Here is a 70,952-nt window from a genome sequence, read left to right as displayed (position 1 = left end):
TTGCATTACTTAAATTCACGTTATAAAACTCAAGCTACTTTCTATCTGTTATTTTTCATATTAGGAATTAGCTGATGTGGCATTAAGCTGGTGGGAAAAGTTTGTTGCAACTTTTCACGCCAGAGCACTGTAGCTACTTTCTGCTTTGGGGCTGAGAAAAAGAAACGCAAAATATTCAAAACAAATCTACTCTCTACTCTTGCTGTTTTCTGATCAAAATCTGCTGTGTATCAGGTTTTATTCATGAATCAATTTCCCTACTCATTAGATTAAGGGATTTTCGGAGTCCAACTCCCTAAATCCAAAGTCCAACTCCCCCTATTCATGAATAAATTCAGGCAGTGGCAGATTGGCCTAAAATCCACTTCATAGGTTTTTGGGTTTGGTTGACTATTACCGGCGGTTTGTCAAGGACTTTAGTAAATTTGCAAAACCGTTGACATATATGTTATCAACATCTTCAAATAGTGCATTCCAAGGATTGAAAAATGCTCGTATTTACACAGTATCTGCTCTCCCCATTTTTTCTAAAATTGTCAGTGTGGGATGCATCAGGTTCAGGATTTAGTGCAGATTTAATTCAAGATAAGCACCCTATTGCTTACATTAGCATTAGGAAATCTTTGAGTTCTAAGCACTAAGCTATGTCTAAATATGAGAGGGAGTTTCTAGCCATAGTATATGTTGTTCAAAAGTGGGGAGCTTACCAATGATGCCTAATAATGCTCAGATTGCTATTGGAGCAAACCTAACATAGTTGGTCTGCGGATGATAGTATTCAATTACTTATTCAGGAGCTTATGTAGGACCCTAACAAGCATCCAAAATACTCTTGGCATAGAGGAGAACTTAGATGCAAAGGCAAATTATCTATTGGTGCCAATTCTGATCCCAAACTTATAATATTGAAAGGGCTACATGACTCATCTACAGGGGGACATTCTGATCAAGATGTCACAACTGCCAGAGTGAAATCTCTGTTTTTTCTGGAGAGAGACTCTTAAGGATATCCAGCAACAGTATGCCAAAAATTGTGATATTTGTCAGAAGTGCAAACCTGTTTTGGCTGGTTCTCATGTCTAGATGATATTAGCATGGATTTCATTTAAGGTTTCCACCTTAACATGGCAAACAAGTGATTTTTGTAGTGGTGGATAGACTAAATAAGTATGCTTACTTGTCATGTCACATCCTTATACTGCATTGTATGTTGCTCAATTGTTTTTTGGACAATATCTTCAAATTACATGGCCTCCCTAGCTCAATTTCTAGCAACAAGGATCCTATCTTCCTTTATACTCTACTCTGTTTTTTCTATCAAAATCTGTTGTGTAACGGAGTTTTATTCATGAATTAATTCCCCTACTCATTAGATCAAGTCCAACTCCCTAAAGCCAAAGTTCCATTTCACAAGCATGGGTGCCCAAGCCAACTGTGTTGGTTTTTCTCATCGGGGCATGATGTTGCTGATATTCAATTTTCCTTGGAAGTTGGAATAATGACACTTCACAGTCTTAAATGATTACGTCGTTAGAATTTAGAACCACTTATATGTGTACCCTGAGCATGATGCCAGAATAACTTAGCATCAGTGGATGGGGTTTTTAACGTCCTCCAATTATACTTCACTCAACTGAATTTGCGGAATGCAGTTGTCATTTGTTTTATGCTTTTTTACCTATTATATGTAAATATCTACAGACACCCATACTGTGGTGCCATGGAATGGTTGATAGAACGGTATTGTTTGAAGCTGGACATGCAGGTCCCCCCTTCCTTGAAAAAAATGGTGTTGGTTGTGAGTTTAAGGTAAATTCTATGTTTTCAACAATTCAGTTATTTATCCAATAAATCGGCCTTCTGTCCATCATCCACATTGACGTTTGTATTGGCACTCGGCAGGCTTATCCTGGTCTTGCCCACTCCATAAACAATGAGGAGCTGCGGTATCTCGAGTCATGGATCAAGGCACGCCTACAGAGTTCTTCACAATAGTTATTTCAGCCTGGAATAATATATAATCTAAGTACATGCTTGTACTTGTGTAGATACCCTGATCAGTTTATTTATTCTCGTTTTATTCATGGTAATGTTTGCAAGGATTTAAATTTTCTTAATGTATGTTTTGTAGCACGTTTCATGCACTACTCTTAATTCTTTTTTTGCGTAAACTCGTCAATTGACGCAGAAGCTGCAACACATAGCGCTTTCATCCTCATGCGTCTGTCCTGGTAGCTGTTTGCGTTAACACGCCCTATTGATGTGTTTGGTTGTGTTTCCAACTTAGATAAAGCACACAAATCTACGACCAAACGGAATTTGGAGATGCTAATCAGCAGTTTGTATAATTCATCTTAATTGTGCAAGCCCCACATACCAAACCAAATGGAACATTCAAACATGCTCTTGTAGCATGTTTTAGTTTTATATTTTGAATGTGATATCTTACCTTTTGGATGTGTTTTAAAAATGCTAGCTAATAGCTAGTTAAAGCTTTCATATCTTAAATGTTATTTCTTTCTTATCAAGTGATTTTCAAATCAGTTTTTAGTGTTAATTAGATTCATAATTAGATCGTTTAAGATGACGTTGAAATATCAATTGATGTAATTTAAGATAAATACTAATTTGTTTGGTCATACAGTAAGAAATTGGTTTAAAACTATTTTGGAATAAAATGATTTTAAATAGCTCTTACGTTAAATGAAGAATTTTATATCGAATTTATTACTAATTTATTTTTGAAAAATAAATTATTTTAAAATCAATTTTCAACTGGTTAATTTTGGAAACGCTTATCCAAATGTACTGTTATCATATTTTCATTGGTGGGATATACTGTTGGCCTTAATTATCTTCTCACTTTTATTTCTCTTTAGCATTTGAATCAATTTACTTTAAAATAGAGATCTTTGTTTTTTACATAATTATTGTTTATGAAAACATGGGCAATAATGATCATGGTAATGAGTGATGATTGGGGACAGATTATCCGTGAGTTGAAATTGAGCGTAAATTTTGGAATTGGGAACTTTTGTGAAATGAGACGGGTGTGGCGGTGAATAACTGACTAAAATTCACCAGAAAAATGCGAAAGCATGTACTAAGTAGGAGTGGTAGAAATAGTCAAAATATGAGTGATGCGGTTCCCTGATTCCTATTTTCTTGGGCTTTGTGAAGAACCACACCCCACCTACAAAAAGCAGTGTTCTCTTCTCTCACTTCATCCATCCATCCGGTGGCCAAATGATTTTTTCCTTGAGTAGCAACTTTGTAACTCTCTTTGTGCACCATATTTTCTGCCTCTTCTCTCTGGGGGGACCAATTCACATGCCAATTACTACTGTATTATCATTGGTTAGACCAAACTAGCTTGACTTACATATCCCTCTTGAGCACACTGTTATTTAGAAAATCCTTGGGAGGATTATCCAAAGTCCAAGTGTCGCCTTTTACGATATAGTAGTACTATGAACCGTTGGTAGAACATAATTTTGATGTTGTGGCTTGTGGCCATGAACTCGTGAGTGTTGGTCCCTAGTGAGTGGGGTTTAGTTATCATCCAAACTATGTAACGCCAATTTATATGGTTTTAAGAGTGTAGGTAGGGAAGAGACGGGAATGGGCAGGGGGGCTCACTCTGGAATAAATGATAATGAAGACAGATGAAGCACCTGACACATATGAAGCACCCTAATTTTTAACATCAGAACTGCATCTTATGGCAATAATGTTCCCAGCATCCAATGCCTTTTCATTTCATGTACCTTCCACATACATTTCATAAAACTCCATCCATCTTTTCTTTTTCATAAAGATCATAAAATTTTATCATTATTTCTTAATGCTTTGATTCTAGCTAAAAGGGCATGTTGTGGTGGACATATGGTAATCAACCATGTTTACAACCCTGCCCACTTTTTTTATTCTAAAACTTCCACTTCAGTCATCACTCTACTCTCTCCGGAACTCTTTTGGACCATAATTCACAATGCTCATAACTTTTCAGTGTTCCAAAATACTATCAATTACACAAATTTCATATTTAAACTATTTTAATTAAATTTTACAATAACATTCAAATTAATGAATTAGTTTTCTCGATCAAAATAGAAATGTCTGTCTAATACTCAATATCCTACACAAAATTTATCACCAAATTCTAAATTCTCATCCACATAAACCTACTCATTCCAATTTCATATTTTATCCAACTCTTAAGCATAAATCTATAAATAATACTTCAATTTCCTTATTTGAAAGTGTTTTGCAATCCAAGAAAAACTGAGGAGGGTGGGAGAAATAACCAGATTCTTGAATCCTAAAACAAGATAACCAAATACAATACAAAAAATCACTGAAGAACTAAACTAATTGAGAAATTTATTTTTCTTAACTAAGTAATCAATATTGAGTTCAAATATAAGTAAAAAGAAAGATCTCAAAGACTTTCAAAGCAAAATGAAGTTACTATGACTTGAAATCTATTTGGATAACACAACTACTACAAGGTAGGATGTGATTTTAAAAAATAATTTCTAAATTTTAACTTCTTGTAGTATATTTCCTAAAGAATAAGTAGATTTAAAAAATATTTTTTAATTTTGAATAAGTGAAAATGGTAAAGAATACAACAGATTGTAACTAGGCACTTACTTTTATTCAAAGAAAAAGATATAAGAATAAAAGTGCAAAGTTAAATATAAAAAAAGTACAAATAGACATGCCAGATTGTCAAATACTATATCCTAGAGATGAAAATTTAAAAAAATATTGAGAGATTCAGATAAATAACAAAAATTCATGCAATAAAATTTGTATTTATTCCTTTAAAACAATATATACGATAGAAAATAACAATATACTTACTCTCAATTTATATGAAAATATTTACTAAATTTAACACATTAAAAAAACTGACACAAATAGCTTTTGCTTACAAATACTAGAGAATTAAAAATATTGCCACTATTTATACGGAATTTCCAATACATTATCAACTTAAATTTTATATAAACTTTTATTGTGATAAAACAGTATATAAAATTCACCTGAAAAAAAAAGTAATTAAAAAATATTTATTAAAACAATCAATTTTTAAAATATATTCCAATTATGTATACGGGTTTATTAATATACCTTTATCTTCACACTTTTTGGAATTTAAACGTAGCAATCCATAACTAACGAGAGTTGAGTTTTGATAAAAATAAACTAGTAAATCATAACATAATCAATTAAGATTTTTTTATAGGATTCTGAATGAAAAGAAATAGATACAGATAATTATATATATATATATATATATATATATATATATATATTGTTGCATGTCTTCCGATTTTGAAGTAAAAAAACGAATTTACACTAAAAAAGTAATTAATAATTATTTCTTTTAAAAGTCTTTTACATTACTCGCCGTTAAAATTTGATCTAGAACAATAAAAAGGAAAAAAAAAGCCCAGTTAAATAATATATGTATTTTAAAAATAATGTGTTTACATAAACAACATTAATTAAAATTGATTATATTTGAGATTAATATATATTATTTGTTTTCGAAATTGGAAAGAACATACCAAATGATTAAGGTGTGAAGATTTTGTTAAAACAAACACGGTAATGCACAGTCACCAACTGGTCAACGAATCCGTCTCACTGCGCATTCCAAAGGTTTATTTGAATTTTTAGTCAAATCTACGTATTCTTTGGACTCTCAGATAGAAGAAAAAATAATGGCAATTCAAACAAAATCAATTTAGTCTATTTCTCTTTTTTATTTTATCAATAAAAATAAACTTTTATTTTTCAAATATTCTTTTTGAATAGAAACTCACCTCAATTTTAATAAAAATAAACTCAAATCTTTTAAATAAAGCATCAAATTTATATCGTGAATACAAATAACTTGATTATAAAAATAAACCTTATTATAACCGGTCAATTATTATTTTTTGATAAAAACTAGCCGTTCATTGTGTGTGAATACGATAATAATAAAAAAAATGTTAAAAAAAGTACAGTTTCCTTTATAGGAAATTTTACTAAATGACGGAAAATTTTATGAGAATTAGTAGATTTGATTTTCTTTTTATAGAAATAGGTAAGTTGTCTTCAATAAATACGATTTTACTAGTCTAAAGTTGTTATGCACTTCAATTTAATGAGTTTGGTTCGAAAATGTTATGAAGACTTCTTGTGTAATAAAAATAATGGTAAGAAATAAGTTATACTAGTAATTTTTATTTTAATTACTGAATTCGGACTGTTTATTAATATTTTTCCTCGTTCTTTATTTTGAAAATTTAACTTTTCTACGGAAAAGTTTGCGCGTGGATGTAGAAAACTCAAATTCAACAATAAATTTTGATAGTATTTTGTTGGTAACAATCAATGAAATTTCGGAGGAAGGATTTTAATGAATTTATTTTAAATGATATTTCTGTAATTTGAATCGATAATGAAAATTCGAAATGGTGGTAATTAGGTAAGATACCATTTGTTTTTAAATAAATTAAAATGTAATTCTTTGTAACTTAATCAATTACTATAATTTTAATTTAAAATTGATTAATATTTTCATTTATGCTAGTCGTAATATAAAATGGATGGAAAATTTATCTTCACTGTACTTTTAAATTTCAATTTGTACCATCCGCTGCTTTAGAATATTCTTCTTTTATATTTTTATTTAAATAAAAAAATATCATATTGGATTAGCATACAGACAAATATTTGAGTTCCTAGGAGTCTTGGTCCCATGAATTTTTATTTTTTAAGATACATATAAATAATTTTTTTATTAAAAGATTCAAGTATATATAAAATATTATTCAAGTCTAATTATAGTTTTTATAGTACATCTACAATATTATCTTCTGGAAAATTTTATTGTGGGATTCTAACGTGTTCCTACTTTCAAGACAGAATCAAGAATTAGATACTGTCTAAATTTTAGAAATTATATAGCATAGTTTTTTAAAAGAATTATAGTGTATGTTAAAATAAAAGATTTATTTGGTTTTGTGTTTTGAATTATTTGAAGCAAAGTATTGTTGAGTTGTTAAAATGCAGGCAAATGTTTTAAACAGTGTTTGGGTTTAAATTTTGCATATCAGAATGTTTGGTAGACATTAACTCCATCAATCCTTCTTCAGTGGTTGTCCTCCTGCAGGCAGAGAATCAAATTCAGTGTTTTGATTTTCTTATCAATTATTACTATTGGACTAAAAACTATAAGTGATTATAGTAAATTACTTGGAACAAAATCTGGTTATTGGAGTGTTATTACAGAAACAGTGTTTTGAATAAAAGAGGCGAAAAACCCTAATGAAAGTATGTGACTTGGGGTAGTTGCAGAGCATACCAACTCGGAGAAAGAGAGAAACAGAGTAATTAAGTCCCACAAATGTCGAACATGGACAGGGACAAATCAGAGGCGTGGGACCCAAACCAACACTGCACAAATCACAAGCGTCCAATTCTATACGGCTTGGTCGCACCAAAACCCGCGACGCACCTGATCCCATTCCTGTTTTCCTTTTCATATTCACATTCTCTCTCTTAATAGTTAATAGTTAATAGAAGAGAATCAGAATAATAATAAAAGCTCATCAACCCTTCAAACCTCAAACTTTTGTTCTCTTCTTTCTCTCTCTTTCTCAAACGATGAAGAAGCTCTACCGTAAAGGAACCGTCCACCCCTCCCCCTCTTCCTCTCCGCCGCCGCCAACTATCTCCGACCACCTCTCCTTCCTCCCCGCCGCCATCCTCACCCTCACTCTCTCCCTCTCCCCGGAGGATCGAGAAGTCCTCGCCTACCTCCTCTCATGCTCCTCCTCCTCCAACAACAACAACCACAACAACAGCAACTTCTCTAAGAACAACAACCACCAACGACGGAACCCTAAGGTGGTCGTCGACGGCGATCACCCTCCCCTCTTCAACTGCTCCTGCTTCCGCTGCTACATGAGCTACTGGGTGCGCTGGAACTCCTCTCCCAACCACCAGCTCATCCACGAAATCATCGACGCCTTCGAAGACTCTCTAACCTACACCGCGAAACTCTCCCGAAAGGATAAGAGAAACAAGAGGGGCTCCAAAACGAAGCCTCCGGAGTTGACTCGCTCCGAGTTTCACTCTTCGCCGCCCGAAGCACTCCCTGAGGGGAGCAGTAGTGACGGCGGCGAGGCTGAAGTTGGTGAAGGCGGTGATGGGGGTGACGATGAGGAGAAAGGGTCCGTGAGAAGGTTTGTGAGTTTCATTGGAGAAAGGATTTGGGGTGCTTGGGGTCCCTGAATGAATTTTCAAGAGAAAAGGTGGGTTTAATCTTTACCCTTTCTTTCTCTCTTTTGTTTCTTCCTTTTTTTTATTATTTATTTCTAAACTTTTTATTTTCATTTTGTACATTAATCACTTCTCTTCAATGTATAAAAAGAAATGGCGCTCTCTTTTTCTGCTTTTCCTCTAGTTTTGTTGTTGTTTCAATGAAATCACAGGCACTAATTAATGAACCTTTTTCTTTGTTTTAATCACAAGGTTAACTTAGTTAAAGCCTGAATGTTTCCTAATTGAGCTGGAGCATGAAAATGTAGGACACACTGTCCTTTTTATTAGTATTGAGGCAACTATTTCTCTGAAGAGAAAGTTACCTAATGGATTTGCAGCATTTACCTATGACAGATTCCAAAACTTTTCTACTCTGGATGGAATGACTCCATTTCATTTTTTCAAAGGAGGTTTTGTTTTGTAGGTTTGCATAGCTCTTGATTTTTATTTTGACTGCCATGAAGAAACATAACTCAAGATGTCTGGGAAATTTAAGCCTCTATTAATGTCTTTTCTTCTGGATTTCAAATGGAGGGCATAATTACATATAGTTAATTTCTCACGAAAATGATTATTGCCATTTTTCCTCCGACGAATATATTGTGAATGGAAGTTATAGAACATTGAGATAGGGACATAAGTAAAAGTTTATATTAGAAATATTACATGCATATAGGATTATTGCCATTTGCAAATGAGGCTAATAAAATGATTTACCTTGTGCGAGTTTTGGAAGAGGTTAAAGAAAACTCATAAATTATATATAAAATGAAATAGAGGGGCATAGATTTTGGCTGTTATTTATGGTAATTTTCTGACACCTGTTTGGTGGGTGTTTGGTTGAGAAGATGGGACAAAGGAGGAATATGTAATAAGGTACTAGTGTGGTATTTTTTTTAATTATTTTTACTATTTTTTCTTCTATCAAGTATTTATTTATTGTTGTTTGTAAAACTCACTGATAATGAGGTGGAGCCCTTTAGCAGAGTGATTTATGTGATATTAATATTTGAATGTAATTGGTGAATCATGATTAAGAGTAGTAGTAATTAATTGAATATTGTTATTATATGGTAGTAGTAGGGGCAGCATCGGAAAATATATTTTAAGGTAAAAAACAAAACAAAAAATATTAATTTAAGAGTAATAATTATGGTGTTAATTTAGGGTTAATGAATAGGGAAGAAGGGGGGGTTAGGTGTGACGAAAAACGAGGTCGGCGAAAGCAAAGGGCTTCGATTAAAGCAAACAAGAGAGGAACAAAAAGCTGTTCTCTTTATCTCTCTCCAATTCTATTCTTCGTTTATCTCCAAGAGCCATCTATTCACTCTGCTCTCTCAAATCCAACGTCAAACTCTCCATCACTATTTCTTAAATAATCATTTTTAGTACTTTTATTTTAAAATATTATCATCATTTAAACAATTCCACCACTTCATCCATGTTTACTGGCTTCATACTTATATTTAAATAGTTGTCTGCAGAGGAAATGTTAACAGAGTTTTGAGTTTCTCAATCTCGGTAATAGAGCAAACATTGTTATTTATAAATTAAAAAAAAAAATTGAAACTCTTCTGATAAAAAATAGTTAATGCAAGTTAAAAATACAAATGGGTCTTCAAAAACGATAAAGAACTTTCTGAATAATGATTTATTTAACATTTTCTAACAACTTACATTAACTACTACAAAATGTTCTTTTTCTCAATTCTCAGCTCATCTTTGTGAATATCCTCGTCTTATAATATTTTTTTTTCTTCCATATGATATTATTTTTTTCTTACAAGTGACAAACAATATAAACTTACACATATATATATAAATAAATTAAGTGTCTAACTATCATCTTATTTCACAAACTAAAAATATTATTAACATCAACTATTATAATCACTTGATTTCTAAAAAAAATTATATTTCGAATTAAACTTAAAGATCTATATATATCACACTACATTTGATAAGTTGTCACCACAACAAAACTATATAATAGGAATATACTTACACTCACATGACAAAATACATCTCTATGACAAAATACATCTCTATGACAAATACATCTTTTTTCACACTATTCGGATATTGCCGATCTCTTCCTTTATTGTCTTTTGTTTTTCTTCATTGTGCCTTTGACGCCTTTGAACAACAAGCTTCACACAGGATTCTAGGTTCAATCGATGACAAAGGAAGTTGGGTAAATGTCGAACATGTCGGCAGTTGACCATGTAAAAGTGTCATGTTTCTTCGTAGGACCTCCTTCAATTTGTTCTCCAATTCCGCATGTAATGTCGCCCCAAGCTTGAAAATCTTTTGTTGTTCTCGATTTCTCTTACCTCCTCTACTGGCTCGAGGCACCTTTCATGATCGTTTTCCGTTTCCGTCCTCCCCATGTGGGTTGTGATCGTATATGTTCTTCACCGATCTTCTAATCTACCTAGCAGTTTCAATTTTGTGTGTGATGTGGAGACTACTGCTCCTAACTTGTTCATTGACGGGCGACCCAGAAGTAGGTTGTAGGATGAAGGTGCATTAACAACTATATACTTGATGGTTATGGTGTTTGTTGCTTCCCCGTATGAGAAAGTGGTGTGCAACTCCACGTATTTGCAAACTTCGACCTGATTTCCTATGAAACCGAAAAGGCATCCATCGAACGGCCTAAGTCGGTCAGAGGTGATACAAACCAAGTAGCTATGAAGATGACCAAGGAAGCAAAAGAAAAAGCACATGGTGAGCAGTCATCTCAGCAAACAATTCAAGATCCCACCAAGGTGTTGAACCAAGTGGTGTTCAAGCTTTGAAGAATCCAAATCCTTTGAAGGATGTTGAAGGCTAGGCTGCACTTGTTGTTGCTGAGTTGTCTTAGATAGGATCTGGGGTAGATTGAGTATTGTAATCCACTCTTGATTGAATCCAAAGCATAGGCATTCTCAATCTTTTTAAAAGAAAAGTGTTTTTCAAACTAAGTGAAAAATAATCGATTGTTTTGTCGAAACAACCGATTGTTTTATACTTAGGTGTTTTTAGAAAAGGTTGAAAATTGTTTTTCAAATGGTTGAGCTGTCAAAACCAAAACAACCGATTGATTTGTGGAAACAACCGATTGTTTGTTTTGATACCATAACAGAAAAATGGTTTGTGCTTTGACTAAGCATTAAATGATTCTCTAACTATTTACGCTCCAGTTTTTAATGCTTTGACCAATCTTTAAAGGAAATGAATAGTTTGTTAAGATTTAATAACAAACAACAACTTTGATATATACAGAAAAAACATATTTGATTTTTATATAGATTTTGAGTTTTTGAAAAGTTGAGATTGCTTAGAGATTGAGATTGATCAAAGAGTGTGAGATAGGATTTTCTCTTGTATTGATTTCATATTTGCTTCTGTAACAAGTGTAATCCTTGTATCTGTTGAAAGAAACCTTGTGTGTTTGCTGAGAAGTGTTATGTGTTCTTGAGGGGATCAAGATCAGCATCCTTAGTGTTGGTGTGTTGACCAAGAGAAGTGTGTGTCTTGAGGGGATCAAGGTCACTTTCTTGGTTGTGTTGTAAGTGATCTAGGTTTGATTGCTTAGTGGTGTTCCTCAGTGGTTTCTGAGAAGACTAGATGTAGCTCTGTGTTTGGAGTGAACCAGTATAAATCTCTATGTGCATTTTCTCTATCCCTTAACTCTTTAAATTCAGTTTTTATATTTGTAAACTGGTTTAAACAACCGATTGTTTCTGCGAAACAACCGATTGTTTTTCTGGTGTTGTGTTTTTTGCTTTGTGTTTTGAAAAACTAATTTCTTTATCAAGATATTCTCGAAGCAATTTCATTCAAGGCTTAAAAGTCTTTGACCTTTAGCATAATAAGGGGTGTAGTTAGTATTTTAGCTTGTTCCTAGCATTTTAGGAAGAGATTTTGACCTAGTTTTTATAAGGACAAGCCTAGGGTGCGGGTTTGACTTAGTCAAACCCTAAGGCTACCCATTTTTTAGTGTTTCCCATCCTACCCTTCATTCTTGTTCTCCAAGGCTCTTCACCTATAAATAGGAGGTCTACCTCATTGTATTTTACAAGTTGAATTTGAATGAAGTAAAGAAACTCTGCACAAATTGTGTGAGCTCTTAGTGAGGCTTATGTCCTCTTAGGTTTGAGGTCTTATCTTGAGTGATTGGGAAACTCTCAAGTGGCGGTTGTTCCTACCGGTTGACCAGAACGTGCTTCGTGCGTAGCTGCAACTCGCGTAACAAGGACACCTTCGTCTTGGCTTCAGATCTTCACCCTACACCGCCGTGAGTACCTGAAACAGAGAGAACAAAGGGTGCCCTCGCGGCGGTTTGCACTCCGACGATCAAGTCAGCAAGCAGGAAACACCAAACACCTTCGTATCGGAGCACCGTAACTGAATGCTCTGAAGGCGCGTAACTAAATTGTAACTAATTTTTCTCTCTCTCCAATCACTCGTGCGTACAGTGTGTAAGCGAGCAAATGACTAGAGTGTGTGTGTAAACTGTGTAAAGCGTACCTCACTAAGCTTTCAGAGAAGCTTATATACCTTGGGTTTTAGTGCTTACTGCCACGTGGCCTTTCTGACTTAATCGCAACTCCACGTGGAAGGCCTTACGACGTTGTAACCCAACTTAGGAAAATTCCAGCGTGTAAGTCTTCCTTCCTCGAAGTGCATCTGGCGCAAGGGGTGACTACCTGGGTGCCAACTCATGCGCCCCAGGTTCTAGTCACTCGCCCTGGGAGTGTATCAGTCTTCCTCTTGCACCATGCACATGGATTACCCCTGGACGTGGCCCTCTTCCGGGTCGTATCTATCCCAGGGATTCTCCAGAGGTGGCGTGGGTACTTCATGAGTCAGGTTACTCCCTACTGGTACTGGGGATATGGCCTTGAAGCCACCTTTCTCTTTCCCTTATTACTGTTCTGAGGTACCGGGGTCCGAGGCCTCCTCGTCTGTACCGTGGCCTCTTATTGTGTCGTCCCCTCCACGGTCTTCCCTACCCGTGGGTATCGGGGGATGGCAGCATCGACGCCTGAATCTAGCGACGCTCACACCCGGCGACGCCCTCACCTGGCGATGCCCACACCTGGCGACACCCACACCTAGTGATGCCCACACCTAGCGACGCCCAAAGCGGTCAACTCTGACTTTCCTCCCTGGAGCCCCCCTTGGTGGGTCCCGCCATATGTTTGACTTTGACTTTAACTTTGACTTTGGTCAATACCCGGGGACGGGTCGGTACAGCGGCCAACACACTTACTTAACCACTTGTTTAAGTTCGTGTCCAGTGGGAATCTTCCTTAGGTCATCACCATTAATTGTTAAAAATCCTAATCTTAAGTAAAAGTGTCACCATAAATGAAAACATCTAAAATTAACTCACATCATGTGGTATTTAGAGCTTTAGTTTTTTAGCTTATCTTGTTTAAAGTTGATTGGCACTTTACTTTCTTGCATCTTTAATTCCTTGTCTTTACATTGTAGCACCTTTAAATTCTTGTCTTTACTTTCAAGCACTTCTAATTTCAGCCTTTACTTTCTTGCTTATAAATTCAACATTTACCTTATTCAATAGCATTGTTTCGCTTTTTGAATGTTCCTTTATGTCTTTTTATTGTTCCTGCTTCTTTGCCTTGAGTCATATGTTCTTTAGTGTTCTAGGAGTCCTTATAATTTTGCCTCTACTTACTTGCTTTTAATTCTGAAAGTTTATAAGTAGTTAGAAACTTGTTTTAGTAGAAGTAGATTTAAGTTTCCAAACAAAAGATTTCAAGTGATCAATTATTTTGAATCCCAAACTTTTTGTGAAAATTGGAGTTATATGAAAATATGAATGGTCAAAACTATTGACATTTCATTCCCATAATCCAAGAACAAGTATAAAAAAGAGAAAAAGGAATTTGTGCCAATCTTTCAAAGAGCAACATTTTCAAAATTTTGGGTTCATCTTGATTGGCAAATTGATTTCAACATTGAGGAATTTTTATCCTTTTGCTTTGACAAATTTCTAAAGAAAGTTTCATTGTTAAAAGTTTAGTAAGTATCTTAGAGTCTTTTTGTGTGCCTTTTTCTTGCTTGTCTTTCTTTTCAAGTTTTGTCATAATCTATTTTCCCAAAATTGGTTTAGCTTTCTTGTTTTAAGCTTTTCTTGTTTGTCTCTTCAAATTTCTTAAGTTTTGTTGTGGTTCTTTAAGATCAAGTGTTATTGGCTTTGTCCTCTTTCACTTGAGAATATTTTCAACACCAAAATAGACCTTTTGTTGAGAGGATAAAATTCTTTTTGAGTGCTTTGAGTGTTCTCCTCTTGTTTCCTTTTCACCCAAAAGTGACACAACTTTGAGAGACTGTTTTCTAACTTCTATTTCACTAATTGTTTGTTCACTTGTGAATTATGGCTCATCTTTCTTCAGGGGAGTCATCAAAACCCCAATCTACCCAAAATACATTCCTTATGGGTGAATTGGCGGCTACTAGGAGATCCCTTGCCCAAAAAGAAGAGGAAATGAGACAAATGGAGGAGAGACTCCAAAGGCTTGAATTGGCTCATGTAAGACAACCAAGGAGGTGGAAGCATAGAAGAGCTACAAGAAGTTTCCCTCAATATGGTAGCCATGAGGAAGAAGAAGATTGGAGATTGAACCAATTTGAGGAGAGGCGCCAACATCCGCACCATGCTCCTAAAATATCTTTGTCTTATGTAAAACTTTCTAGTTTTAGTGGGGAAGGTGACCCCAACATTTACCTAGGATGGCAGACTAAAGTTGAACAAATTTTTAATGTACATGAGGTCCAAGAAGACCAAAAAGTCAAGTTAGCCTCCTTAGAGTTTTTAAACTATGCCGTGCAGTGGTGGCATAAGTCTGTAATGGACATTGGACTTAACAAGAGGCTAGTCGTGGTTTTTTGGGAGGATTTAAAGTTATGCATGCGCACTAGATTTGTTCCTCCTCACTATAGTAAGGAACTCTTGTTGAAACTCCAACGGCTTCAACAAGGATCAAAAAGTGTTGATGAATATTTTAAAGAGCTTGAAACCACTTTAACTAAAATTGACATGCATGAAAGTGAGGAGTCTAAATGGCTAGATTTGTAAGTGGATTGAGAAGGGAAATCCAAGATGTGATAGAACTTTATGAGTATTCATCTTTAGAAAAATTGATTCACCTTGCCATCAAGTTTGAAACCCAACTTTCAAAGAAAACCCATTTTAAAAACTCTCATAATGATGGCTACTACCACTCATCTTGGAAAAACAAAAACAAATCTTCTTCAAAAACTTTTCCCTTAAGTTTTGTGAAAGATTCCACTTACAATCCTTAGGATTTTAAACCCTCTACTTCAACACCTAAGTCCCCTACCAAAACCTCAAGTCAAAAGTGTTTTAAATATTTAGGTTTTGGGCACATTGTACCAAATTGCCCTTCTAAAAGAACTATGATGGTTAAAGAAGGGGTTGTCATGAGTGACCATAGCTCTCAAAGGTCTAAGTCCCCTACCTTTACAAAAAGCTAAAGTGAGGAAGAATATGAAATTCCATGTGAGGGAGACTTGTTAGTAGTGAGGCGCATGCTAGGCCAAATTTTAAAGCCTTTTGATGAAAGTCAAAGGGAAAACATTTTTTACACTAGGTGTCTCATTAATGACAAGTTGTGTTCCTTAATTGTGGATGAGGGTAGTTGTACAAATGTGGCAAGCACAAGAATGGTAGAAAAACTTGGGTTGCCTACCATCTCTCATGCCAAGCCCTACAAGCTTCAATGACTTAGTAAGGAGAGTGAAATCATGGTTAATAAACAAGTCCTCATAACTTTTGCTATTGGAAAGTATAAAGATGAGGTTTTATGTGATGTTGTGTCAATGGAAGCAACACATATTCTATTGGCAAGGCCTTGGCAATATGATAGACAAGTTCTACATGATGGCCTCACCAACAAAATGACTTTTACTTCCAAGGGCACAAGGTTATCTTAAAACCTCTCTCTCCCAAAGAGGTTCATGAGGGCCAATTAAAAATGAAAACAAAAAAAGAAAATGAAAAAGAGAAAGAAAGAAAGATAAACTGAGTCATAAAATATCATCTTCCACAACTAAATCAATCTTGTTGACTCATGCCATGCTACCACCTACACCTCCAAGGTGTCCTTCTTCTTTGTCTTTTTCATTACCAAAGGTTTCTACCTACTCACCATCTTTGTTAAAGAATTTTAGGAATGATTTTCAAACACCTCTTAAAGGTTTCCACCTTCTAAGAGGATTTTTATCAAAAAGATTTGTCATTCCCAAACATTCTTTCCAAACATGGTCTGTACATAGAACCCCATCTTTTGAAGTCCCCAAGCTTCAAGAACATAAGTCAAGTTCACATCCCACTCCTTCCACTATCTTATATGTGAGCAAACTGACTATGTTATCTGCAGGAGTTCTAAATTCGAGGTCGAATTCTCTCGAACTTGGGGGGCATGATACAAACCAAGTAATGAAGATGACCAAGGAAGCAAAAGACAAAACACATGGTTAGCAGTCATCTCAACAGATAATTCAAGACCCCACCAAGGATCTCATGGACCCAACTAGAGGAGATGGGCATAAACCAAAGCACCAACTGTTCTTCCTTCTGGTCTTCTTAAAAGATAGAATATGTTGTAAATAATTTGGGCTCACTTTAGGGGTCCAAAGAGCAAAGATAGGCTAGAATAATGTACCTTTAGCTTGTGCCTAACCATTTAGGAAGAGATTTTGACCTAGTTTCTAGAAGGACAAGCTTAGGGTGCGGGTATGACTTAGTCAAACCCAAAGGCTGCCCTTTTTTTAGTGTTTCCCATCCTACCCTTCATGCTTGTTCTCCAAGGCTCCTTCACCTATAAATAGGAGGCCTACCTCATTGTATTTTACAAGTTGAATTTGAATGAAGTAAATAAACTCTGCTCAAATTGTGTGAGCTCTTAGTGAGGCTTATGTCCTCTTAGGTTTGAGGTCTTATCTTGAGTGATTGGAAAACTCTCAAGTGGCGGCCAACACACTCATCTTGGAGCACATCACCCTCCAAGTGGCGTGACATTTCTCACCCACCATCATAAGTTTTCTCATTCCATTTTCCTTCCATTTCTCCATTCCATTTTATGTGTTTGTCTCTCAATTTCTATTCTTTGTTGCTCTTGGGTTCGCTCATAATCATGAGTATGGTGCATCATTTGGGAGGCTATGACCACTATTAATGTTAACCTTGTGCCCATTTTCAATTCCACAATTGCATCACATCATCACCATATCTTGTTTTTTCATCTTTGTCTCTGTGAAGTGAACCTTCACACTTACTTAACCACTTGGTTAAGTTCGTGTCCAGTGCGAATCTTCCTTAGGTCCTCACCATTAACTGTTAAGAATCTTAATCTTAAGTAAAAGTGTCACCATAAAATCAACTCACATCACAAGGGGATCTAGAGCCTCGAATAGGTGTCTCAAAACATCACATCAACTAAGCTCCCTTGGTTAATCAACACCCAGTGTACGTTGCGCCTCATCATGATGATTGATAACACCACAGGGTCGTCTTAATGCAGGTATACATCTTCTAAATCTGTAGAAGAAAAACAAAGAGGAGGGAACGTGGGAGGTTCCCGAGTTTCTAAAGATAATACCGACCTTAAGTAGCACTTCCGACCCGATGAAGAAGAACACCCTCTTGAAAAACCACTGACTATAATGTTAAAATCGCCTAGTATGAGAGTCTCATGATTGCGTTCTCGTGATTAATCCTCACCCTTTCGGTTGATCTCAAGGTCTTGAATATACTTCGCTAAAAAACCCTCTTTAACCAGTTTGGTGAGCTAATATTTCAGGGTTAAACATTTTTCAGTTTCGTGACCTCGAGCCTAATGGAATTTACACCAAGCGTCCCTTCTCGCTCCTAGCATGCGATCGATTTTCTTCAAAAATTGCAATTTGCTCGTTATGTCTTCCTTGGTCAACAACGATTTAAATTTCGTTTTGAAATGGGGTTGGGGCAGGGCATACTCGAGTCGATCTTCTCTCATCGAACTCCTTTTGCCTACGTATGGAACGTACTTCCATTATGATCGGCTTCCATTCTTACGCCACTTTTCCCCATGACCCTTACCTTGAGCCTCACACCACCGCCCCCTCAAGCACCCTTCACTTAGTAACACATCTAACCCTAATTCACAAAACCCTCATCAAGAGCCCAAGGAGTGTGAAGAGCCCAATGAAAGTGAACGACCCCCTAAACACGGAAACACACTTCCACTTGCAGCCCATACAACTCACACCACCACTAAACTCACCCAACTAAGGCCCATTGAGTGTCCAACAATTCAAACACTACCAGGGACACACTTTGTGGACAAAGTGAAAAGGCAGATAGTAGTGTTACAACAAAGCCCAATGCACATGAAAGGGCCACCAAACAACCCAAGTGGATGAAGGATTTCATAATAGGTTAAGAAGATCTAGAGTTATTTTAATCATTCATAGGTTAAGTTATTTTTAAATTAAGTACCGTTTAGGCCCATGTGGCCCATTTATCTCCTTTTAAAATGACTCACTCATATATGAAATGACATGTGAATTCTGAGTATACCTTAATTTTTAGAGTAGCTGTAGCAAAGGTCTAACAGTAAGCAAACTAATAATCCTCATTCGACTCATCCAGTGCATGGCTGGAACAAATTTAGTGTAAAAATAATATAACTAAAGTCATGCCATTGTGGCACGACTTTACTTAAGTTTTAATTTAAAAATTAATCATAGTCATCTAGGCCTCTCAACTTATGTGTTATACAGTTTCAACTAAAGTCGTTCATGAGTGTCACGACTTCTGTGTTGACAAAAATTTGAAGTGAAGTTGTGTATCCTTTATACGACTTCCTCATAGTAAATTTGTGTGAGGCACAACTTGTCCAAATATGTAATAAAAATTGTCCATATCCATAATAAATGAAGTAAATTACATCATTCTCTTGCAAAAACCTAATTACACTAATACTACTTGTATACATATGTACAATATATCATTAATCTCTCTCATACACATACACACAATCTCTTACTTAAGTGAGAACCTCTCACTCTTTTACTTGTAAAAAATAAATAAATATGAATAAAAAAAAAACTATGTATAACTAGCTGAAAACTCTTTCTATCATTCTTAATATCTTTAACAAGTTTAAAACATTATTTAATATTGTATTAATTCTTCAAAAGTCATATAACTTCAATGTGTTTGAGTACCCAAATCCAAAAACGACATAATTTAACTCAACTATAACTTAAACAACATAAACAAATAAGCATTCATTATATTCACACAATTTCAAATTATAATCTAACTAAAACATCTATTATAAAACATCCAAATACAACTACTTCAAAACATTTGATTAACAACAAATCCAAAACCAAAACTGGATACTACCATCCTCCAAAATCTAATAACTTGTTGCATTCCCTCAATTTTAATATCAAATTCTCTTAATAATTTTCAACTAAAAAATCAACCACTAAATTTACAAATAAATTAATACAAAATTATTTTTTCAGTTCTTCTTAGTAAATGTTTTTCTTTCAAGTCAACGGAATCTTATGATATAAAAAGGTTTGGAATTCCTTCTAAGAACTCTAATCACCTCATAAACATCCAAAAATACCAAAAACAGCAAATCAAAGGTTGATCTTTATATGTAAATAAAAACTAGAAAGGAGGTTATAAAACACAAATAAACTTAATCTATAAGAAATTATGATAGATTGAAAATTATTTTTATTTTATCACCTTCTTAATGATGTTATCTGATGAAAACAAATATGATGACCAACTTAATAAAAAAAATCCAAAAATTATTTAAATAAAATAATTTTAAATAATAAAAATTTTAAAAATAGTAATTAGTTTTTTAATTAATATATACCCTCAACTTAAAAGTAAATCTTTGTACTAAATTGAAACCGAATGTGACATTAAACATATTTTATTTTTAAACAATTAATATAAACCATTAGTTTATAGATACTCTAATGCAAAGTATTTTTTTTTAAACTTTAATTGTTGTATACTTGCCGAACAAAAATATTAACTAATAAAAAACTATAAGAAATATAATAAATGTAAAAGTAAATAAATTCATTGTGATCTGTGAAAGATATGCCAATGTATTCGTATTATTATCTAGATTTTAACTTTTTATAATTAAATTTGTTCTTTGGTCTTTTATTTCTTTATTTGTGCACACTGAGTTTAGTTGTTGAAAAGATTACTATACACCGATGTCGCACCAAATATTGTTAATTATTAGATTGCATGAGACAGTTTGATGAGGCCATTCTTCACGCTTTTTGCAACTTCCACTACTTTTATTTCTTACACTTATCATGATGTAATCATAATTTATTATTCATTGATGGTATGAAAATAACTCGTATTTAAATATATATATATATATATATATATATATATATATATATATAATATGAACATGAAAAGGTAGGTCCAGTGTAATATTTTAATTACTCCGATAAATATAAACATTTTTTCTATGATAAGATCTAAAGGACACGTCATTTGTATGTTTGTATTGTGTGGCCTTCAAATTTAATGTATTTTTTAAGATTTTTTTATTAATAAAAATATGATTTGGATATATTTTATAAATATAAGTTTTTATTGAAAAGGAATACCTTGTAAAAAAAATATTTTTAATTTTAAAAAATTCATGTTGGATGTTGGTAAGATCTATATTAAAACAATAACTCCATTAATAAAAACTCTGATCGTAAGATGCCTTTTTTATTAGAATGTGTAAAATATCAGTTGAATGACATTTCAACATCTTTTCAAACACAGCATCCCCGTCACATATTTATTATTTAATAATGAACCTGTCAATTGAATATTATTTACACTAAAAACATTTATAGATCAATTAAGTAAAAAAGAACACTGAAAAATCAAGCAAATCCACCATAGATCAATTGTTAAAAGGTTGTATTAATTTTCGTTAAATATAAAGTCCGAGTCTATAAAAAAAATATTACAATCTATTTATCATTAATTTTGTTTTATATTAGAAAGTATTGAGAGTATTTGAAGTCTAACCAGCTTATATGTGAAAATTACTTTTAAAAAATTAAATTTAATGTTCCTAATAAAATTAATTACTATTAAAGTCTAAGTTTTCTGTCCTAATTTTTGGTTTAATAATTCTTAAAATAAAAGTTTTCATGTTAGGTATCATTATGCAACTTGACATCTAACAACAATCATTTGTCATCACATGAAAAAAGTATTATTAAAAAAAGAAAAAAATACAAAAATATAGAGGACTAGACCAAAACTCATATGTTAACAAAAACGATACATTGGTTTAATAATCCTTAACTATGTGTTATGTATCAACTTTGTAAGGATCCAAAAAATAATCTTAGAAAAGTGGTATATTTTGAATGACACCTGAATATTTTATTATTAAAATGAAAAAAGCGTATAAATAGAAAATTTAGTTATTTAGGTTTCATTTTAAAAGAACCACCATCTCTCTAAAAGTTTCATTTTTCTTTCCTCTCCTTTCTCTCTAAGATTCTGACAGCCTCACTTATCAGTTTGATGATCGGAGTCCGCCAATAGACTCCTGACAGTGAAGACTACAAGACTGCCTAATTAGACTCTATGATAGAGTAAGTTCATTTTTGCTCTTCTCCTTTAGTCAAATTTTGATCTTGTTAAGGTTGTTCAGGGTCCTAGTTATGTAATTAGATTTTTTATCAGGACTCTGTGGTGCAGGTTAATTACCTTTAAGCTTTTGGTTGATTTGGAGCTCTTAATGAGCATATGCTAAATTTCAAGTAAGGAAAGTTAGTCTTATTTTTTCCAATAGAACCCTAGGTTAGTGATTACTTTTTACGGCAAGTGCACCGCGTTGTCAGAAGTACTAATGTGTCCCTAAGGACGAATATCGAACCCACAAGAAACAGTTGACTATTGAAGTAGAAGATTCGCTAAATATAAAACAGAATAATAAAAGTTGGTTTGAGAATTGTTATAATGGCAAGAATTAACAAGAAAACAAATCAAAGAGTTTTTGCTTCAATTGGAAAAATAGGGATTGAGTTTCATCTTTCTCACTCTTTTGTATTTTGATTATCATTATACAATTTTGCCATTATGATTCTTATTTATGCGCATATAAAAATCATTTATATCGATTCTTCGCATATAAAATTTTTAAGGTGTTTCCTAAATATCGATTCCTTACATATTTATGAAAACAACTTAACTTTATGATTAGACATTAATAGTAATTAAGATTTCAAGTCTATTCCTAGCACTCAAATATGTTAAGTATTAATGTTTAGGCCAAAACCATAAAAATACTTTTCAGTCAGATTTAAGATTTTAGATCAATGCATTAGGAGCGACACAATAATACCAATAATCAATCAAGAACAAAATATTATATTTAAAATATCACCTCAATACACAGAGTTTGAACAAATTACTCCCACATCCATAAGGTAGAATTATCCACACATCTTCTAACACCTTCTATTCTCCCAATTGGGTTACAAGTCACTCAATGGTGTTTTCCTCTCAATCTTGCACACTAGGGTTGAGCCTCAAGCCCCATATTTAACCTAATTTGCTAAGGTTAAGTAACTTCTTGTGTGGCGCTGATGGGCTCGTTTGGGCGAATAAAACATAAAAAGACTGAATGTCTCTGGCGCTATCTCGCTCAAGCGACATATAGCTCGCTTAAGCGAGTTGCTCTGATGCTGAGTTGGGCTTTTTGTGCGCTTGTGCATTCCGGGGCCTTCCAACTTTCTCTTTTTAGCTTATATTATTATTCTTCAACCCAGCCATCTACATTCTTCCCTAAAAACCTGAAACTAACACCAAATTTGGAAATAAAATGCTCTTATTCAAATAAAGATCATAAAATATGTAAAAAAAGTATAAATTCATAAATTAAGGATTATTTTATATTTATTTTAGCAATTAATACTCATAAGTTCCTATATTTTTAATATGAAACATTACTAAAATTAGGCACTTATCAGTTAGAAGATCTGGATGTAGGGGTGACATGGTCACCAACCCCAATTTTTACTTGCATGATTGTCTCTTTTAAGAAAAGTAAAGTAATATATTGACTGAAATGGTTAAAGTTGAACCACTTTATGTAATTCATGTGAGAATATGTTTACATTTTGCTTCCTTATGAACCTTTGCATTCATAACATCATTTACATATAGATCGCGTGCCCAAGAAAGCAACATAAGAATTTTGCTTAGAGTTGTGAATTTTCTTTACATGTAAATTTGAGGAAGAATCTTGTTTTATTTTGTGGAAGTGGACCTTGTGGCAACTAAGTGAATTTTATGGTCATTTGATTGTAGCACTTTAAATTTTTGTTTGTGTATTTATTTCATAATACAGGGAATAATTTGAATTGTATTATTGGATTGAGTTAATATATATTGAAAAACTTCACTTAGTTCAACACCGATCAAATCATATCAAATGGATTTACCCTGTCATATGAGACGATGAGATGATGAGACATTGAGATGATGCGCATGGCTGTGTGGATTCACAGTGAGTAGTATGACAAGTGCATGTCCCTGGATAATAATTTCAATACACGAGTCTTCCGAAAGTAGAGTCAAGTGTTTGAGTATGTTAGTCAGTAGAAATCTGACAGGAATAATGCGAATGATGAACGTGATAGACACTTGAGGAAATTGTGAAAATGTGTGAATATTGATGGTTTGTGTTGATATTTAAAGTTTTATATATTTGAAGTTTTAAAAATAGCTAGCTTACCTTGTGCTTTATTTTATGTTTGTTTTTTTTAATTTGTGATGATCCTGTTAATTTACACAGGAGCATTGCAAATAATAGAGCTCATCAATGAGCCGTAAGAGGATGATATGTTTTTATTTTGGATGTTTTTTTTTAAAAAAACTTTTGTGTATATGTTAAAATCTCTAAAAAGAGGAGAAATATATTTTAAGATATAATATGAAAAAGTAATATGTATTTATATGTTAATTAGATATTACATACATAATATATTATCAAATATGAGAATGTTACAAACTTATCCTCATAGCTTTTGTTTGTAGTAAATTTTCAAATTTTTATTTTCCATTCTCTCACGTATGTTTAGTCTTTTGCTTAGTCATTAAAGAAATTAATATATAATAAAATTTTCATCGAATACACTCATGTGATTAAAGAGACAAATATATAATATGTAATATATCATTAAACCAGTGGAATAACTCTTTAAATTTTATGATTCCAGATATTAAAATATTGTATAATGTCTATTAGTACGATTTAACATGAAAAATATAAATTATTTTAAAAAAAGCATTAATTTCATTAAAGAGGTTGCACTTTAATTTATTACACATATATATTATCTCTTAAAATGAAAAATACTCGAGACGACGTGTGTCTATATATATATATATATATATATATATATATATATATATATATATATATATATATATATATATACACTTTCAATTTGTAATTCAGCACAATTTATTTTCTTTATATGTCCTAAGTTTTTTCTCATCACATCTCACGTTTTCTCGCTCTCTCTATCTTATATGCTTCTTACTAATGTACACATCCCAAAAGCTATACAATCGTTACTTTTCATAATATTTTAAGTGTCTTTCTTCTAAGTATTTATAGATAAAAAAAGAAATTAGAGAAATGTTATTACTAATGTACTTTCTACTCTAATATTAGTTTTTTTTTTCAATAAAATTGAGGAATAATTTTTATGATTAGCATTGCTACCTATAATTTTTTTTTTTTATATATAGTCAATTATTTTGAATTTTAACTTTTGTAGCCTTCTCTATTCTCTAACCTTGACCTTTGCTCACTCTCCCTCCATTCTATGATTAGGACTGATGATGATTATTTTTATTAAAAGTTATAAAGTACATGTTTGGTAAAATTAGTTTAAAAACTGGTTTAAAAGGATTTGAAAAATTAGTTAAACTTAAAAGTAAGTTGACATGAAAGAGCTAAAATCTGTAAATTCTATAATACTTCTGCATAAATTTTAATTTATAGATAATTTATGTAATATTTTTTTCTATTACATTTGAATATTAATACTATATCTTAAAATAAAATAAAAATAAGATAAATTTATGTAAGTGTTATACTTTTGTTATCATGATTATTAGTGTAATGATTAAATCATTATAATATTAAAACAACAAAATAAATAATATATTCAGGTGTTTACACAATCAAATGCTGAAAATTTCAAAAGGAGGTAAGATTGTAACTTAAATTATTAAAAGTGGATATAAAATTGAGTTAAACTTAAAATTCACTTATTTAGAATCTATTCTATTCTAGTAAGAATTTGTTTGACTTGTCAGATTACTTATAATATATAGTCACACGAATTTCATGTGAAAGAGACATCGACTAAAGATAAAAATTTTATAATATATAAATTGATGCAAATTTAATTTTATAATTCGTTTTTTTATAAGATTGAGTTAACGTTAAAGTTTATTTTTTAATATAAACAATAAATTATGGTATATGTATTAAAATTTGTTTATATAATATTTTTTGAAGTGCCAAATGTAAGCATAATTACAATCACGCGTGACAAGTAATCAAAGATACATTTCATTAGGCATTTATTTTAGTTTTTGTAGTGAATGACTACAAGGAGAAAAGGAGATGTAGTGGAGTTAGGTATTGGGTCCGTCATGTCTTCTCACTTTTCAACTATGATTCTCATGCGCCCATAAATTAAGTTATGTACACTAATTACCAAATAATGCACCAATGATCTAAGTTTATTGTTTACTTGGTAAATAAAGATATAATTAATTTGCAGTTTCAATAAATTAAAATTGTGCTATTGATTAAGTAACATGAGTTCTAAATACCTGTTCATGGTATGATTTATGCATACTAACTCATGCAGTGAATTGATATTGTTCTTTTAAAACATGGGGCATGAGTTTGAGGGTTGATACAGGGTGAATTATAAGTTCATAAGAGACCAAAAAGAAAAGAACAAAGAGAGAAGATGGAGGAAAGTGGCTAACAAGGAGTATGTTTGTGCAGATAATATAACGGAAATGTAATCTCAACAACCAAATGATCCAAAAATAATTTAAGTGTTTTCCTTTTCATGTTTGCTACTTCTAAGGCTATTTACCTTTCAAGATACTACTAGATGTTTTAATATACTGCAGCACCACAGATTTTTTAAACACATATGCCCCACTACCAAACAAACAACATTTTTATCCCTTTTTGTATAGCAGATCCTCAAAGAAAGTGTAGGAAAGAGCAATCAGAAAAGCAAAGCGTGCATCTTGAGTAACAAGCCATAATTCTGTGACTGATACTAATATTAAATAGCAATTACATATAATTGGTACACAGCTTAGCATTAGCATGATTCCGTACTCATCTAAAGTTCCTGACACAGGAATATCTAGTAGTGGACTGACCCATATAAATTCTACAATATTGTGTAGCATTTGAAGTTGCACTTCAATCTACCCAATTCCTTCAGTAACTACTGAACTGAAAAATTAATTATTCATGAGTAACTATCACAATAGAAATGTTGTAATTATTTTATAGTTAACTTGCAGGGTGCTTAATTAAGGTGGAAATTAACTTGGAAGATAAGGGATGAAATATAAATGAGGGTTCCAACAGTAGTGTAGTTTTAGTTAAGAATAATGTCAGCGTTTGTGGTGGGTGGAATTTAACAGTTGCCAATGTATTATTAATGCAGTAGTACTTTGCTCTCATGTAGTTTGGTAGGATGGATGCTGTTGCTTTGTTGAGTTTGGTAATTAGCACATGGTAGTTGGAGGTTGGTGTGCTTCAGATTACCGTTTCAGGTAGCTAGCTATAGAATCGCACATTTTTTGCATGCACAAAAGTAATTAATCCACTTGTATTATGCTTGTGTGTGTTTGCAAATTAAGAGTTAAGCAGATAACATAATTCAGTTGTACCTGTCTCTAATGAAATAAGTGATCCCTTTGACACAACTGAAAAAAGTACAGTTACATAATAATACAGTTGAAAGAACATGAAGCATGTGTAATTAATATATATATAATGCAAAGTTATAAGAGGTTCAATATGGATGACAACAGCAATATACCTTATATAGGGAATCAAGCCTGTACAGGTATGGAAGAGCTCATAGAGACGCAACCTTTTAAGCGTTCAATGATGATGTTTTTGCTGACAAGGCCTGAATGATGAGTCAGAGGAAGACCCTCCTTCACACACTCATCGTACTTCTCCAGAGTGCACACAATGTCACTGAAATCTGGCCTCTTTGAAGGGTTTGCTGACCAACAACGCTTTATCAGATGGGCAAGTGCTGGTTGGCAACTAGCAGGCAGTGGAGGCCTTTCATTCTGCTCAAATAACTCAAATCAGTGCTCAATTAAATTAGTAATACAAAATAGCAGATGCTAACATAATAACACTAATGAGTCTTCATATGTTGAAAATCATTAACCATATTACAATTGGAAAGAGAAACCACTTTTTGCTGACATTAATCAACTTTAAAATTATATTAGTTAAATTACAGCGGTAAACTATTACATTTCAATTTGCAGTTGTGAAAAAGTAACATTTTAGAATTACAATTTCATGCATTAATGATACACTGAGAGTAGTTCTTAATTGTCTGACAGCATAAAAGTTGCACACATAAAATGATAGCATACCATTTTGTCACATTAATGCACCATAGTGGAACAATTGTCACTGATATGTTTTCCAACTCATTGGGACTAATGAGGGAACACATTCAAGGCCCATCCATCCACTTTACCCATTAAGGGATTCAAGTCAAGACTCATATTTGTCCGTGGACCCCCACTCACAAAAAGTCAAGATCCTTGGACTTGCAGTTCTACTCTTTGCATCAAATTCAAAAGAAAGTCTTGACCAAAACAAATAAAGAATCTCAAGAGGAAGTTAGTGCAATTCCCCACGTGGAGTTAGCTTAAATGTGGTCAAATAATTCCAAGCTTCCATACCTGGAATGCTAAGTTGCTGGCAACAGTAACTGCGCCGGATGCTACGTTGTTAGCTCCTACCTTATTTGTTGCATCCTAGGAACTACACTTGTCAACACTTCCTCAATTGCGTCTTTACCCCCATACGCTGGTAATTTAGCCTACTTTATTCTACACAAAGTTTCTGTTCTACACGAGAACGCAATGACCAATATAAACCTTGATATTGCTCCTCAAAAGATCTTGACAAAAACTATTAATGTAGCAGTTAAAATTTTATGTCACCTTTTACTTTCTCTTTTATGGTTACAATAACATCTTAACCATTTTTTTATACAAACAATTGACAGCATTTTGGACGGCCTTATAACAAGAGAAATATGTGAAATTCATTACTCCCTGACTCTGAACTAAGGCATTTCTGGCTCTGATATTACAATAATAGACCAAGAGCCAATTGAAAGAAGGCAATACTATTAGTATTAACATTAAGGACATGCAAGAAGAAACTTCTGTATAAACTCCTTTAGGTAAAAAAAACAAAGAATTTATCTTTTTCATAAGTTAAAATTAATTTATGTAAAAGAATTAAATGAAATAACATTAATTTCAATTTATTTTCTTATTTTTCTTTCTTGTAACGAGTATGTAGAGAAATTTATCTAAACATGCTTAAGAATATTGAGTATAACACTAAAGATTCATAACTGAGATGTATTCATAAGGTAGGTAGACGATTGAAGAGTAGGTTTGAGAGTTGATGATGTGTGAATTATATGCCGTAATAATAGTTTTATATATGACTAATTAGCAAGAAAAGAAAAGAAGATTAAGCAGAGAATTAAAAATGGACGCAGCATTATATGCATAGGGATGTGACCTTCTCAGCAACAGCAAAAGCAGCTTGAACAGGGGTCATTCCCTGGAAGGGAAGTAGAGCAGTAGTGAGTTCCCAGAGAACAATTCCAAAACTGTAAACGTCAACTTTACGAGTGTAAGGTTTTTCCTTAATCATCTCAGGGGCCATCCAACGATATGTTCCCATGTTTCCCTTGGTCTCCCGACACCGTGTTTCGAGACACGATGTTCCAAAGTCTGCCACCTTAACCCTCATCTCATCGTTGAGAAGCAAGTTATTTGACTTGAGGTCTCTGTGGATCACACCTTGCGAATGAAGGTACTCCATACCCCTTGATATGTCAAGGGCTAACCTTAGTATGGTTTCTGTCGAAAGAGAGTAAGGTTCTTTCTTGTTCAGATACATCCTCAGAGTTCCTTGTGACATGTATTCTGTTATGATACAGTACACCGGCGGTTTTTTACAAGCTGCAATAAACTGTAAATTAATACACATTATTAGTCACCCCTGCATCTTCATATTCATATTCATATATTATAATGCGACTATTACACACTCCCCTGCCCTTCAACATAATAAATGCGATTGACCACTACAACTACATTACTAAATATGCTACTCAACATGCTGCATCCCTTAAATACACCAAAAAAAGTCAAAAGGAATTTTTTTTTTTTTATCAGGTTGGTAGTTTCTCGTTAGGGTAATTTATTTGGATTAAACACTCTTTTCTTTTTTCATTTCCCCCAATAAAGGGGTAATTAAGTATAGATGTTAGTATAGAAAAAAGAAAAGGATAAAGAAAGAAAGGTCCATAAGTTCTTTTAAGTATGTGACTGTGGTTTAATCTGAGTATGTATGCAGTAGAAGTTTGAAGTCAAAAACAGTTCAATAGTGTTCTCCTTCAATTCCAAATCCGACAGAAACAAAAATTGATAAAGCCAAAGAAAGAAAAACCATGGGGACTAAAAGTTGAGTGGTGTAGAGTTGAAGAGCTTAATTACCTGCACTATGTTAGGGTGAAAGAGACGAGAAAGTAAAGCAACTTCTGACTTGAATTGCTGTTCGAGCAAGGCTCTTCTCTCCTCGTCCTGTGTGGGAATCCTGACCATTTTGACAGCAACAGCTCTCTGCTTGTAAATTCCACGGTAAATCCGACTGTGAGCACCAGAAGCAAACTTGTTACCTATGAAAAGTTGGGAAAGGTCAGCAGTCCATTCTTCTTGATCCTCCTTTGATGCTTCCCATGTCTCCACATTCTCAGAGTCCAATATCATGGACCATGATTCCAAGCTGTCAAACCTTCTTCTCTCCATGTTCTCCAAGTCAGAATCCAACCGGGTCTTGGAAGACGAAGAGGGTTCTGGCAGAGGCTTACTCTTGAACCTCCTCAAACGAAGCGCATGAAAACATGAGCCTGCCATTGAAGCTCTAGCAAAGTGCATGCCTCTGAAAGAAATATGTGCAGTGAATGATGCTTGCTTTGCTTGTCAACACAAACTGTCAAAAGGAGATTTTCTTCTGAACGTGTGAACCGATTTCAGGAAGTGCATAAACCGATTCCGAAACATAGGCTCCAACAAGAATTGAAAAACAAGAAGAAGAATACGAGTCAAAAAGACTCATTTACGAATTCAGAGAAGAAGCTTCTGGCTTTTAAGAGAGGAAAATAAAGATGTGTTCATATCAAGCAATTGTGACACTTTGTTTATGAATTCAAAGCTGTGGAGGGTGAAAATTTGTGCAACACAAACATAGGAATTGGAACTAATTGCAGGGAACGTTCATGAAGATGGAAATTCTAAGGAGGAAGAGAAGAGAAAAGAGGAAGAAGCAGTTTTCACGGTTTGTTTCTCGTAATAGGAGGGGTGAGGAGGATTAGGTCGTGTAGCACCATAAAGATGAATTCAAAGGGTGAAGCTTCAAGGGTGTCTCGTGAGTGCTTGGTTCAAAAGTAGAGCCAGAGAGAGAGAGAGAGAGAGACTTTTTGCTCGATTTTAATTTAATTGAGCTACCTTGCTTCTGTTCGCGTTTCTTTTCTTGCATGCATCATCACATCATCAATGATAAGTGGCCACAGTGCAAAGCATGGTAGATTTGAGCTTTGCGTTTTGCTCATCCAACAATTTTGTACTTTTCATTCTACTCATAGTTTGGGATATGTCCCATGTTGCATCCTTTAACTGTGGCACCACATTGTTAGCACCAAAAAAAGTCCTAGAATGCATGTACATGTGGCACCTAACCCAGCCAAAAAGATAAAGATTAAAGCGCACACAAGTGCCAAGTCAAGAACCGTTTGATCCAAATGCCACTCATGATTCAACTCTTAGTTTATCTTTCCTTCTTCTCACAAAAAAAAATGTACTGAAAGGTACAGAAAGTGCATGCAGTACCTTAATTGAGGGATTTTGATTTGGATTTGCATCAACTATATGTATATACATATTGGCAGACATTTTTTGTGAGTTGAGTCTCCTTTATTCCATCTGGGATAATCAATTCAGTAGATTAGATTTCTGTTCTTTAAGCATTTCAATTGTGGATCATATAAGGTTATAATATTCCAACCAAGCATTGGATTGAATTGCTGCAAAGGAAGGAAGAGATTCTGTGTGTGGAATCAAACCTTTTAAATAAAAATTGAAAGGTGTGTGAATCAGATTAAGACAAATGTGTTAGGAAATGAATGAGGAGAAGACATATGATATGATATGAACATACAAAGATGAAAGATTAAGGGAACAAAATACTCATACCAAACCAAACCCTCCATTTCACCCTCCAAAGCTTCATTCCAATCCCTCTATCCCACTCAAAATAGTTTGATTCCAATTAATCAACAACTACCACCATGCTGTCCATGGACTTTTTTATTTTGTATTTTTCCTCCCAGGATACAGGTTAGTTATTTTTGTTTTTTTTTTAATAAAAAACAATCTTTTTATTGTTAAGACTCTTTCAACCTCTAATCATCTTAAATGGAAAAGGTTACATTTTTATATAAATATTTTTAAACTATATAAAAATGGATAAACTAAAAGTATGTTTAGTATTATTTTTTTAATTTTTTTTCCTTCTCTATAAATGATGTTGTGACGAACTTCAAACCAAGTAGTATAATCTGGAAAAACATTCTAATATTTTTTTTACCAGGAGATAGTCGTTTATTGCTTAAATAATATTTTGGCAAATCTTATATTTTATTTCAGATGCAATATAGTTTTTATTATTTTTATTCAGTGGTAAATATAAAAAGATTACGTTAAAAAGTCTCACGTAAAAAATTCATTAAATGATTATAGGCATGTAGCAACCGTATACAATAAGTTTGATGATTTTCATAATAATTATTTTACAAACTATATCTATCATAACTTTTTTATTGATTCATACTAGATAAAAATGTATAAATCATACACGTTAAATTATATTGAATAGTATTTTTAAAATTTATTTTTTATAATAAATATTTATTCAAAAAGTGTCTTTTCAATAATTTAGAAAAAAGTAGCTTTTTCCTGCAGACGTGAATGCAAAGTATAAATGAAGAACAAGGTTCTCCAACAAAAAATGTATGTATAGTTCAACCTTGATTAATCATTCTCTTTTTATTGGGCTGAGCATGAAGACTCTCTTTTTTTCTGGTTTCTTTATGCCTGAAACTTGTTCTTTTGTATATTGGATGAAGCTATATTTATTTGGTAGAGAAAGGGGTGATTGAAAGAGAGTAAGGGAAAGGTAGATGCTCCTTATTATGGAGCAGAAGAAATAAACTAAAGACAATTATATTATATTGAATACATAATAAATATTGTTAATAGTTTGAGTATATTATCTTTTTATCAATACCAATTTATAATAATTCACTCATCTATCTATCGAATAATAATAATCTTTCAATAACTTCATTGATATATCATTATATAATAATAATAATAATAATAATATAAACATTTGTGCAATATAAAAATTAACAAAAATCACCTTGTCAATTTTTCTTTTAAAAAAATAGAATTATAAAATGTTTTTAAGAGAATTCATATTTTAAGGTTGATTTCAGTAATAATGTTCCTTTTCCTCTGGATCATTCTAACTCACTGTTCTCACTTTGATGTTTACTCACACACAAAGGTATGCTCTCACAACCCAAATGTGGTAGGATAGAAGTAAAATTGTTATATTTTATTCAAAGCACCCTTGAAGGGCTTATAAACCCACTTTCTAGTTGTTCGGTTTTGAAAACATAACCAAAACTAACTATTAACTCTGTTTTAAAATACTTATATAACAAATGTCTCTTCCATGAACAAAGACTTGACCATAAGGCCCGACCCCTACACCCATTTAAAGTCTGGAAATTTATGTTGCATTTCATAGAGGTTTTTCCAGATTGCATCTTCTGGATTTGTCTCAGTCCACTGCACCAACACTTTAGTTATAAATTTATTGTTTTGTCTCTTCATTCTACGAGGTAAATTCACCAATGGTTGTGGAACAAAATGACTATCACTGTCAACAAAAGGTAAAGTTGTAGATACTAGTTTATTTCCATCTGATGGTTTGAGTAAGGAAACATGGAAAATATTATGAATCTTAGAGTCAGTAGGTAATTCCAATTTATAAGCCACATTGTCAATCCTTTCTAAAACTTTATAGGGACCATAATATCAGGCAGCTAACTTGTGAAAATGTGTATTGGATAAAGTTGTTTGCCTGCATGGTTGAATCTTTAAATAAACCCAATCTCCAGCCTTGTATTACTTCTCAGTCCTTTTTAAATCCGCATAAAACTTCATATGTTGTTGTGCCTTAACCAGATTTGCTTATAATAGCTTATTAATTTCATCTCGTGTCTTCATAGTATAGGCTACCGCTTCTATTAAAGAATTTGTATTTTTTATAGTAGTGGGAATAGAAGGAGGATAGCCATAAAGAGCTTCAAATGGAGTCAACTGTATAGCTATATGAAATTTGGTGTTGTACCACAATTCCGCAAGAGGTAAGTACTTAGTCCACTTGGAAGGAGTGTCCCTAGAAACACGACGAAGATAAGCCTTGATGGATTTATTTACCGCCTCTATTTGACCATCTGCCTGTGGATGAAAATTCGTTGAGCGTAGAAGCTTGACACCATTCTTGTGCATCAACTCAATCCAAAAATGACTCATGAAAATGGAGTCCCTATCCGATATGATGTCCAGTGGCCATCCATGAAGCTTGATAATATTGTCCATGAAAAGGGTTGTCATCTTAGCCGCTCCAAAAGGATGTGCAAGTGGCAAAAAATGAGCATACTTAGTTAAACGGTCTATAACAACAAAAAATACAATCATAGAACAAGATTTAGGGATACCAAAAATAAAGTCCATGGATATAAATTTCCGAGGACTATCAAGAATAAATAATGGTTGTAACATACCCACGGGAAATTGAAGTAAAGGCTTACATTTTTTTACATATATGACAATTCTAGACTCACTTTTTGACCTCTTTCTACCTACCCTTCCAATAAAAGTGATCTTTAATCCTTTTCTATAAGTCATCTCATATCCTAAATGGCCTCCGATTGTTGAATCATGAAAGTGTTGGAGAATCTATTTTCGCAATTCTGCATTGTCTCCAACCACTAACTTACCTTTTCTCCTCAATAAATTATTCTCAAAAGTATAATGTTTATAGGGATTTTGAGTCAAGCGAATACTATTAATAACTTTTTGTAATTTATGATCCCCTGTCTAAGAATCCTTAACTCTCTGAATTAATTCAGAAGTTATTACAAACATTGAAGCTAACTTACCTTTGGTAGAGTTTCGTGACAGTACATCTGCTACTACATTGTCTTTACCTTTTTTATATTCAATGCGAAAATCCAAACCTATAAGCTTTTCCAAACCCCAATTCTATGACATTATTGTAGGTGGTTGATCCAACAAATGCTTCAAAGCCTTTTGATATGTTTTTATTACCACATATTGATCTAAAAAATAATGTTGCCACTTTTTTTACAGCAAGTAGAATAGCAAAAAGTTCTCTCATATGCAGATAACAATTGATATTTAGGTCCCATTGCATTACTTATGTAGGCAATAGGGTGATTACTCCAATCCTTATTCCTGAAGCATCAGTTTCAATAGTAAAAGATTGGGAAAAATCTGGTAATATTAAAATTGGAGCAGTGGTTAATGCCTCTTTTAACCTGTGAAAAGTTGTATCAGCTTCAACACCCCACACATAAGGAATATTTTTCTGTAGTAAAGTTGTCAAAGGTGTTACAATCTTAGCATACTCCTGAATAAAGTGTCTATAGTAGCCAGACAGTCCTAAGAATCCATGCAACTCCTTTAAATTGGTAGGTTGTGGTCATTCTTGAACAACCAAAAATTTTCTAGATCAGGTTGAACTCCTTGCATAGAAATTTGATGTCCCAAATAATTTATCTGTGTCTTTCCAAAGCTACATTTCTTTTTACTCAAACATGATTGTGTAATATGGTAAGGTTATGTCAATGCATTAAGTCTTAGTATAGATTAATATATCATCAAAGAAAATCAATATGAATTTTCTTAAATAAGATTGAAAAATATAATTCATAAGATTTGAAAATGTAGAAGGGGCGTTACTAAGACTAAAAGGCAAAAGTACCGACTCATACAAATCATTATGAGTCCTAAAAGTTGTTTTATAAATATATGATGGATGCATTCTAACCTGATTATATCCACTTCTTAGGTCTAATTTTGAAAAATAAGTAGCTCCATACAATCCATCCAAAAGATCCTAAATCTGATCTTGGGAAACCAAAATATAATTTAATTTGCCCCAAACTTTACATTTATTTTTATGGTTCTTATCCCATTTTTCACCACAGAATCTACACTACCCCTTAGAAATACGTTCACTAACCTCTTTTCTTGAAATAGAACCTGCAGTATTAATCTTATGATTGGCTTAAAGGAACTTGGTGCAACATGAGATTGTAATGTAGTAATAAGTTAGATTTATGGTAAAACTCGGATTGATTTCCTATCTTAAAATTCATGTGTTGCTCCTCTGAACTTTCCATTGAAACCAGTCAATCCCTGCAATACATCTTCCTGGAGACGGACTAACTGCACTGCTTCTTGAAGTGTAGAAGGTATGTGTCAACGAACTTATTACTCCAATCTCACAGTTAAACCTAACAAGAAAAATTCAAAACAATTTCTTCAGAAACCATAACTCTGGCCAATAGATTATCAATCTTTTTTCCAAATAATCAACTAAAGAACTTCCCTGTTTTAAACCAGCCAATTCAGCCACGGGATCATAAAAGGCACCATCATCAAATCTTTGAGTTGCATCCTTCAAGATTTGTGTCCAAGATTGATCTTGGAAATCAAAAGTCTTAATGTAATGACTTTGCCACGCAAAAGCCTTGCCCTCCATTAAAAGCGGCAATAATCTTGCTCTTTGTTGTATTGGGGTGTCCTCCAATTCGAATTATTGCTCCACTTTGGCCCTTCAATCCCAAAAATTGGATCCATCAAATGATGGAAAATGCAATTGGGTTTTATCAAGCACCGGAGAAGAAATCTTGACAAGTACTTGATTTTGCAAGAAGAAGACGGAAGTTGCTGTAAGATGGCCCCAACAGACATGGAAGAAATTAAACCTTCAACAACCTATTGTAAACCTTGTAAAGATTTATGGGTTGCTTCTTGAGAATTTGCCACCAATTTCTCCAAAGAGTCCACCTTGATTCTAATTCTTTATTGGTCACCATCTCACCTAGCAAACTGATACCACTATTAAGGTTGATTCTAGTAATAATCTCCCTTTTTCTCTAGATCACTTTAGCACACATGGTTCTCACTTTGGTGTTCACTCACACACAAAGGTATGATTTCATAACACAAATGTTGGTCGGATAGAAGTAAAATTGTTATATTTTATTCAAATCACTCTTGAAGAACTTATAAACTCTCTTTTTGTTACAATACAACTGTTCTGTTTTGGAAACATAACCAAAATTAACTAGTAACTCTTGTTTTAAAAGAGTTATATAACATTCTAGTAAATTGAGTTAACGAAAAGGTGAAATTTTTGAACTTCACAGATTACACTATTGATTCTGTTAAAAATAAGAAAGAGTTCTTCCAATGAAAATCAAAGTATAAAAATATATAAGAATGTTTATGCAAGAGCTGTTCTATTAATATCTTGATAAAGTCATTCAAATAAGCAATTATCCTTTTCATAGTTTAACCGATCTGTTTGAAATATATTTTTTATATGATTAACAACAGATTTTGTTAATAAAAGTAATTTTGGTATGGATAAAAATCTCATTTAGAAATCGAAATCAATTATCATTTATGTTGAGTAAAAGATTTTAGTATATGATGCACAGAAAAAATATCTGCAACTGAGACAACAGTAAGCAGTTGTAAGTTGTAACCATGGTCAACTTCAGGTTTCACCAGTAGCAAGTTGTGGGGAGGCTCTTCCTACTGAGGTCCGTGCCAAATCTAAGTTCTGGTATTTCTTGAGCAACCTAAAGAAAGTCAAGAAAAGCAACGGGCAAATTCTAGCCATCAATGAGATTTTTGAGAAAAATCCAACCAAAATCAAGAACTATGGAATTTGGCTGCGATATCAGAGTCGGACTCTATGACAACATGCTCTCACAACATGCTGTCATAGAGTCAGGTGTCCATGCATACAGATTATTAAGTCTGCCACCATCCCAGCTAAACTTTGCAAAAGGGAGAGCACCAAGCAGTTCCACAACTCCAAAATCAAGTCCCATTGGTGTTCAAGAAGGTTAGCCCCCCAACTAGGAAGCTCAAAACAACATTCAAGGCATCCAAGCCCAACCCTGTTCATGTAATTCTCAGTCTGCCACATTTCCTACTTATCATCTTGAGGCTTCTTGATTCATTATAAGCATAAGAGAGCATATAAAAGGTAATCACATAGTAACAAACTTCATTTCCTGCTATCCATGAATCTGATCAGGATTGGTTCAAAACAAGTGTTTCCTTTTAGTTATAAATGCTGGTTTTTCATTTCTTATTTAATTTTTCCATTCTAGGAAAAAAAAGTTTTTCATATATATATATATATATATATATAACCGCACATTATTTTTTTAAAGCATCTACCATTACTTTAAAACGCTAAAACTTTGAAAAAAAAAGGATATTTAAACCAAGTTACGACACATCACACTTGCAGGGAAGAAGTTCTCTTCAAAAGTTACCTCTACTCTTCAAATACTCCGTAGCAGTAGACAAATACCAGTGAGTTGACACTTGCCTGCAGGGCACTAGAATAATTCGAAAAATTATGAAAGATTTTGTTGCAATTTAATTGAATTCGGATAAACACGTATTTCATACTTCTTTTTCTACCATGCAATGTAAATTCCCTAATACTCTCCTATTGTACATAACTTGTTTTTCCTTTTAAAAAGTGATAACTCTAATAATTTCTTCAATAAATAACCCCAAACATAGCTTAGTAATATCCTTGCGGTCTTAAAAAGCAATGGAAATAAACACTAAGTGAACACATATATACCCCCATGGGTGCAGAGGGGCCATAACCACTAACAGGACATGTTGGAAATTGTCCCGGTACCACACGATCCTCGACCACGTTATAATTTCTTGCAAACGAGAACTTCAGATATGTGTTGACTGAGAAAATAATAGTGGACGCTACAACCTTGAAGGCGTTCCCCCTGCAACCACTATAGTCTCTCCTGTTATATAAGAAGCATCGTCAGATGCCAAAAATGCTGTTGCAGCAGCCATGTCTTCTGTTGTACCAAGCCTTCCAAGAAATGTCTTACGTTCAAGCTCTTTCCTCTGCAGTAACACAGAAGGATTAAATGTAGAGGGGGGAGGAGGAAAACCTATTGGGGGGGAGAGGGAGGATGTTGTCAGAAGACACTCACCACAGCATCATTAGTTGTAAGGAATGAAGCAAAATTGGTTGGCACAAAACCAGGAGCAACACAGTTTACACGAGTGTCTGGGGCCATCTCAGCAGCCAGGGCCTACCCAGCATATTACAAACCATTAGCAAATTAAAAAAAAAGATGGTAACGGTGGTTTATATTCTTCTAAAGGAACATTGCAAGTCATGTACTAACTTTGGTAAGTCCAAGAAGGGCTGTTTTGGTCACTCCATACATAGCCAAAGAAGGTGGCGGGTTATAACCAGCAATTGAGGAAATGATAACAACAGAAGAACCCTTCTGCAAGTGAGGCACAGCATCCTGCATAAATCAATCACAATATAAACCAATCACATCATCAACACATCATATGAACAAGAGTATCAGATTCGTTATTCTTTGTATTGGCCATTTCAGAGTTAATTACCTTCAAAAGTAGTATAGTGGCTTTGACATTTATCTCCCATAGCTTGTCAAGGACAGAGTCTTTCGTTTGCAAGATGGAATCAACAGAAGGATTTGCAGCAGCGTTGGACACAACAACATCTATCCTTCCATACTTCTGTAACAAACCAGAATGTTCAATCACATATTAGAAGAACTAAGTTTGAAGACCAGATTTCAACTTTATAGAAACTATTTATTGAAGAAAATGAAGGCCAAGTATCAGTCTCACCTCCTGACGAAAACAACAAATAATAATATGCCTTAATGAGATTTAGACTCGTACAAAATATGATCGAGGGGGCCAAGACTATTCATTGTTATCAAATCAAACACTGCGATTTATCGTTAAAAAAATTATTTAATTTTACGGTAAAAATTCAATAGAAATGTAAATTAAGTATAAATGTTTTTAAAGTGTCAACTACTTAGAAATCATCCTTAGGATAACTTGTTATAAATAACAATAAAATTACTGTACAACAAAGTTTTAGAACTATGAGTTAGAATTACTTAAAAGTGATGGTTTACAGCGTTAAAGTATTAATCTGAAATTCTGACCTGTACAGTTTTTTCTATCAAGTCCTTCCTTTGTTGAGGATTAGAAACATGGCAAACAACCCCTAACACTTCAATTCCTTTAGCCCTCAATTTTTCTGCCGCTGCGTCAACATTTTGCTGCGATAATTGAAGGGGATGAAGATGAAGAATATGAAGGGAAAAGGTAAAATTGAGCGGATAGAAAAGAAATTAAGAAAGGAGAATTGAACCTGTCTGCGAGAAGAGATGACAACGGAAGCACCCTCAAGGCCAAGCCTCTCGGCTATGGCTAAACCGATTCCCTGCGTGGAAGCCGTCACGATCGCCACCTTTCCTTCAAATCTCTTTGACTTCACCATTTCCACTCTAGATGCAATCAAAGCTAACCACAACAATGCTTTCTGCCGCTTAACCACTTTTTTATATTAGTTATAAACATTTTACTTTAAAATATTATTATGTCATTGAAATTATTAAAGCCATTAATAAAATTACTATCTAATTTTCATTATGCCAATGTACTTATATCCCAAAAAGATAGTGATCTATGTTAAGAAAATTGAGTTATTTTAGACTAATATTAAATATTTATTACAGAGTAAAAAGAAAACATTTTTAATATCAAAACAATCATATTCAACCACCATCCAAATATTATGAATAGAAATTATATGCTATTAAAAGGAAATACCTGCCACAAATATCATCCAGAAACTAAATAAATTAAAAAAAATATCGATTAAAAACAAGTTCACTTTTTTAAAACGTATTTAGTTATCTTGACGAGCTTGTAATAATAATTGATAATAAATAAGTCAAATTTTATGCTTCCGACTTCTTTATTAAGATGGTCTTGTGACTCAAAAGGGCAAACTAGTGTTACAATTCCAAATTTTGATAGTAGTTATTACAACTTAGAGTTAAATTTGATGTTCTTCTGATATACGACTAAGGGAATTGGATTGTTGGTTTTCCATATTTACAACACTAGTCTTTTGTTTGGATTACAGATTTTGAAGAGTGAATTTGAAAAAAATAATATAGAAGTGAAGTTATTTGAACTAAAGTAAATAAAATTAAAATAAATTAATTAAATAGAGTGAAAAGTAAAAGAAAAATTTATAAAAAATTTGTAAGTAATAGATATAATAAATTTTAAAAAATTATAAAATATATATGTATATATATATATATATTTATTATAACTAGTTTACTTATATTATTATAAATTAATTTTAATTAAGTAAAAGATAACAATTTTATAATTATTTTATAATTTTAATTTTATTATTTCATTTTATTTATTTTTATCATTATTATTTATAATTCTTTTAATTATTTTATTATAGTCATTATTTAAAAAAATTATTATCAATGTTGGAGATCCTACATCGACTAGAGATTAGAGCCTTTCATTGTATATAAGTGGGTGCAAACCTCAACCCTATGAGCCAGTTTTATGGGGTTGAGTTAGGCTTAAAGTCCACTTCGTAATATGGTATCAGAGTCATTTCGAGTCTATCCTAGCGAGTATTTGTGTTGGGCCTATCGTGCCACCCGGACCACCCATAATATATAATCCCACGCACAAGTTGGCAGTCTCGGCGTGAGGGGTGTGTATCGACTAGAGATTAGAGTCTTTCATTGTATATAAATGGGTGCAAACCTCAACCCTATGAGCCGGTTTTATGGGGTTGAGTTAAAGTTCACTTCGTAATATGGTATCAGAGCCATTTCGAGCCTATCCTAGCGAGTATTTGTGTTGGGCCTATCGTGCCACCACTATCGGACCACCCATAATATATAGTCCCACGCACGAGTTGGCAGTCTCGGCGTGAGGGGTGTGTATCGACTAGAGATTAGAGCCTTTCATTGTATATAAATGGGTGCAAACCTCAACCCTATGAGCCGGTTTTATGGGGTTGAGTTAAAGTTCACTTCGTAATATGGTATCAGAGCCATTTCGAGCCTATCCTAGTGAGTATTTGTGTTGGGCCTATCGTGCCACCCACTATCGGACCACCCATAATATATAGTCCCACGCACGAGTTGGCAGTCTCGGCGTGAGGGGTGTGTATCGACTAGAGATTAGAGCCTTTCATTGTATATAAATGGGTGCAAACCTCAATCCTATGAGCCGATTTTATGGGGTTGAGTTAGGCTTACCACTTCGTAATAATCAATACTTTTTATTTTAATATTCAGTTTATATATTTATTAATACTTTTTATTATTTTAATAATGATTATCATTTATATTATATTATATAATAAATTATGTTTATTTTATTATAATATAACTATAAATATTAATGAATTAATAATATAAAAAAAATATAATAATTATAAATATATATATATATATAACAAAAATATGGATTATGAATTCATATTAATACATATTTTGTTATATATATATATATATTTATTTTATTTCTTTTATATATATATATATATATATATATATATTTTAAACAGTGATTACTCCGTAAATCTTCACATACTTGCAAAGAAAAAATGTCCAAACTTTCTTCCCTTGTTTTATGTTTTTAATTGAGTTTTTACTTTTTGATTTTGTGATTTTTATGTTTTTTTTTATTTTGTACATACGTAGTTGGAAGCAAATGGATCCTTCTCTTTTGTTTGGATTAAAAGTAAATTTAAAACAGTAAATCATAGATCATTTGAAAGAAAATATGAAGAAATAATTATTTTAATTAAGTTAAATAAAGTTAAAAAATATAAATATATGACAGTTTGTAATTTGATGTGATTGAAATAGTATTTTTTTTATTGATAAAAATATATTATTATAAATTTATTCTTATGTTTAAAAATTGTTGAAAAATTAATTTGATTTATTTATTTGTAAATTATAATTTTTTAAATTAAAATATTATTTAAGGTAATGTATAAGAATTAATTTTAAAAAAATATTAATTATGCGAAATTGTCGAAACATATTTATGATTGTTAAAAAAAATTATTTAATATTCTATTTAAATAAAAATCTGAAATATATAATATTATAAATATTCAAAATCTAAAATAAAATATAAGTCTTAAATTATTTAATGTCTTATTTAAATAAAAATATAAAATATTAAAAATCATAAATTTTAAATTATTTAATGTGATATTTAAATAAAAATCCAAATTAAATAAAATTCCTAAATTATTCAAAATATTAAATGAATATAAATCCTAAATTATTTAATTTTCTATATTAAAAAATCTGAAATATATAAAATTTCAAAAATATTCAAAATCATAAATAAATGCAAATCATAAATTATTTAATACTTAGATAAAAAAAATATAAAAAAATAAATTTTCTAAATTATTCTAAATATTAAATAAATACATATTCTAAATTATTTAATATTCTATTTACATAAAAAATTGAAATATATAAAACAATCCTAAAATATTCAAAATATTAAATAAATACAAATTCTAAATTATTTATTGTCTTATTTAAATAAAAATATAAAATATATAAAATTCCTAAAATTAAAAATCCTATATAAATACAAATTCTAAATTATTTAAAGTCCTACTTAAACAAATAAAAAATATGAAATAAATAAAATTCTTAAATTATTCAAAATCTTAAATAAATACAAATTTTAAATTATTTAATGTGTTATTTAAATAAAAATTTGAAATTTATAAAAATTTTAAAATATTCAAAATCCTAAATAAATACAAATCTTAAATTATTTAATGTTATATTTAAATAAAAATCTGAAATATATAAAATTCCTGAAATATTGAAAATTCTAAATAAATACATATTCTAAATTATTTAATGTTTTATTTAAATAAAAAACATAAATATATAAATGAAGACAACTTCGATTATGCCTGCAAAACAAATATGGAAATATTGATTATCATTACAAAATAAAGGAAACATCAATTATGTGTATGGAAACATCGGTTATTAGTATAAAATGAAGGGAATATAGAATATGCATATGGAAACATCAATTATCAGTACAAAAGGATATGCGTTTGAAAACATTGATTGCTCTTGAAAAAACATTTCATAATTGTTATGTCTCCTTTTTAAAACAGTGATAATCGATTACGCGCCTTGTTGTCACGCAATCAGTTTCCATCTCATGAGATTGAATTATATTGCTTTGGATTCATCAATTTTTACATCAATATAAATATACTATACATATTGATTACAAATTGAAAGGTAAAAATGTAAAAGAGACACAATCTACGTGATTTTCTTCACATTTATCCTTCCATACCTGAGAAATGTTTTTTGCATTTTTCTCGCTTTTACATGCTCGCATTTTCATTTGAATCAATGGATCCAAACAACCCTCATCTACAATCGATCTTTAGAAACAAATACCGTGTATAACTCATATTCACACAAATTGAGGACCTATTCAATAAACTAATTTTGTTGAGATAGGACTTCCAATGACATTTTTTCTTATAATTCATGTAATCTCTGAAACTCATCATTCTCCTTATATTAATTATTAGCTAATTATAACATTAAAGAAAGGAAGTAATAACACTACAAAAAAATCATGAAATAGAAACTAATTTTTAGTGACAAAAAATAATTAGTTGCTATAGTGACTAAATTATAGATCATTTTAGAGACTAATTTTTTTTTTTTTTTAAATTATTTTATATTATTGTTAAATGGTTTCTAGATTGGTATCTAACTAGCAACCAAAGTTTTTGCTACCAAATTTAGAAACTAAATAATTGGTAACTAAAAGCTACGTGCCTTTTTTTAAGTGGTCAACATGTTGTGTGATGATTGGTTCACGTTTTTCTATTTTAAGTATTAAACATTTGATTTATTTTTGCCCAAAAATCTTTGTGGTGACACGTGTTCAAAAACATCCTTCTAAATGGACTTTATTTGTATTATTTATAGATATTAAAAAAAGGCTCCAAACTTCATCAAAATTCAATTCAAATTTCAAATTTGATTACCTTCTTTCCAAATATTCTTCCCAAATTGTTAGAATTTGCAGCAATCCAAACACGTCTTATTTTTTACTTGTGTCACCTTTTGTATGTGCTTTGTGATTATGATGCAATAGAACATAAAATAAAATGCAGAAAACGAAAAAAATGCAATGAAGATTTCACAATACAAATAGAATAATTGAGAAAAAAATGGAGCTAACAATACGTACAAAATATGTACCACGAAAGATAAATACATAATACATAAAAGACAGTGAATAGAAAAGATAAAAAAAATTGCAGAAATCGAACAAAATACAATGAAGTTTTCACTGAAAAAAATGCAGAAAAGATATGAATGGAATGGACAGAAAAGATAAAAGCAAGAAACTTTAAACAGAAAACCCTATAAAACTACATCAGTTGCGAAAAAATGTAAGAAATCATATGAAAAGAAGAAAACCGCAATCAAGTAAAAAAAATGCAAAATACAATATCGTATATATAATGATAGTCATTATCATTTCAAATTTCAAAAGCAAGCACCATTTCTACCGATCTCTTATTGGAAAAAAAAATATTTCCATTACGTCATGTCCAAAGTTATCGAAATGGTGAAAAACATTAAAGGTAAAGTTTTGTTTCGCAGTATAGGGAGGGGTGAAGCGTGAGAGTTATGAGAGTATTATGGTTTCGAAAAAAGTGAGGTTTGAAAGAGAATAAAGCAAAGAGAAAGAAAAAATGAGATGTTTAAAAAGTGCTACGTGAATTTTTTTGAGTGGTCCACATGTCATGTGATGATTGGTTCAAATGATTGCTTCTCATTTGAATTTTCCCACTTTAATTTCAACCCTCTCACACTATAAATAGAGGTGTTATGCTCATGTAAATTCAGATTTGGAATTTGAAGAAAAGTTAACATACACAAATTGTGAGTTGTGAGAATTGTTCTCCTTCTACTACTCTTATTTTGTGAATTTGGAAAGCTCTCAAGTGGCGGCATCTTGCACTTATCTTGGATCAATCACCATCCAAGTGGCGTGTTATTCCTTTCCATGGCTTCATTCACATAAGTTCTTCCTATCATTCATCTTCTAATTCCTTTTTTTCCATTCCATTCAATTCCAAAAAAATGTTGTGTTGTCTTGTTCTTCAATTCTACCGATTGTTCTTGTTGTTCTTGTGTTTCCTTTTCAATTCTGCACTTATTTCTTCATTCCAATCGGTTCATTTGCTTTATATTGTGTTTATATTCGGTTTAATGTGTTGATCTTGCTTTCCTTTCAATTTCCGTATTTATATTGTTGTGTAAGAATATGGCACTCATGTTCATGAGTTTGGTTCATCATTTGGAAGACATTGAACTCCATTGATGTTTCCTTAAGCCTCCTTATTGTGCTGCACCTTGTCTTCTTTTAGTCAATTCCTCATCATGTTCTTAAAGTGTCACAAATTAATGAATCATCTTAAAATCAACTCACATCAGAAGCGTGAGAGTTTATGAGAGAATTAGGGTTTCAGGAAAGTGTGAGGGCTTGAAAGAGAGTAAAGCGAAGAGAGAGAAAAATGATATGTTTAAAAAGTGCTACGTGGCTTTTTTTAAGTGGTCCATTGTGTGATGATTGGTTCACGTTTTGCTATTTTAGGTATTAAACATTTGATTTTTTTTTACCCAAAAATCTCTATGATGACACGTGTTCAAAAATTGCCTTCTAAGTAGGCTCTAGTTGTATTATTTATAGATTACAATTCAAAAAAATTGTTATTTTATTGAAATATAATATTTTATTACAAAAGGTAAATGTAAGGTGAATGTATTTTTTGAACAGTAGTGTCAAAGAGTTCTAAGACTTCAGTCACCCATGGCTTCTCTAGATGTATGAACTCTTTTTCAGCTTGTGTTTCCTTGTTTATGTGCATATGCTTATAAGGTATCTCCTAAGACTGGACATGGGCACTTGTAATTGTAAAATGCATAGAACGGAGAAAAAGGACTGAACATTAATAAGATAATAGGAGTTATTTCAATTTTGATACATCATCACATCCTAAGAGAGTAAGTTAAGTTAATTCACTTTCAAAAATAATAAAAAAAAAACATATAGACAGATTGAATCAATAAAAACTGTGAGAAACCTGATCTTGTAAGTTTTCTATATATCCTATTTTCATTTTTTTATTTCCTTCTTTAATTTTTATTTCAAGGAACAATACTCAATTTCCATTAATTTTTCATTCTTTTATTTCATACTAAATTTTGATAATCAGAAAGTCAAACATTCAATTATTGTAGATTCGATATTATTATTTTACAATAGTTCACTTGAGTTTTTGAGGTATAACCGAGGAGAAAAATAAAAAACAAATAGAATATAATTAACTGCTTTTACATAGTAAATTTCACTATGAGTTGCGCATGAGGTATATACTAAGATAGAGATTGAAACATGAAAAAATCCATCATTTATATAAAAATCTCAGCCGAAAAACAATCATAAAATGGAAAACATGTTTGAAAACTTATTTCATTCAATCATAAGGATTTCTAAATTTTTTTAATAACTCTGGTATTTCGTATCCAAGCATGTCATCAACAGCTTGAATCATTTTGGGCTTTAGTTTCTCAAATTTGTCAATGCTATAGCCACTCAAAACCTCTCTGAAGTGTTCTACATTAGGAAAATCACCAGCTGGTAGATGAAACTCCCTTTGAACCTGTTTAACAAGGTCGTATATGATAAGAATTAAGAAATTAGGGGAAATAAGGGAGAAGAAGTGAAAGGAGAGACCTTTCTAAATTCGTCTTCAAGATTCTCTATAAGCCTTTGTTGAGCCTTAGCTTTGCCCATCATTGCAGGCATCTCATTCCTAAGATGACTAATTATATACGCATGAATTTTAGCAGATCTAGCACGTTTCACAAATTCATTGATCTGCACAGTTCCAACGACATCAGAATATAGAACCAGAAAAAGAAAAGAATATATTACAGGATAAACAAATATTAGGAGGATTACTAGAACGATCTGCAATATGCACATAATTCACATATTTGAAATACCAGGAGAAACAATATTATGAAAATAGGACCCTACCCGACTGTCGCATGCCTTTCTTGGAATATCTACCAAATCTGCAAGGAGATCATTCTGTTCCTTTTCAAAGAGCTCCTGTCCAAATGGGCCAACAAAGCCTTCGTTTATAGGCTTATCATTAAATGAGCTGGCAATGAAAAGAAAAATAAAGTTATACCTGATGTTCGAGAACTAGTTAGAGGAATCAATAGATGTGATATGAAAGCACTGTGAAACATCAACAAATGCTAAGCATTTTAAAAGTAAAATTCAACTACAAAGTGTCAAAAAGATCAATCAATTGGTCAACAAAACTGAGATCGAATAATGTTCAACAGAAACAAGACAGTACAATCTTAAATGAATGGTTAAATACTTGAATGAGTCACTGTAAATAAAGCAGGAATCATTAGCAGTACGTAAAAGATGAAACCTACCCAATATATACACGCATAACTTCTGGAGTATTAAGAACTTTCCCCAGAGACCACATCAATGCTCCATAAACTCTCATGAGCTACGTTATTAAAATGAGGTATGGAAATAAGTCAAAAGTGAATCACAAATTTATTTAGACCAGGATAAATATAGTTGACGGCAGTGCATTACTTGTTGAGTATCAATTTGGTCCGCTTTATTCAAAACCACACGTATCTTGTCATCATGACCATGTAGAGCTCCAATTACACGTTTAAATTCATCACTAATGTCAAGTTTATGAGGGTCAAATAGGAGAAGTATCAGATCACATTTTGCAGCAAACCAAGATATAACACCGGTGAAGTCATAACTTCGTTGAGTCCTTTGTTTTTCTCCAGAGAGGACACCAGGAGTGTCCACAAAGGTTATTTCATCTAGCAGCTGAAAGAAAAAATTGCTTCAGGTTCAAGGACAAATAAATGACACAAGTTGTAAGTATATATATATATATATATATAGAAAACTCACTGGATGTGGCAGTTGAGAACATTGGAACTTCGACAAAAATGAGCCACCAAAAGTTGTCAGGCCACTAAAAGGCATATCAGCATCAACAGCTATTGTGTTTCCAGGAATACTCCTTTCATCAGGACCAGACTACAAGTAAAAAACATATTCAGCTTTGAACCTCCATGAGCACAAGCAAAGCACAAATGAACAAGAAAAGGGGACAAATTAACAATTTTCAAAACCAATGCTATAAAAAAAGATTATGGTACCATGACAACCACAAATCTGTCAGTTGTAGGCTCTGGTCCGATGTGTGCACCTGTGCGAATAATTAACAGGAGATAGGATCAATAAAGTAATTTACATCCCTTCATATATTATTTGTACTAAGGATTTCAAATAATGCAGCTGCTACACCCACGACTTAACCAACCTGGATAATCGCATCTTAGCAAATGTTTTATGAAGGTTGTTTTCCCTGTGGAATATTGACCAAGAAGCATGACCATTGGTTTAGCATCAAAATCACTGTTGGTCTGAAAGACAAACCATAGACATTCTTAAACTGAATATTTCACATTTACCTGAATAATAAGTCATCTTAATTAATTAATATGCACAAATGTGCAGTTCACAAAATTTGACATTTTATTTATATATTGGGTGTATAAGTCACTAACCAATAACGGAGATACAAAATCATTGAATTGATAAGTGACCTCCAACGGCTTTAGCTTTTCCATGTACAATCTCTTCAAGCCATCAATTATTGATGTAACTGCACTGAGAGATAACTAAAATAGACCAAACTTTTATAATTAGAATATACCTGGCAACCAACTAAAGTAACACAAGGCCTATGTAATTGAGCTTGAAAAGTAATGAGTTCACAAGCGCACATTATTAATAATTTTAACTTGGTAATCACATTGATCCAATATTCCCTTGTATGCATCAACAGATTTGTCAGCAATGAATGTATGCAAGAAGAATGCTATCAATTCTGAATGCATCTATCTCTTAAAATAATCCAACCATTCACTAGTTTAAAGGTGTCTTTTAATTTTTGCACCATATGTTAACTATCCTTAATTCATACAATCTTCACAAGAACAAACCAAATTTAAGACATTTTTACATATTGGTTGTTCACCTGTAAAACGAAAGTGACTTTTCATTTTCTAAAATCTTTTAAAAGAAAACTACTTATTGTTGTTAAAATGGGCATTGATTTGGGGGACTCACTTTCTTCGCAGATTTTGGAGCAGCCCATGAATTGAGGGACAAAAGCTGAGGTTGAGCAGTCCCTACATATCATCAGTAAATAATAGAATCAATATTAATTAAACAGTACAATGACATGAATATGGAAAAAAATTACATGTCTAACCAGATGCGTCAGGTTGGGAATGCAAACTCTTTGTTTTCTGAAAAAAAAAAGGAAAGGAAAAACATTAAGAAAAACAATCAACAGTATTAATATTATTCAATTTCTAAAGACAAGGTGAGGTACAAAAATAGCTTACAGCTATTAAAGCATCAAGCCCTTCCATTACTGGAGATTTAATATTTTCCTTGTCAACTGAAATAAAAAGAAATGGAATAATTAAAATGCATTGGAAAGAATGAATACTGAATACTACAAAGTATTAGGAACGACAGACAACGAATTTAGACACAAGAGAAACTTGTCTCTTTGAATCCAAAAGATAACATATATTCCTATTGCAACAATTTTTGTGAACCATTACTCAAATTGAGACCAACAGCCTCCCATTTCACAAGGCTCAAGAAGTTTAGTAGGTTATCCATTTCTGTACGTATCCGGACCAGCAGATTTTCTCAGGCCTGTTTCCCTTTCAGTACTTCATGAAATTTGGATTTATAGGACTTGAGAAATAAAACCTCAATAATGAAGCAGATGAACTTTCTTTTGCACACATACATGTCAGTTAATTCAGCCTTGCAGTGACACAATGAATGACTCGAATCACGCCAAGTGATTCACAGCCCACATATAAAAGCGGCCATGAAATGGGATCTCACTTAAGTATCCTTACCACCACACATGGAACACGTCGTTCCACAAGAAAGCGGGTAAGCATCTTATAAGGTAAAGGCAAACAAATAGCCAGCATGAATGGCATTACATAAGTGAACTTACTTTCCGCGTTAAAGATATCTGAGTTGATATCGTATCCTGCTTGTGCCAGCGCAACGAGCTGTTTATTACAACAAACATTCAATTGAAAGTAAGATTCTGATATCAGATTGTCCATATTAAAACCAAGAACCGATAATTCAAAACTCGAACCTGCATTGCGATAACAAACTCTTGAAAACCTAGAAATCCTTGTCTTTTAGCATCAGCGATGGCCCAAACCTATGGAGAGCAATTAAGCAAGTGTAGGTTAAATTTCATTAAAATCGGAAATACAAATAAACTAACTCAACTTACGAAGAATGATTATAGCTGAAAAATCAGTCCCGGTAACTTAATCCGAGACTGACACAAAAATTGAAGACTCCTTGAAAATTGAAAAATGAATAATAGGAAAGGGAATATACACCTGCTTGAGTTGAGAGCGAGACAAGTTGGAGAGAGAAAAGAACGTGGTTGCATCATTTCCAGAGATACGGCCATCTCCGTCTACGATCCAAAAAGAGAAGAAAAGAAAAAAGAATGAGTTGCATCCGAATGCGAATGGAGTTGAAAAATGAAAGGAAGCGAAGCAGTAAAACCTGAATCGGCTGAGTTGAACCATTCTTTGTACGTCGTCGATTGCTCTTTGGAACACGAATGGATCCAATCGGAGACTGTTTTCATCTTCGAAAGCGAAGGGTTTGATTTGAACAATTCCTAGGCTGCTACGCAACGCAACCCCACCCTCGATCTCGAGGGTTTGCTTATAGTTCAGTTGAGAGTTCCTTTCCTTGCTTTTCAATTTTCGGAAAGATTAGACATCTAAGTGGAGTTTTGCTATGGTGATTAGCGGCTAGATCCTGTTTAATTAGTTTGCTTCTGATGGTACCCTTAACGCAACACAGTATGCTTATTTTCTCACCATTTTCGAACTTTTGAATTGCAGCGCCACTATCTAGGGCCCCACTTCTGCTCCATTCATTAACAAAAATGTTAACTAGTTAGGTTTTGATGCGACTATTCACAATTTTTAATCTTATTTTCCAAACAAATCTTGGACATTATAAAAGGGATTCAGATCAATCTTACAAAAATGTGTTGAAAGAGAGTTTCTACTTTGGAGCCTATTCTATGAAATTAGCCTCTTAACTATTAAATTACAAAAATGTTTGTTTGGTAAAACTTTTTTTTTTTTCTTAATTTTTTTTTATATATATATTTTACTCTCTAATACACAAGGGGAATACAAATTTTCTTTGTATTTTTTTTTCTTTGATTTTATCTCATTTATGTTTGAGTCATTATCTCTTTTTCATTTGCAATTAGGGTTCATCAGAACCTCTCTTTCTCCATTGTGACTACATGCGTTCCATTGAAGCACCACATCAGTCAAGAAATATTTCATCTTCATTAACAGTAATATGATATCAGAACTCTTCGAATGAAGAGCTCTGTTACGCTTCTCTCAAATCTTTATTTCCCCATTTGCGGTTATTAGTTATCTTTTTTGTTCTCTTTCAAAATCTTGATTGAGTTTCAAAATTTCTTAGGCAATGTCTAATGAAAACCCTAATTTTCATAGTCTTAACAGTAGTTGCACTATTACATGCAATTTTTGTGGTAAATACGGTCATACTGAGGTTGTTTGTTTTCGCAAAATGGGTTTTCCTTGTGGTGGTGGTGATGTTAAAACCTTAAAGTTTTCATCTACTAGAAAAGTCTACACTTTTTGTAATCATCTTGCCCACACTGTCAACACCTGTTATAAAAAATATGGGTTCTTTCTTGGCTACAAAATCACCAATAGGACATCCCAAGCCAATAATATGATTACTACTGACACTTTTTCTAAAGAACGGGATCTAAAGGAGATTCAACTTACATCACAACAACGTCAATTCCTAACCAACATTTTGCGTCAGCAAAACCTTGAGGATCTTGCCCCTCACACTCAAATTAATCAAGTTTGCACCTTCACTGCGGATGAAATCCCCAATTTTGAGCAATCTTCAACAGGTAAGTTTCTTTCTTCACTATCTATTATAAAAGAATCTTGGATTATTGATTCTGGTGCCACGAATCATGTTTGTGCCTCATTTTCAATTAAACTTAATATTTGTCTCTAAACTCACACACTAACTTAAATGCACTTTAACTTTCACTTCAACCCATTGCATTCATTATACAAGACAATCTCACCCCCGTTCTAAACTGCATTGTTTTGCTCCTTTTATTAATTGTAATATCACGGACAAAACATTGTGGCGCTATAGATTGGGAAACCCTTCACTTGAAAGATTACATTTCTTAACCAAACAATACTCTTTTATTATTGTTGACACTCATTATGTATGTGACACTTGTAGTTGTGCAAAACAGAGAAAACTTCCTTTCACTTTAAGTAATATTGTTATCTCTACTATTTTTGATCTTGTACACTTTGATATTTGGGGACCCTGTTCCATAATTTCTATGGAAGGTTTTCGTTATTTGACATGGCTCAGCAGGAGGTGCAGTATGAGGAAAAAAAAAATCAAAAGCAGAATTATATGCGTTAGAAATAGCAAGAGACAAAGTGTTGGGGGTCTCTAGGTAAGCCACTATCCAATTTATATGGAAAAGAGTTTTCATGAAAGATTACATGTCTTGATATCCCTATGCTATGAAACTTTAAATTTAAGACAATATAACATTTTGTATTTTGCGGGAAGCCAAGAAAAATACCTTTGATAGATCTATCATCTAATTTCTTCCTATGTGCAGTAATGGTACTAGCATAACAGAGGCAACTAAACATTTTTAAAAAGAAAATGTCATACGGTTTTCCAAACAACATTTCATGAGGAGTGATGTTATTAAGTAATGGAGTAGGAATAACATTTATTAAGAAAACAACATTAATTACAACAAATTCCCAAAAAATAGGAAGAAGATTTGCTTGAAAAAGTAAAGTTCGGGTTACATTTAGTATGTGCTAATGTTTACGTTCCACAATGTCATTTTGTTATGGTCTTTCAACACAAAATTTCTGATGTATAATTCCCTTTGAAACATAAAATATTGACATAACAAACTCAGCATCATTGTCAGTACGAATCGTTTTGATATTAGTTTTGAAATGATTTTGAACGAAAACAATGAAGTTAATGATGTGCTGGCGCACTTCAGATTTGTTATGCAGCAGAATAACCCAAGTATAACGCGAGTAATCATCAACAATAGTCAAGAAATAATGAAAACCTTGCATAGAAATTATGGAACAGAGTCCCCAAATATCAAAGTGTACAAGATCAAAAATAGCAGAGGTAGCAGTATTACTTAAAGTGAAAGGAAGTTTTCTTTATTTTGCACGACTACAAGTGTCACATACACGATGAGTATCAACAGTAATAAAAGAGTATTATTTGCTTAAGACATATAATCTTTCAAGTGAAGGGTGTCCCAGTCTATAGTGCAACAGTGTTTTGTCCGTGATAATATTACAATTAATAAAAGGAGAAAAATAATGCGGTTTAGAACGACTAGAAGTAGGCAAGGTAGTGATAAGGTACAAGCCAACAATGACTTTAACTGTACCAATCATCTCTTGGGTGAGATTGTCCTGTATAATGCAGTGTCTTGAAGTGAAAGTTAAAGTGCATTTAAGTTGGTGTGTGAGTTTAGAGACAAATATTAAGTTTAATTGAAAATGAGGCACATATAACACATCAGACAAATTAAACTAATCAGAAAAACGTACTAAACCAGAATATGTGGCATAAATAGTTTTGTCATTTGGGAGACTAATTAAGACAGGTTTAATTTTAGTGCAAGTAGTAAAAATGCTCAAATTGTGGCAAACATGATCCGTGACACCAAAATCAATAAGCCAAGATTCTTTTATAGCAGATAGTGAAGAGAGAAACTTACTTGTTGAAGATTGCTTAGTATTGGGGATTTCATCCGCAAAGAAGGTGTCGACTTGATTAATTTGAGTGTGAGGGGCAGGATCCTCAAGGTTTTGTTGAGGCAAAATGTTGGTCAGGAATTAACAATGTTGTGATGTAAGTTGAATCCCTTTCACATCTTGTTCTTTAGAAAAAAAAACTCAGAAAAAATGTCAGTAGTAGTCATATTATTGTCTTAGGATGTCTTATTGGTGAATTTGTAGCCAAGAGAGAACCCATATTTTTTATAACAGGTGTCGACAGTGTGGCCAATATGATTACAAAAAGTGCAAACTTTTCTAGTAGAAGAAAACTTTGAGGTTTTAACATCACCACCAGAAGGAAAACCCACTTTGCGAAAACAAACCGCCCCAGTATGACCAAGACTAGGGTTTTCATTAGACATTGCCTAAGAGATTTTGAAACTCAATCAAGATTTTGAAAGAGAACAAAAAAGATAACCAAGAACACCAAAGGGGGAAATAAAGATCAGATAGAAGCTTAGTGGAGCTCTTCATTCGAAGTGCTCTGATACCATATTACAGTTAATGAAGATGAATATTCCTTGACTGATGGAGCGCACATAATCGCAATGGAAAAAGGAGGTTCTGATGAACCCTAATTACAAATGGAAAAAGAGACAATGATTCAAGCGTAAAAGAGAAAAAAATAGAGAAAAGAAAATACAAAAGAAATTCTTTATTCACTTGTGCATTAGAGTGTATTAGAGAGTAAAATACATGTATATATTTAAGAAAAAGACTAAGACCTAGCTAAAACAGAAAAAGAAAGTTCGACCAAATAAACAAAACCCAATAACTTAAACAAAAAAACTAAATATGTTAACAACATGCTTATTAATTTTTCTACTGTTGTTTCGTTTCACTTTTATTTTTCAATATAACAATATATTTTGAAGAAATCAGTTTTTTTATTAATTTTTAATTTCAATGATTGGTATTTTTTTTTTATATTTTAATGCTTTCTTTGGGTCAATAAATGACTTTAAGGGAGAGAAATAAATGAATTTGACGTAAAAGGTTTAAAAGAGAGATTATTTCGATCAAGAAAAAGTTAAAAAAAAAGATTTATGTATAATATAATGAGTGTAGTTGATTAATTTTTTTTAATTGATGAAATGTAAGATTACAATTTTGTTCTTATTATAAAACTAATTAAAAATTAAATTAAACCCGTTTCAATTAAGACATGATTTCCATTGCACTTGAATATCTCCATTAAAAAATAGAAATTATGTGACATTATTGATATATGAAAAATTATTAGATAAAAATAAATAATATTTCAATACGTATATTTATAAAAAAATTAATTAAAAATATATTTTATATTAAATTTTATATTATTTATTTTTGTTATAATTAATATGATTATTATTATATAAATTTATTTGTTTTATTATAAATAACTATATTATTTTTACAATAATTATAATTATACTTTTATTATTAATAATATTTGTTTTTATTAATAATATTATTAAATATTTTTATTTACATAATTTATTTAGTATTTAATATTTTTATTATATTATATTATATAATAGATTTGTAACATCGATTATATATATATAATGTAATTAATTATTCTTATAATAATTATAATAAATAAGTTAATATAATAATGACAATAATAAGTAAATTAGTATATTTTAAAATTAATTTAATACTTAAATATATATTTTTAAATAAAATTATTATATTTAAATTTTGTTTTCAAATTAGTCTTCATTATTATGTGTTGGTGTAGAGAATTGTTGTATAATTATTATAAAAGTGGAAGGTTACATTGTATCACAAACTTACTCATATTTTGAAGCATAATAAGCTTAATCAATTATGGCATTTTGAATTTTTGTCACCATATTGCATTATGGGAAAAATAGTAGTACTTTTAAATGCTCTTCACAAAACTCTGGTGTCATTGTTTGCTTTTGCACCATAAAGTTGTTATATAGTATCTTTCTCCACTTCGTACAAGTGGCTCAACTCCTTTACTAGGCGAATACAGTATCTCCATAGTCCAAATACAAAGGTTTGGTATTTTCGTGGTGGCTTCCGATTTCGGCATATTCCTTCAGTATACGTCTTTCTCTGGAGTCATAACACACAATACCCGAAAGCATCTTATAAAAGATCCTCTTACCTTTTTCTTTTTTTCTTCTTTCCACTTTCTATAAATATATATTCTACACTATTTCTCACCACCCTGCCTCCAAATCTTTATCTATATTTATTAATAATTTATAATAACACGATAGACAGATCCTCAAAACTGGAGATCCCGTGAATCAATCAATTCGCTCCTCAATCGCCTCCTTGGCAGTTCAGTTCTTCATTTTGGCGCCAAAACCATGAAGCTCGACAGCTCCAACGGCCAGCCGCCTCTTGCCCCCCACCTTCCGCCGCCGCAGGATGCCGACACCGATGCCGACACCGAGGAGATATTCGTGCCGCCGCTCAACTTCGCCATGGTCGACAACGGCATTTTCCGGTCTGGCTTTCCCGATTCTGCTAACTTTGGATTCCTGAAATCGCTCCGTCTCCGTTCCGTAATGTCAGTTTCATTTTCTTTCCTTCTTCTATGTCTCATCGTCGAGTTCGGCTTTCAGAATTTCACGGTATTTCAGTTGAATCCGTATTTATTTTGGTGCAGATGTTTGTGTCCTGAACCGTATCCAGAAACGACGTCGGAATTTTTGAAGGACAACGGAATAAGGCTTTATCAGTTCGGGATCGATGGCTGTAAGGTATGTATTATTCCTTTTGTGATCGTCGCTTATACTCTGAGCTGAGATGCTTCTTTATTATTATTATTTGATGAAGTTTGCCATTTTTTTGTCTGCCTATTTACTGGAGTTACTTGATTCGAACATCCTGAATTTTTGCATAAACTTTTTACCCAATTTTCTGTACTTTCCTATCCAATTCTGACAGATTTTTTTTATACTTTTCTAATTTTAGTTTGGATTATTATTTTTATCGGTTGCTGCGGTGCTTGGGCACTGTTCAATTAGTTATTTGAAGACGATGTCGAAAATAATAAGATCTAAATATGTCAAAATTACTTTACTAAGATTGCATAAATTTCTTGAATACTTCCTCCAGTTATAAATGTTCCTTCAAGGAGCTATATAAAATCAAAAGCATTTAGAATATTGCCAAACACCAATTGCAAGCATGCATGTGTATGCAACTGCAATATACAATGTGATACATAGGGGAAATTAACTGATTGGTTTCAGTTGTTTTAAGGACTTATATTCACTATAATTAACTGTCACGCTACTAAGATAGACTAAGAGAAAGAGACTCTTTACCTTCACTTATAGGTCTTAATGTAGTCTCTTTTTTTTGCCTCATATTGGTTATTCAACTCCAATAGTTGGTTGTGATGATTAGATTAAAACTTTGATATGTTTGTCGATTCATAGGGAAAGTTCATTAAGTTTTTAAAAATATTCTTTGGAAAAATTACCTGGTTTTACTTCTAGTCTAAGAATTTAGCCAACTATACCCAGTAATTTCATGTTCTAACTACTGCTCAATTTCTCTTCCGTATAAGATTGATAAACTATTTTATGGACAAAGGTTATTTTGAACCGAGTCCCCCTCCCTTCAAGGTCCTTTTTTGAAAACCAAAATTTCACTTTTTGTGCATGTTACCACATTTTCCTTTAAAGAAACGGTTTCTCTACTACACATTACTGCTATAATTAAATGAGTTGCCATTGGCTTTAGCTTGTAATTGTTTTTTTTTTTTTTTGCTGTCTTTCACTTTACATGATTTCTATCTGTTAGCGTTATTTTCTTCTTCGAGCTAATCTAAGAAAAATTGCGGCTTCCCTCTCTTTATCCTAGCTAACATTTCATATTCCTATTGAATTCATGACAGCAGCCAGCCCTGAAGTTATGAAGTTCTGGAATCAGTTATTTCCTTCATTCTCTGTATAAAGCTATTTCAGGATAAAAACATTCGGATTATTCATTACCCTCGGCATACTCTTGCCTCATTTAAGAAGTTTAGCACAAATTAACCTTTTTTCACCTCCGCTTACCAACAATTATATACATAGTCCGCCTTTTTGTAAAACTGGTTGTAGGTGCTATAAAGGCAAATCCAATCCAGGACTGATCACTTCCGCTTACCACAAATTAAGATGCTTCTGTGTGCTCGTGAATTTGATCTTTATGTCTAATTAATGTGGCAAAAGTTTGGGGATTAAGAAATGACTGACTCGATTTTCAAATATACAATGCTATCATACCAGATGAGTGAGTAGCCTGACGTTCTTTAAGTAGTCAAAAGTAGTCACCAATCTTGTATCTTACCCTGTCTAGTGCAGACTCTCATTTTTTCCTTTGAAATTAAGCTTTAGTTGGAGTTTGAAGGTGCCTCATATGCTTGCCGGATAATTATTATTACTATTTTCCATTTGAAATCTGTCTTTATCTGAAAATGAGGTTATCTCAAAATTGAAGCAATCCCTTTTCCCATTAATTGCCTTCTCATGCCTGAAACTCCGTGGGCAGGAACCCTTTGTCAACATCCCAAACAATACAATTCGGGAAGCTTTGAAAGTAGCCCTCGGTATTTAAAAATCTCGAACTTCACTATTAATACAGCTTCAGCATTTTCACTGAAATACCGATCTAATTGGTGCTTGATTTTCTGTCTCCAGATGTTAAAAACCATCCTCTTATAATTCATTGTAAACGAGGAAAGGTTTGCACTATCAATTTGTTCTTCAAAAATTTATTTTCATTAATATTTTGAATTATTAATCTCAAATTGTTCAGTGATTTACCATGATCAGCACCGCACTGGTTGCCTTGTGGGATGCATAAGAAGATTGCAGAGGTGGTGTCTATCATCTGTTTTTGACGAGTACCAAAGATTTGCAGGTGCCAAAGCTAGGGTGTCAGACCAGAGGTTCATCGAATTATTTGACATATCCTATTTGAAGCAACAACAACTGCCATTTTCATGCTCAATGAAATAGAAACAAATATCAGTTTCTAGAAAGTTGCGGCTTCCTCCCATGGAGTATTTCCATGATGAAGTGAAGTTTAGTTTCTTTCCCCACCGTAACTTAAAGCAGGATCAGTAGGGTTTTTCATGAGATCTTAAACTTCGTGATTTATACTTCTCCACCAAATTATCTTATGATGTAGTATCCAAAATTTACTGTTTCATTTGGTTTCGCATCTCATGACCCCAAGAAATTATCTTATAGAACCAGAAAAATACAAAGAGAAAAAGTGAATGAAATATAATGATTTATGTAAATAATTAATTGATTAAATAACTCACTTGTTATTTTTCCCCAATTTGTCCAGATGTGAAAATGATGATGATAGTTGCCAATCAAACAATCATCTCTATCACAGTCAAATCCAACAAAACAAAATGTGCTTCTATACAGGTCTGCATCTTTTTGAATTTGATAAGAACAATAACGCCTTTTTGAATCAAAGCATTCACCAAAATGCAAAAAAACACTAAATAGGAAAAAGGAAAACGAACTGAAAATAAAAATAATAGAAAAAAGGATGTAGACGAGGAACAATCGATTCGCCAATCACAGAAAGGGCGACCGAAACGATGACTCGCCCATTTTTATACCTCAATGTTCAAAAAATGGCAGAGATACTGTCACTAATCTCTTCATTCTCGTAGAAACACATCGAGGATTTTGTTTTCCATGAAATAAAAAAACAAAAACCAGAAATTTAAACAATTATCATTCATCATAGTAATAGAAACAGCTATGACAATCTTATTCATCTAACCCGGTTGTCCTCCGCCGTCTACACCATATTATGTAGATTGAAGAAAAGAGTGAATCTTAGGTGCAATTTATAGAGTGGTCAATTGGATATAAACCCTAACCTGTGAATACCACTGGACACAATTACCCCTCCTCCTTCTTTTATTTACGAAAATACCTCTAAACCCTACTAAGGTCAACAAGAGATTCATCAGATCATAGGGTTGAGAATAAGGAAGGAACAGTGAACGTACATGTGATAAGGAACTAAAATTTCTAGGGTTTCAGACGCACGCCGAGTTCTCAAAACCCAACAAATACCATTGAACTAACAAAACTAAGCTACCATACCACCTTTTTTTATTTATTCATTGTCACACGCTATCTTCTTTTTCTTCTTCTACAGTTTTCTACTGACGCGGGTTATCCATTTTTTGGCCCAGTTTTCGTTTCGTGCGGCTTCTCACGGGTAAGAGTTAACTCCTAATTCTCCTATCTCTCTGTTAATTTGGCCTTTAGATTCATTGCAAAGATGGTTCTAGTTTGTGTTGATTTGAATTTGAGTTAATAATGACGCATAGGAAGGGCAATAACATGGGGAAATCAGGGGGTAGAAAAAAGAAGGGTGGTTCGAACCCAAACCAAGGTGTGGTTGATAATTCGGGCTCAGGTGTGGGTGTCCCAACGGCTAACGGTGGGTCGGAGTTGTTGGATTCGTCGATATTTTTGAAGAAGGCGAATGAGATGAAAGAGGAAGGGAATAGGAGGTTCCAAAATAAGGACTACGCGGGTGCTCTTGAACAGTACGAGAGTGCTCTTCGTTTAACCCCCAAAACGCACCCTGAAAGAGCCGTTTTCCACAGCAACAGGGCGGCGTGTTTGCTGCAGATGAAGCCCATAGATAATGAAGCTGTGATTGCTGAGTGCACCATGGCGCTTCAGGTCCAGCCCCGCTTTGTCCGGGCCCTTCTTCGCCGGGCCCGTGCCTTCGAGGCTGTTGGAAAGTATGAAATGGCTGTGCAGGATGTGCAGTTCTTGTTGGGTGCTGATCCTAGTAACCGTGATGCTTTGGAGATCGCCCAGAGATTGAGGACTGCGTTGGGGCCGCGTCAGGAAGCGCAGCAGGACCTCCAAAGTCGACCCTCTCCGGCTGCCCTTGGCGCTTCCGCCGTCCGTGGCGCCCCTATTGCTGGATTGGGGCCATGTTTGCCAGCCCGTCCTGTGGCGAAGAAGGGAGCCAATTCAGCAGTTGGATCTGTTGTGTTACCTAACAATAACAAGCTAGACAGCAAGGCGCAACCGGCTTTGCCTACTGAAAATGGTTCTGATAGCAAGTCCCACATGCCAAAACTGGTGTTGAAGCCTTCGAATGGTTCTCCAAAGCCACCTAACTCTGGAAAGGATGACCACAAGGCCCAGTCATCGGCCATTCATGGGCAGCGTTCTGAGGCTGCAATTCTGTGGAGACCGTTGAAGCTTGTTTATGATCATGACATTAGGCTCTCGCAGATGCCAATCAATTGCAACTTTAGAGTACTGAGGGATGTAGTGAGCAAAAGATTTCCTTCGTCAAGTTCTGTTCTGATCAAATATAAGGATTGCGATGGTGATCTGGTTACTATAACCTCTACTGATGAACTCAGACTGGCAGAGTCTAGTGTTGATAACCATCTCCTCAATGAACTTGGAGAAGTTAAAAGTGATTCTGTATCAATGCTGAGACTGCATATTGTTGAAGTTAGTCCAGAGCAGGAGCCACCTTTATTGGAAGAAGAGGTGGAAAAACCAGTTGAGAATGAAGGGGTCAAGGGAGATGAGAGTGGATCTCATTCTTCGCTCGAGGAATCCGTCTCTGAAGTTCCTGATAGTGAGGTTGATAAGATAGTGAAGGATGCCCCAAAGGAAAAGCCAGGAGCCACTGGAGATACTGAAAGCAAAGAAGTGGAGATGGATGATTGGTTGTTTGAGTTTGCTCAACTTTTCCGCTCACATGTTGGTATTGATCCTGATGCTCATATTGACTTGCATGAGCTTGGGATGGAGCTTTGTTCTGAGGCACTCGAGGAGACAGTAACTAGCGAGGAGGCCCAGGATCTATTTGACAAGGCTGCTTCAAAGTTTCAGGAGGTTGCTGCTTTAGCTTTCTTCAACTGGGGTAATGTTCACATGTGTGCAGCTAGGAAGCGGATCCCTCTGGATGAGTCAGCTGGGAAAGAGGTAGTGGCAGAGCAGCTTCAAGTGGCTTATGAATGGGTCAAGGAAAAGTATTCTTTGGCAAGAGAGAAGTACGAGGAAGCACTCTCGATCAAATCAGACTTTTACGAGGGACTGTTGGCTCTGGGGCAGCAGCAATTTGAAATGGCTAAACTTCATTGGTCTTTTGCACTTGCTAAGAAGATAGATCTATCTGGTTGGGATTCTAAGGAGACACTTCAACTTTTTGACAGCGCAGAGGAGAAGATGAAAGCAGCAACAGATATGTGGGAGAAACTAGAGGAGCAGAGAGCAAAAGAGCTAAAGGACCCAAATGCAACCAAGAAAGATGAATTATTGAGAAGAAGAAAGAAACAAGGAGGTGCTACTGAAGGTGAGTCCTCTACCGTTGGAGGTCAGGGTGATATATCTGCAGAAGAAGCTGCTGAGCAAGCAGCTGTCATGAGATCTCAAATTCACCTCTTCTGGGGTAATATGCTATTTGAAAGATCCCAAGTCGAATTCAAATTGGGAATGAGTGGATGGAAGAAAAACCTGGATGATGCAACTGAACGCTTTAAGCTTGCAGGAGCTTCTGAGGCAGATATTTCAATGGTTCTAAAGAATCATTCCTCAAATGGAGATACTAAAGATGGAGATGATAAAAAGGTTGAGAACATACGGCACAATAAGACCATTAAACCAGAGATCAATAAGGCTAATCAAGTATGAGATGGTGTGGCTTCCAAATCTCTTCTGCTTCTGTTTTGTTGAGTGTTAAATGAAGACTCTGGACAAAGAATATCCTTGTTGCTTGGAGTTCTGAAGCGATAACTTTTTTTAAAAATAGAAATTGAAAATTTAGGGTGCCTTAACTAGTTAGTTGTGCTCTTTTTCTTTATCCTTTCTCTGAAGTTCTCAGCGATCTAATGAAGGGAGATTATTTTTTTAACATTATTTACGCAAAATCATTAATCAATCTCACTTGCTATGGACCAGTCATTTTTTTCCCCGGGCTATGTTAGTAATGCGGATGCAACTTAGTTGATGATTGCTTACTTGCTCAAATTTCGACATTTGTTTTGGTCGCTCTTATCAATGTGCTGATGTGTTGCTGAGTTTATAACATGAGTTTGTATCGATCATTGACAGAACTTATGTTCCTAAGCTTTGGAGAGTGGTTGGAATTTTTGCAATTAGGAGTGGCAATGTGAATTTATTGGAGGTTCTTAAGTCATTTTTCCCAGTTTGCTAAAAAAAAAGCACCTTTAGTTTTCAGCTCTAGTGATGAATAAAATAATAATAGTGAAAAGCAAATATAGCAAAGGACACAAGAAATGAATTACCATGAAGTTTGAGTATCCGTATTCATAATTGTTTCATTGAAATTGGCTACTATGACCAATGTCTTCAAATATGAAAGTGTTCAGATTTTATCAAACATTATATACTAATTTGGTGAAGAGTCCTTACTAGAGGTTGACAGGAGTTTGCCCAGTGTCATGGGAATATTCCTAATATGCTATTTAGTATTAAGAAAAATTATTGAGAATCATAAAATTATTATGAGTGAAATTGATTAAAATAAGAAGTGTATTCTGCATCATCTAGTGACTCTTAATCATATTTAGGCATAAAGAATATAGAGTGCACTGAAGTATATCTTTTTTCCTGGAAAATAATTTTGCAAAATGCTAAGAACAACATTTCCAATGGACCATGCAAAGTGAAGGTTTTTCTATAGGTTTTTGGACTTTATTATACAAGTTAATTTATCATTTTTAAAAAAAAAAACTTTAAAATGGTTGGTTCTGATTTGACATATTCTTATAATCTAGCAACACTGAAGATAATATTAGAGATTATTGAGTTATTAAATTTTATTTCTTAATTGTTATTTAACCAATTATGTTAATAATAACTTATGTGAATTATAAAATAGAATTTGAATGTCTGATAAGTGAGTATATATAGGAAACCTTACCACAATTACCATAAGAATTAAAGTATAAGTGACAAAACAAACTGTTTGGTTTAATCCCACAGATTATCCATCCATTAAAAAATTATATTTAAATAATTTTTAAATGTATTTTTTAAAACTAAGTCATATTAATGAAATTAAATTTAATTTTAGTTATAATGATTTAATATATAATATTTTCTAATATAATTTTTATTTTATAAATTATAGACCGAAAAATTTCTTTTATAAAAAATATTTCGGTTTAGGTCATAGACTAGAGTAAAAAACAATGATCCAATTTAAATCAGAAATTCTTTTATTTGATCTAACCTATCCTTTTATATTTTTTTGGGACTGGTCCACTAGAACAATAATACGAAGCCCATTTTTACATCTCTTCTTATAAATGATAGTGTCGTAAGTGGAAAAGCACCAAAGACGAGAGTCATCAAAGGTAATTAATCATCACAATTGCAAGGATTAAGGTGACTTCCTACAGCTTTGGAATACTCTTATCAGATGGTTTTTACATTTACTATATTTAAACAGAAATACTAATTTATTGATAAAAGAGAATTAGTTATCATTAAAGTTTACAATTTGGATCAAAGTTCGTTCACTACTACATGTATAACTTAGAATCTTCCTAGAAGTTTGTATTTTTAGGTTAAAATTATATATGAGTTTTTAACATAGTACAATCAATTAAGATTTTAGTTTCTTATTGTTATTATTATTATGTTATCATTCTCCTTATTTTACTTCGATTCTCATTCAATTTGTATGTTTTATTACTCTTATTTTCACATTTCAAAAGAGGTTTGTTGAGTTCCTCTGCAATTCGAAGATTAAACTCATTCTCGAACGTGTTTCAGGATTTAAATTTTGACACGAGAGACTTCTATGTTTGTCTTAGCACTTTGAGTCACGCATTGCCAAAATCATCCACTTTTCTATCTGCCAATATTATTACCTGAATTTTGTTCCACTTATTTGAGTTTAAACTCAAAATTGTTTAGTTTAACTTGTTCCCACTAGTGATAGTGGTGTCTTGGACTGTAAATCCTTGCTTTTATGATGCAAGAAGGACATTTTGGTTTTCAAATCCTTAATTACATAACTTGTTAGTAGTTTTCTAGTGAGAAGGTAAACAAATAAAATTTTCATATTTGGGAATGGCATAATACTAGAAATAGAAAGTATTGCCTTATGTTTATCTAGTGAGTCTACTATTCATGTCTCTATGTTTATCCTGTGGTCCTACTGTTCATGTCTCTATGTTTAACCAGTGATCATATTGTTTAGGTTTCTCTACATGTAAAACATTGCATGGTCGCATATAAGAGGAAGTGTTAGCAAAGCATGACAAAGTATGGTGTGTTGATTTGATGATGATTTTGATAATGTTTGCACTTCATGTTAATGGTTCCTCTCTTCATTGCTCATTACCTCATTATCTTAGTATGATCAAAATGTTAATCTCCAAAATTAATCTTGAACATTTTTATATTTAAAATTTTCTTTCTTTCTTTCTGAAAACAATAATAAATTATATTAAGTTTATAATTGTTCATCTTAAGTTAAACCAAACTTGGATTTTACCTAGTTTCATAGATAATCGATTATGAACAATGGATAATCGATTATGTGAGCTAAATATGAATATTTGTTTTTACATATAACCAATTATGAAAGAATAGTCAATAATCAATTATGAATCGTGAATAATCAATTATGTCAGGTTTTTAGAAAAAAAAAAAACTCAATCTTTCAAAAATAATCAATTAAGTTAAAACATAATCGATTAAAGCTATATTGAATTTTTTTAGATTGATGAACGAACAAATTAATTAATTATTATATTTAGAAATTTCAAAAAAGAAAGCTTTATCCTTTTTAAAATTACAATTTTCATAATTTTTAAATCAAAAGAGTTTTGTTGTGATTTAGAAATATTTTTCAAGATTAATTTTATATAATTCGTTTTTTTTAAAGAAAGATTGCTCAAAGTTCATCAAAGAAGGTTGTTCATGTTATAAGTTGTTTTGTTATACAATCTGTTACAGATCAAGTGATCTATTTCTTTGTTTTTTCTTGTAATTTGAATTTGAAATTTGTGCATTAGTGTTTGGTGTGTATTGTAGCTAATTGAGTGTTTTCATTACCTTTGAAAAGCTTCTTGGATGATGTTTATTTTTTTGTCTTGTTTTAGTTATATAAGTGTTTTTTGTAATTAGATAATTTAAAATTTAAGGGACAATCGAATTCAAATTGTCTGAATAAAGTGAATATAGATCCAAAAATAATGTATAAAATTTCTTATGTGTTGTTGGGTTCTTATTTTTTTTTTCTCATTATCTTACCATTATAGTGTTTTTGCTGTTTATAAATCTTTTCATTGAATTTTTCCATTTATCGAGGGTTATGATAAAATTGTATCAATGTAACTTTGTGCAATAGTATCAATTTAGATGGACAGATTCAACAACTTAGTTAGTTAGTCACAGTTCATATCTAAATTTGTTGTATCCTAATAGTGTATAACAACATTTATTTAAAAAAATATATTTTGGTTTTGAACTAAATATTATTTTCTTACAAAAAAAGTAAAACAATTTAAAAACTGTTTTGTGTAAGTTAAAAGATAATCTTAGTGTATAATTTTAAATTATTTTTGCATCTTTTAATTTTTTTAAGAACGTCTTTAATTAGCATAATTGTACTTTTTTGAATTTTTTTTTTAAAAATCTAACATTATTACATGTACAATTTAAAAAAAGAAATTGAGGGGTGAGAAATGTTATGAACAATAATGTTGAGAAAGGTTTTGCAAGCATTTTTCAAACTTGATCTCTTACAATGTTTGGAAATCCAAGTATGAGCTTGAGTGAAGAAGAATGGTTGCATTGACGAACATATTGGCATTGGTCAAATTTCTTGGTTGTATTGTGTGATTGATGAATGTTATTGGGAAGCAAGAATATCTTCCACGTTTCATCTTATATTACGTGCCATCTTGCTATTTCCCAATTTCATTTTAATTATTTCAAATATATCGAATTTGTATAATCTCTTTTACATATTGGAGATTAAAGTGTATAATCAACTTCATTAATGGGATAATTTTTTGCTATTTTATTATCCTGTTGTTTCTCTTAAATTTCAAATTTAATTCACTCTTTGAATGTCCAATGATACATGTTAGATATTTTATATAATGTGATAAATCATATGAATTAGTTAATGATTGTTTTGAAAATAGGTATGGCAAAGAAAAATAAATTTGACCTAAGTAACACATACATATCCAAACACAAAGTTATCAAATAAAATATTATCATAAATATAATTTGTTTGTAAAATTAACATTATAAATTTCTTGACTCAATAGTAAAATAAAACGGCCTTCAATTTAGTTAATCTTTCAATTTTTTCCTAAAAACGAGAGATTCTAATTTATAGATAAACAACTTTTGAAATAAAATAAATTATTTTTTAATAACAAATTTATGAAACATTAATTATTAATTAAACTTTTATTTTTCATAAAAAATAACTTTTAAATATCATTACAAGATTTCTGGAACTAAATATAATAGAATATATCATTTTTTTAAAAGATGCCTAACTTATTTCAATAAAACAAATTACACGAAAATGAATTAAATTAATTATCAACTCAAAAATAAATTTTTTGTTTAGTGAAAAGTGATAGAGTGAAAAAAAAGGTAAAAGAATAAAGTAAAAGTAATTTTTTTTTGGATTATGATTTTTTTTAAATTAGACAAATCAGAAAAAGTATAAGATAAATTAATAATTTAGAAAATTACCAAAACACTCTAACTTTAAACAAATAATTGTTTTTTCTGTGTTTTCCAACAAGAATATTTTTGTGTGAATATTTTGTATATAAATCTTGCTATTTTAGAAATAAAGTGATATGGACTAATTTGTACTCTTCTATCAGTTTAAACAATAAGTTAAACATCTTAGTGTGATAAATAATATTAAATATCATCAATATTTAGTGTTGAGTTGATTATATTTCTTAATTATTATTTTTAATTTTTTAAATTTATTTTTAAATGTAGGAATGCCATGAATTATTGAATAGGTTATATATTAAGTAAACATTCTTTAATTTATATGCTATTTTTTTATTAATAATAATAAATAAATAAAATAAATGTAAATCATTTTAAGGGTGAAAAAGAAGACATGTATAGTGAAACAAAAAACTCCAACAAACAATATAAGATTCCTTACCAAATCAAAGACACCACTTACAAAACCTATCCATCAAAACTGAAAGATGAAATCATCTTTATACAAACCAAATGATCGAATCAGAATAGAAAAAAAGAATTCAACTTCAAATTAGCCAAATTAGCCATGATGATGTATATGCTCATATCTAAGCTTTGAAGAACTCTTATTAATTATTATGAATATAATTTTAGTGAACATTTTTTCATCCATCACACTGATATTTGAGTTAGTGGTTTATATCAGTTCCACCTCTTGAATGTTAAATATTGACGTCTCGTGCATAATGGTGTGTTCTGGTTGAGTTCATTGCTTCGGAGAAATGATCACAGTTTTTTAGAGACAAAGATTGAGTTAATTCAAAATAGACAACCTTATTCACACTGACCAAGTGGTTTAGTTCCCTTGTTTTGTTCATCACTTTGGTGCAATAAACTGTTTCTCAACATATCCAACTGGAAACTCAGTAACTATATCAAAATTTAACATTAAAATTGAGTGCATATTTTATTGTTAGTTCTGCAATCAGCCAAAATTACCTACTTTTTTACAACTCTTATCGTGACACTGTTGGAAGTGATTCAGGGTTGGTTCCAAATTCAACGATGATATTTTCCTACCTACTTTTCATTCTTAATATTATCAACATTCTGGTTTGGTTTCATTCCAATTTCAAGGGAGTTATTTATGGCATTGTTTTATCTGCTTCCTCAAGCAAGAGGAAACTTCAAATACTCTGAATTAGCAATACAAAATTTTCTTTTATTAGTACAATAACTGCAATGCCTAATTGCCTAAACAATACAACTTTACATCTAGGTTCGGTATAAATTGGATTTTTCAAAATTCAATTTAAATCCAATAAAATATTATATTATATTACATTTGAAATCTAAATCTATTTAATTAGATCAAACTGAAAGTTTTTTTTTAACTTAATTTAAATTAGTTTAAATTCATCATATCTATATGCTAAAAATCATATTATTATATATGATAAATTTAAACTCCAGTTTACTTAAATTAATGTGGTTATTATTATTTTTTTTTTTTATAAATAATTAGAATATTTCTTTTAAGTTTAAACGGTTAATTTTGGAAAAGTGAGTAACTATATAGAATGACTAATAACATTATGATTTACTATTCAATGATTCTAATCGAAAACTTTTCTTTATGTATTACTTCTTTTTGTTTAATTATTTTTGTAAATAATTTTTTTTCTTACATCTTGATCATATGAGAATATGAACACCTATCTATACTTTGTGTTTGTCTAATTTTAAAATGAGATTTCCTTTCTGTTTTTTTTAATAATAGTATTTAGAAAATAAAATATGATTTATTCGATGAAGAAGACTTACTGGTCTTTTTATTTATTTTTTTAAAATATAGGTATTTATTGTAATAGGTATTTGCCTGCTAGTTGTGTTTTTAAATTTTATTATTTTCACTTCCTTAAATAATATATATATATATATATATTAACTATACTTAATTACTTATTTTTTTAATATTAATAA

At 32.3% G+C, this 70,952-nt stretch overlaps 7 protein-coding genes, 1 non-coding gene and 1 pseudogene across 14 annotated transcripts in view; 5 read left to right on the top strand and 4 right to left on the bottom strand.

The window, feature by feature from the left end:
- The window catches only part of LOC137806746 (probable carboxylesterase SOBER1-like), a 4,293-nt gene extending 2,146 nt beyond the window's left edge, over positions 1–2,147 (top strand). For 2 of the 3 annotated variants that reach the window (XM_068607009.1, XM_068607011.1), the window contains exons 5-6: positions 1,702–1,809; positions 1,903–2,147. In XM_068607009.1, coding sequence (XP_068463110.1) covers positions 1,702–1,809; positions 1,903–1,995 — 201 coding nt within the window. In that variant the 3' untranslated portion in view covers positions 1,996–2,147. The remainder of the gene's footprint in view (positions 1–1,701; positions 1,810–1,902) is intronic. The other variant, XM_068607010.1, reaches the window with a different exon arrangement.
- A 5,436-nt stretch (positions 2,148–7,583) lies between these two features.
- Positions 7,584–8,469, top strand: LOC137806747 (uncharacterized). Its single transcript, XM_068607012.1, has one exon. The coding sequence runs from the start codon at positions 7,669–7,671 to the stop codon at positions 8,296–8,298; it is 630 nt and encodes a 209-aa protein (XP_068463113.1). The 5' UTR covers positions 7,584–7,668; the 3' UTR covers positions 8,299–8,469.
- Positions 8,470–26,716: 18,247 nt separating this feature from the next.
- Positions 26,717–32,037, bottom strand: LOC137806745 (serine/threonine/tyrosine-protein kinase HT1). 3 transcript variants are annotated; one of them, XM_068607005.1, is made up of 4 exons: positions 30,263–31,271; positions 29,280–29,735; positions 27,526–27,787; positions 26,717–26,930 (listed from the first exon to the last, which is right to left on the bottom strand). In XM_068607005.1, the coding sequence occupies exons 1-3, from the start codon at positions 30,701–30,703 to the stop codon at positions 27,539–27,541; spliced, it is 1,146 nt and encodes a 381-aa protein (XP_068463106.1). In that variant the 5' UTR covers positions 30,704–31,271; the 3' UTR covers positions 26,717–26,930; positions 27,526–27,538. The 3 variants fall into 3 exon arrangements, with proteins under 3 accessions (XP_068463106.1, XP_068463108.1, XP_068463109.1); XM_068607008.1 differs by lacking the exon at positions 26,717–26,930 and adding an exon at positions 27,381–27,409 and having other exon boundaries at positions 30,263–32,037; XM_068607007.1 differs by lacking the exon at positions 26,717–26,930 and having other exon boundaries at positions 27,050–27,787; positions 30,263–31,462.
- Positions 32,038–37,699: 5,662 nt separating this feature from the next.
- Positions 37,700–38,186, top strand: LOC137839147 (large ribosomal subunit protein eL20y-like; annotated as a pseudogene).
- Positions 38,187–38,586: 400 nt separating this feature from the next.
- Positions 38,587–40,607, bottom strand: LOC137806744 (tropinone reductase-like 3). The gene is made up of 6 exons (XM_068607004.1): positions 40,419–40,607; positions 40,210–40,326; positions 39,632–39,766; positions 39,400–39,525; positions 39,202–39,303; positions 38,587–39,112 (listed from the first exon to the last, which is right to left on the bottom strand). Exons 1-6 carry the CDS (start codon positions 40,545–40,547, stop codon positions 38,963–38,965), a joined length of 759 nt encoding a protein of 252 aa, XP_068463105.1. The 5' UTR covers positions 40,548–40,607; the 3' UTR covers positions 38,587–38,962.
- Positions 40,608–47,580: 6,973 nt separating this feature from the next.
- LOC137806743 (EH domain-containing protein 1-like) lies at positions 47,581–52,267 on the bottom strand. Its single transcript, XM_068607003.1, has 16 exons — positions 51,887–52,267; positions 51,715–51,794; positions 51,459–51,527; positions 51,309–51,366; positions 50,671–50,726; positions 50,535–50,571; positions 50,390–50,451; positions 49,825–49,938; positions 49,578–49,680; positions 49,414–49,463; positions 49,163–49,291; positions 48,824–49,075; positions 48,652–48,731; positions 48,236–48,362; positions 47,930–48,073; positions 47,581–47,855 (listed from the first exon to the last, which is right to left on the bottom strand). The coding sequence occupies exons 1-16, from the start codon at positions 51,969–51,971 to the stop codon at positions 47,670–47,672; spliced, it is 1,632 nt and encodes a 543-aa protein (XP_068463104.1). The 5' UTR covers positions 51,972–52,267; the 3' UTR covers positions 47,581–47,669.
- A 4,973-nt stretch (positions 52,268–57,240) lies between these two features.
- LOC137806741 (probable tyrosine-protein phosphatase DSP4) lies at positions 57,241–60,441 on the top strand. Of its 2 annotated transcripts, XM_068607001.1 has the most exons (5): positions 57,241–57,790; positions 57,890–57,983; positions 59,767–59,824; positions 59,916–59,959; positions 60,051–60,441. In XM_068607001.1, the coding sequence occupies exons 1-5, from the start codon at positions 57,588–57,590 to the stop codon at positions 60,234–60,236; spliced, it is 585 nt and encodes a 194-aa protein (XP_068463102.1). In that variant the 5' UTR covers positions 57,241–57,587; the 3' UTR covers positions 60,237–60,441. The 2 variants fall into 2 exon arrangements, with proteins under 2 accessions (XP_068463102.1, XP_068463103.1); XM_068607002.1 differs by lacking the exons at positions 59,767–59,824; positions 59,916–59,959 and having other exon boundaries at positions 57,259–57,790.
- A 345-nt stretch (positions 60,442–60,786) lies between these two features.
- Positions 60,787–60,912, bottom strand: LOC137808841 (small nucleolar RNA snoR111). The gene has a single exon (XR_011080740.1). It is a non-coding gene; the product is annotated as a small nucleolar RNA snoR111 (small nucleolar RNA).
- Positions 60,880–64,195, top strand: LOC137806740 (protein CLMP1). Of its 2 annotated transcripts, none has more exons than XM_068606999.1 (2): positions 60,880–61,473; positions 61,586–64,195. In XM_068606999.1, the coding sequence occupies exon 2, from the start codon at positions 61,599–61,601 to the stop codon at positions 63,927–63,929; it is 2,331 nt and encodes a 776-aa protein (XP_068463100.1). In that variant the 5' UTR covers positions 60,880–61,473; positions 61,586–61,598; the 3' UTR covers positions 63,930–64,195. The 2 variants fall into 2 exon arrangements, with proteins under 2 accessions (XP_068463100.1, XP_068463101.1); XM_068607000.1 differs by having other exon boundaries at positions 61,225–61,473; positions 61,590–64,195.
- Positions 64,196–70,952: the final 6,757 nt, after the last annotated feature.

This window comes from Phaseolus vulgaris, chromosome 3 (genome assembly GCF_000499845.2).
Source record: "Phaseolus vulgaris cultivar G19833 chromosome 3, P. vulgaris v2.0, whole genome shotgun sequence".
Classification (NCBI taxonomy): domain Eukaryota; kingdom Viridiplantae; phylum Streptophyta; class Magnoliopsida; order Fabales; family Fabaceae; genus Phaseolus; species Phaseolus vulgaris.
Note: the sequence above shows the minus strand (reverse complement) of the source record. Positions and strands in the feature narration are given on the sequence as shown.

What these genes read in the sequence shown, in the direction of transcription:
- LOC137806740 (XM_068606999.1), top strand. Translation starts at nt 61,599, where the DNA reads ATGGGGAAATCAGGGGGTAGAAAAAAGAAGGGTGGTTCGAACCCAAAC.
- LOC137806744 (XM_068607004.1), bottom strand. Translation starts at nt 40,547, where the DNA reads ATGGTGAAGTCAAAGAGATTTGAAGGAAAGGTGGCGATCGTGACGGCT. An exon ending in TGATAGAAAAAACTGTACAG is followed by an intron (nt 39,767 to 40,209) that starts GTCAGAATTTCA and finishes GGTTTGTTACAG; the next exon opens with AAGTATGGAAGGATAGATGT. An exon ending in CCCTTCTTGGACTTACCAAA is followed by an intron (nt 39,304 to 39,399) that starts GTTAGTACATGA and finishes TATGCTGGGTAG; the next exon opens with GCCCTGGCTGCTGAGATGGC.
- LOC137806743 (XM_068607003.1), bottom strand. Translation starts at nt 51,971, where the DNA reads ATGAAAACAGTCTCCGATTGGATCCATTCGTGTTCCAAAGAGCAATCG. An exon ending in GTTCTCAACTGCCACATCCA is followed by an intron (nt 49,076 to 49,162) that starts GTGAGTTTTCTA and finishes TTTTTCTTTCAG; the next exon opens with CTGCTAGATGAAATAACCTT. An exon ending in GAAAGGCATGCGACAGTCGG is followed by an intron (nt 48,074 to 48,235) that starts GTAGGGTCCTAT and finishes GGAACTGTGCAG; the next exon opens with ATCAATGAATTTGTGAAACG.
- LOC137806745 (XM_068607008.1), bottom strand. Translation starts at nt 30,703, where the DNA reads ATGCACTTTGCTAGAGCTTCAATGGCAGGCTCATGTTTTCATGCGCTT. An exon ending in TTCACCCTAACATAGTGCAG is followed by an intron (nt 29,736 to 30,262) that starts GTAATTAAGCTC and finishes ATTAATTTACAG; the next exon opens with TTTATTGCAGCTTGTAAAAA. An exon ending in CTTTTGCTGTTGCTGAGAAG is followed by an intron (nt 27,788 to 29,279) that starts GTCACATCCCTA and finishes TTATTTGAGCAG; the next exon opens with AATGAAAGGCCTCCACTGCC.
- LOC137806741 (XM_068607001.1), top strand. Translation starts at nt 57,588, where the DNA reads ATGAAGCTCGACAGCTCCAACGGCCAGCCGCCTCTTGCCCCCCACCTT. An exon ending in CTCCGTCTCCGTTCCGTAAT is followed by an intron (nt 57,791 to 57,889) that starts GTCAGTTTCATT and finishes ATTTTGGTGCAG; the next exon opens with ATGTTTGTGTCCTGAACCGT. An exon ending in TTCATTGTAAACGAGGAAAG is followed by an intron (nt 59,960 to 60,050) that starts GTTTGCACTATC and finishes TACCATGATCAG; the next exon opens with CACCGCACTGGTTGCCTTGT.
- LOC137806747 (XM_068607012.1), top strand. Translation starts at nt 7,669, where the DNA reads ATGAAGAAGCTCTACCGTAAAGGAACCGTCCACCCCTCCCCCTCTTCC.